Source organism: Zootoca vivipara, chromosome 12 (assembly GCF_965207765.1).
Source record: "Zootoca vivipara chromosome 12, rZooViv2.hap1.1, whole genome shotgun sequence".
NCBI lineage: Eukaryota > Metazoa > Chordata > Lepidosauria > Squamata > Lacertidae > Zootoca > Zootoca vivipara.
The window spans coordinates 1,851,395-1,923,483 of NC_142595.1; the positions used below are offsets into that span (position 1 = coordinate 1,851,395).

The following is a 72,089-nucleotide window of genomic DNA, read 5'->3' on the forward strand; positions in this document are numbered from 1 at the left end:
CTGCCATAAAAAGAGTAAATAAATGGAAAGACACTTCAAAGGGAAAAACAAATCAGACATGCAAAACAGTTGCACTATTGGAATTGACATAGAGAATTGTTGTGTAGTTTGCACAACTGTGTTTCCTGCATTTGCTGAAATGGAGTCTGACTCATTCCTTCTGCAGTGGTCACGGGAACAGAAGCCAGTAAATTGCAAAAAAGGACACAGAGCACAGGATTGTCCCACCAGCTGCCATGGGTGATGGTGATCAAGAAATCCCACTGTGTGTGTGTGTGTACATTCTGAGTGAGAGCTAACAAAGTGGCTAAAAAAGAGCGGGGGCGGGAGTAAAAGCCCCACCCAAGTAATAGATCTGTAGAATGGCCTCAGTTTCCCCGCCCCCCAACAACTCAGATAAAGTGAAACTTTTGATCTTTTGCAAAATGGAAGACCTTTTACCCATTGAACAGTTCTATCACCTGTATAGTAATCAATATTTGCCTGCCTTTCAGCACATAGTAAATTTATATGACTGACAACCATAAATAGCCCGTGGGCAAATGTGCATTTTACCATATTCTTCCAAAATGCTTTCCATTTCCCTTCTGTGTTCTTGCTGCTGGGATTTTCCAATTTTGTTTCAAACATACACAATTTTGCTTAAATGTGCCTTGTAACCCTCATGTAAATGGAGAGTTGCCTGTATGCTGAAAACCATACAAAAAGGGAGAAGTGGCAAATAATACCTCGCAATAACAGCTGCTTAAATTAAAGCTAAGTAGTAATCAATCATATTCACTTCAAAGATGAGAAGAGAGAATTGGGATGAATTAGAAAGTATAATTTAATTGTAGATGTAATTGCATTTGTTACATGTAATTACATTCATACGTCAAGCATGACAACTTTTAACAATTGGGTCAGATTTTTTAATTTTTATCAGCTAAATTATTAATGTAAATATTAGAATCATAGAATCATAGAGTTGGAAGAGACCACAAGGGCCATCCAGTCCAACCCCCTGCCAAGCAGGAAACACCATCAAAGCATTCCTGACAGATGGCTGTCAAGCCTCTGCTTAAAGACCTCCAAAGAAGGAGACTCCACCACACTCCTTGGCAGCAAATTCCACTGCCGAACAGCTCTTACTGTCAGGAAGTTCTTCCTAATGTTTAGGTGGAATTTTCTTTCTTGTAGTTTGAATCCGTTGCTCCGTGTCCGCTTCTCTGGAGCAGCAGAAAACAACCTTTCTCCCTCCTCTATATGACATCCTTTTATATATTTGAACATGGTTATCATATCACCCCTTAACCTTCTCTTCTCCAGGCTAAACATACCCAGCTCCCTAAGCCGTTCCTCATAAGGCATCGTTTCCAGGCCTTTGACCATTTTGGTTGCCCTCTTCTGGACACGTTCCAGTTTGTCAGTATCCTTCTTGAACTGTGGTGCCCAGAACTGGACACAGTACTCCAGGTGAGGTCTGACCAGAGCAGAATACAATGGTACTATTACTTCCCTTGATCTAGATGCTATACTCCTATTGATGCAGCCCAGAATTGCATTGGCTTTTTTAGCTGCTGCATCACACTGCTGACTCATGTCAAGTTTGTGGTCTACCAAGACTCCTAGATCCTTTTCACATGTACTGCTCTCAAGCCAGGTGTGTTACAGTGGTTCAGAAATTTAAATAACTTTGTGTTTGGTGGGTCCCTTTTAAAAAGTGACTGTTTAAAGTTGCAAAACCTCTATCCTCTGTTACAAGAATTGTCTGAATGCCTAGTCAAACCAGTGGTGGTTTTTACAGCTGTATGTCGACACAACTTGTCATAAGGGTTAGAAATCTGGAGGTGGTTTTCATTTGTCTCGGCATCCTGGTGCAGAGGCCCCACACAGCCTCCTCCTCCTCCCTGGGACTGGGAGTCAGTGGGCAGCTGGTCCTTGCAGACTGGGGCTGCCTAGGCCATGCTCCGCATGCCTGTGGTCACCCGCTGCTACTCCCTCAGCGCTCAGAGCTTTGACCTGGGCTATGGGGGTGTCATGGCCTGGGGAATTATAGAGTAGAAACTTTGGTTCATATCGTGAGGCATGATGGGAGAAGGAGAGAAACTCCCATAATGCAACAATGCAAACTGGGTTCTTTAAACCAGCCTCCACTTTCTCCCCCTCCTTCACATTTAGCTTGCCTGTAGAAAGTGAGTTAATTGCCTAAAGGTTGTAAAGGGGCCCAACTGTTATCTGATTAGCCTTGATTTACATTCAAATGGTAGTATGCAAAGGGAGGATGTAGAATGGGTCAGAAAAGATCAAAAGACCCAGACTTCCGGCCGATCGCGCAGCAATGGCGGGCGCCGTTCTCCTCAGCTGAGGAGAACGTGGTGCTTCCGAGGGAAGGGGGGGACTGCTCCAGTGCAGCGCCCCCCGAAGAAACCCCAAATCGAGCGATTCGGGAACGTGGATCCGGCAGACGCCAGAAGCGAGCTCCCCCCTCCCTCAGCTATCTTATTTTTGGGTGGTGAGAGAGCAGGGGGTCTAGAGCTAACACGGCGCAACAGAGCAAAGCTATCTTGGAGGCACGAAGCTGCAATCCTGCCAGGCAACAGCGATCGGTTCTTTCTCAAATTGAAAAAAAATTAAGACATTGGATACCGTGAGTAAATGGAGAAATTTAAGAACTATTTTGTGTATTTGGAATGAATTGGCCATGGGAGGAGATTCAAACAGGAAGTCGATCTCCCCCATTGAGAGGACTGCAATGCAGTAATAATAATAATAATAATAATAATAATAATAATAATAATAATAATAATAATAATTTATACCCTGCCCATCTGGCTGGGTTTCCCCAGCCACTCTGGGCGACTTCCTACAGAAATATTAAAATACACTAATTTCTTAAAGATTAAAAGCTTCCCTAAACAAGGCTGCCTTCAGATGTCCTCTAAAAGTCTGGTAGTTGTTTTTCTCTTTGACATCTGGTGGGAGGGCATTCCACAGGGCAGGTGCCACTACCGAGAAGGCCCTCTGCCTGGTTCCCTGTAACTTGGCTTCTCACAGCGAGGGAACCACCAGAAGGCCCTCGGCACTGTCGCCCAGCCCTTCCTGGCTAGCTTTTATAAGCCAGGATGGGCAAGGATCAAGGAGACAGGTGGTTGGTTTCACTCGTCCAAGCAGCCTGTCCACATCCTCAGAGGTAACAGATTGAAATTGATCCCACACAATTTGACTAGAATCATAGAATCATAGAGTTGGAAAATCCCCCTGGAAACTGAAGTCGGGTCCCAGGAGGAAGCAGCAAGCCACCATTATGACATCATAATAGAAAGGAATTTGTTTATCTTTTTGAGACTGAGAACTGTCAGTTGTGAAGAGAGTGTAAAATATAAGGCTGAGTATAAGAAGTTTGACAAATGCTCTTTTCATAAATGGACACAATAATTTTTAGACATGAAGAAGAATTAAAAAAGAATTTAAAAAATGGGACTATAATCAGTTTGGATTTAAACTTGGTTTTTGATGTTTTGGGAAATATAATCTGCACCACTTCCTGCTCTGCTCTGTTCCCATGAAATCTGAGATGAACAGGATGCCTGCAGCCATAACATCACCTGCTGGCCTGGACTTTCAGAAGGAACTTTTGGAATCGCTTTTGGACTTGAGAAATGAACTGCGGCAAAATAATATATTGTTACGTGAAAGTAATGCACCGTTATGTGAATGGTGTGAAAGGAACCAGAATTGTCAGGACAGAGAAAAAAGGATTAGCTCTAACAGGGAGTGAAGTTAAGCAAGAGGAACAATCATCAGCCTTGGACAGTGTAATTGAACTTAAAAAGAGAGAGGAAGATACATGGAACATTGTTCCCCCAGTGAGAGGGGGGGAACAGAACATCTGCTTGATCCAAGGAATCCTTAAAGAAGTACCAGCACGGAGCAATGTCCTCCCAGTGAGAGAGGGAGGGCAGGATCCATGCTGGGGTCAGAATCCAAAGGGAATATAAACTGAGAAAATGGAATTATTGTTGGATGGTTCTGTACTACAGCATTTAAAGAATTGGGGAGGCATCAGGGGATGATTGAGGAAGAATGGTGGGTAGGCTGGGACACGGTGGGAGTGGGGTAAGGGGTAATAATGGATGTAATTTTCTTGACTGATTTAGATGGTCTGAAACTGGAATGACTTATGGTACTCGCTGAAGAATCTGGGAGACCCTGAGTTCAAGGGAAGGGGGGGGCTAAATTTGTTATAATGTGTTTAAATGTTAGTATGATAGAAGAATTAATATTCAAATTAATGGAAAGTTCTTGGTAAAAATTCTGAGGCTAAGGGGAGAAATTGAAGATTGAAGGAAGGGAAAATAATTTTTGATTTGGATAAATTGATTAATTATTGGTGGAAAATAGATGATATTTTTAGAATAGAATATTGGAGTGTTAATGATAAAATGTGTTAGATTAATTTAAGACATACGATGAAAACTGCTTAATTGGAATTTTAAAATGGACCCAGTGAGGGGGGAATTGAGGAAGTCAACAATGTTAAGCAAATAACATAAGATTTGAGATGTTTTTCTTTTTTTATGTTTTATTTCTGTATTATTATTATTTTGGTCTTGTATTTTTGGAGTTTTTTGTGATTTTGTATTTGGAAAATGAATAAAAATTACTTGAAAAAGAAAGAAGAGAAAAGATCAAGAGACCCTTTCCACCTGAAAGTCTGCCATGCGTCAATTAGACATGGGAAGAAATAGGGAGTCGCCCTCGAGCAGTTCAAGATCCACTTAGGTGCCTAACTATGGACAGCTGTGACTCATGCCTTACATCTCAGATTATTGGCTAGCCCCAATTAATGCAGCAATTAGATTCGCACAATTACGGAACCCCGCGTGGGAACAAATTGTATAAGAGTGGTGGGCTTGCTGATGGAACTTTGCACTTTGCAAACTGCAATTTTGCCAAAGGCTCTGCTCAGCAAGGGACTGCTGGAAAGATGTGTCGGAGGACACCCAGTTGTTGATGATCCACAATTCTGTGTACCTGCATTACCATCTGTATGTATGCCTTAGATAGAGATATTAAGTACTTTTATTATTTTCTTGTTTGTAACCTGGTAAATAAATGCGCACTGATTTTAAGCTGTCTTGTTTTATTTTAAATAAATCCTGGAAAAGGAGATTTGCCTTTCTGTTTTATGTGCTTTGCTGGGGGGGGGGGACTAGCCCAGTCCCTAAGCCGTTTTGTCCCCTACCTCTTTGAGTAGTAAGAATTGGTGTCATGGTAGAGTGAGCCAAGCTTACCTATTTTGTCTAAACTCTTGTGGGCTTCAAGATAAAGTGAGCCGGGTGAATAACCAAAAATCCTTACCTGTTGAATTACAGTATAGGTCTCGAAAAGAAGACTAAGAGCCTTGCAACCTGGTAAAGGAAGGGGGAGGATTTCTTCTTCGGTCCCTCCCCACTAGGCTGCTTGCTGGGAACAGAGAAGTGGTGGCAGATTCTACCCAATTTGTTTTGTCTAGTCTTGCGGAAATGTTTGCCACTCTTGCCATTCCCACCATCCTGTCTGATATCACGAGGGACATTGGGAGGGGCGCGAGGTGGTAAAACCTTACAGGTGGCCTAAGTAGGAACTGACCTTCTCCACTGGCAGATTGTTGACTTTTCAAGTTGGGGGTGCTGGCTGCAGCAGACAGGCAGCAGCGGGTGCTGGTTGCTGACCCCCACCCCAATAAGGTAAGGAGTGAACACATAAATGGCTAAACTTATGTGCACCTCTGTTAATTTATATATTTGCAACCACCGCAATCTCTAAGCAGTGCGAGATTCCAGCTGTCACAGGTGCTTAGCCAGGGTTTGTGTTTCCTTTTGGGAATGAGGCACAGCGAAGACTGGGGTGTCTTTGTGATACACATATTTACAACCTGAGCCTAGGATGGGGGGTTCACAGCATTAGCTCCCCAAGAGGGTCTTGCTTTCCCCCCCCATAGCCACAGCCTCAGATTCAAACAGAAATCAAACGTCTCTCTCTCTCTCTCTCTCTCTCTCTCTCTCTCTCTCTCTCTCTCTCTCTCTCTCTCTCTCTCTCTCTCTCTCTCTCTCTCCAGCTGGCTGATTTTCTTCTAGCTCACATCACTCCAGAGTCCAAACTCTCAACTCTCTGTCCTCAACTCTGGCTTTGTCTCTCTAACTACCCACAAGTTGAGGAAGGGCCACCCAGCTGCCGATTTGAAGGGAGCCACTTTCCTCTACTCCCCTTAATGGTTTATTATTTCACCTCAATAGGTAGTTAGTCTGGCTTATATTTAACACTTACTGGGAGGAGTACCAACTTAAAAATATATGAGGGGGCAGGCAAGATCGCTTAATCGATCACAAGATGCAGCACACAATCACCATTTGAATGGCAATGCTCATCAACTTTGGAGGGGTCCAGACTCCAGCCCCCTTGAATATTTGTGTGTGTGTGTGTGTGTGTGTGTGTGAAGGTACCTCAGCACCTAGGAGTTGGCTCCTATGCTTGCTGGATCCAGTGGTGAGGAGAGTCACAGCATACAGCTTACCCCCCACCAAAAACTACTCATAACAATATTGAAGGTGGGAAGTTGCTATCTCAGCTGATGAATAGCTGCTTAATTCCCTAACTTCATCAGTCCTTTGGTATACAAACTCCTCGTGCAATAGTAGGAAAGCTTCTTTTACTCACAGTTCATTAGTGGAGTATTAGGACATGCTGCCTGAACACTGGGGATCAAAGAAGGGATTTTGAGTGAAACCGACAGCCCAACTTGCTAGATACAGCAAGGACAAAAACATTTCAAGGACGACTTCTTTGGAGCCAGAAGCCCTCAGTCTCAAGGATGACTGGGCAGTTCAGCTCCAAAGCTTCAAAGCAGAGTTAACCAAAAGCTGGAGCACATTTCTAAAGCCACTAGAAAGCAAGCTCACTGACTTAGGTGTGCATTTGGAAGACATTGCAAATTTGGCAGTAGACACTGGATCTCAGTCTAAATAACTCAGAAGAACCACTCAAGTTTAAACAGAATACAGTAGTACCTTGGTTTTTGAACAGCTCAACTTGGTTCAGTTCACGATCAACTTGGAACCTGAACTCTGAAAAACTGCAAGTAGGTGTTCTGGTTTTCGAACTGTTTTTTGGAAGCCAAACATGCTCCGTTTTGAGTCCCCCTGTGTTTCCTGTTTGCGGTGCTGCTGATTTGCATCCCCTCATTGTAATTCAAACCTTCCGTTTCTGATTGCAGTGTTCTAAGGTGATATTTGGAGCTTATATTTGGTGCTTTTGTTTTTGCTATTTATCTTGTGTTTTTTTGTTTTGAGGCTTTTTCAGTTAATTTGTTTTTATGACTGTGTGGATCCCAGTTCAGCTACTGATTGATTGATTGATTGATTGACCGATTGATTGTGTGACTGCGGAAATGGATAAAAGCTCCCCATCCAAATAATGACTATCATCAGTGCAGGTAAGAAAAAAAAATAATTTTAATTTTTATCATCTACAATACCCTTATTTATTTTATAGTACAGTACATTGATTATTGCTTTCATGTTATGGATCAATGGTCTTGTTAGATAGTAAAATTCATGTTAAAATGCTGTTTTAGGGGTTGTTTTAAAGGTATGGAATGGATTAATCCATTCTGCATTACTTTCTATGGGATAGTGTGCCTTGGTTTTAGAACGCTTTGGTTTTGGAACAGACTTCCAGAACGGACTAAGTTTGAGAACCAAGGTACCGCTGTAATAATCTCATTATACCCAAGATTGAAGAAATTGAAAACTGAAGCAGACATTGCTTTTGTGAGATAGTGGGAGGAGCAGAGAAGCATTCCACCTCAGTGTCAGCATTTATTGCTGCCTACCTGACAATGACAATGCTGGACTTCAAAGTAACAGCCACAGATTTAGAGCATGCAAACCAGGCCTCTGCTGCAAAGCCTCAGGGAAAAGGTCCTCTAATAGACATTATTGTTAAGTTCTCAAAATACATACAGTAAATAAGGAAGAATTATTGACATGGCTGAGACAAACCACAGATTCATTGTATGTTGGAAAACCAGTTATGGTACTCCCAAGGGAGACTGTTCCACTGTCAAAACAGCTCTTACTGTCAAAAAGTTCTTCCTGATATTTAATCGAAATCTCCTTTCTTGTAACTTGAAGCCATTGGTTTGCGCCCTACCCTCCAGAGCAGGAGAAGACAAGCTTGCTCCATCTTCCATGTGACAGCACAGCCCTTGAGATTTTTGAAGATGGCTATCATATCTCTCTTCTTGCCTTCCAATACTGGCAAACATTAATAATAGTTCTCATGCTTTTGTTCAGGTTAATGGACAAGAATCCTAACAATTTTATTTTTAACCATTGATTTTAACCATATTTATTATGGACCTTCAATTGTACTGTCTCTGAATAGGAATGAACAGGAATATTTTGGAAACGTATGTAGGTGGTGAACCAAACAGAGCTGGTAAAAGCTCTCCTAGCGACAGAAGACACTTGGGCCCCTGGTGACAAAGATGTATCCAGGAATACCCCCTAACTACACACTTGCTGTGTAGTTGCAGGTGGCGCTGTGGGTTAAACCACAGAGTCTAGGGCAGGCATGTCAAACCTGCGGCCCTCCAGATGTTTTGGACTACAATTCCCATCTTCCCCAACCACTTGTCCTGCTAGCTAGGGATCATGGGAGTTGTAGGCCAAAACATCTGGAGGGCCGCAGGTTTGACATGCCTGGTCTAGGGCTTGATGATCAGAAGGTCGGCGGTTCGAATCCCTGCAACGGGGTGAGCGCCCGTTGCTCGGTCCCAGCTCCTGCCCACCTAGCAGTTCGAAAGCACATCACAAGTGAAAGTAGATAAATAGGGGCCGCTCCGGCGGGAAGGTAAACGACGTTTCCGTGTGCTGTTCTGGTTCGCCAGAAGTAGCTTTGTCATGCTGGCCACATGACCTGGAAGCTGTCTGCGGATAAACGCCGGCTCCCTTGGCCTATAGAGCGAGATGAGCGCCGCAACCCCAGAGTCGGACACAAGTGGACCTGATGGTCAGGGGCCCCTTTACCTTCACCTTACACACTTGCTCCTTCAGAGGGAGCGCAACTCCATCCAGAACATGTGTAACATGCCAATTTCCCGAACCTGGGAACCACCCACCCAAACAGACTCCATCTTCCTGGGATTCAAATGCAGTTTATTGGCCCTCATCCAGCCCACCAATGCATCTAGACGCTGATAAAACTTTCGGATGTTACGGAGAAGCAGAACTGTGTGCCATTAGCGTACAAACTCCTAATGGCCACTCCCAACAGCTTCATATGATGTTAAGCAGAACGGGGAACCCAAGCGCCAGGGGATCGAGGAACACTCACCCAGTGATGCTCTCTGGACATGCCAGAAAGTCTCACTGCTGTCCCAGTCCCTCTCACAACAAAGGCCAACTATGGGCCCCATCTGAGAATTTTTGCATCCACATTGGCTTCGTCCTCTTGTCCCAGGAGTGGAAGATTTTATCAAAGAGCTCCAAGCTGTACACCAGCTCTTACAAGAACAACCGAACCAGGTAAAAGCTGCCTGCAAGGAAGCGGTGGATGGACATTGTGAAGAAGGAGACAGGGAAGACAGCAATGAAGTGGGCACCCAAAAATAAGGCAGCAGTTTCTATCTATTCAGGGGACTGGTAGGAAGAAGTATATAAGTTTGCAAATGATACAGAAAAAAATTAAATGCCCAAAAGAGAAACAAATAATTCAGCACACTGGCTGAAGTCAGATTTTCCATTTCACATTGAATGCCAAAGACACTGGGAGATGTGTGGATAAAATAAATTATTCTTAAGGTTTTTGTCTCATACACATAGCATGAAAACTGAGACTGCAGTAATCTTTAAGAATTAAAGCGGGCTTAGATTCGCCAGCCCAGTTCCGCCTTAACTGCTCCATGGTGGCTGGGGAGCTCACTGCCATGGCCCCAAATCTGTTTCTTCATTCTCTGCTTTACACACAGCGCAAGGATTCCCACCAATTACCGGCATCTGGAATAGGGCTGGAAGAAGATCTCATTTATATAACTGAGCTGTCTGGAGCATGGTTATATCACTTTAGAGTTTGTTAGGCTTGCTTCTTGCTGATCCTTACAATCTAAAGTGACAGGTTAGGAAGGAAATAGATGCCTTTCAGAGGAAAAGATCCTAGGAGCAATGAGCTGAAAAGTGGTTTGGCTGCTTTTCCTTTTCACATTTTGTGTATATGGCAGTTTATGAATGCAGATATACTGCATTCAAAAGCCAGGGAGCATCCATCCCCTTATTTATATTTCATGGTAAATCTGAGGTGTGAATGGCTAGAGATTTTTGTACGAAATATTAACATTTTGTTTGCCCAAGATGATGATGATGTTGATAATAAAAATAATAATAATAATAATATATTATTTATACCCTGCCCATCTGGCTGGGTTTCCCCAGCCACTCTGGGCAGCTTCCAACAGAAAAATGAAATAAAATAATCTATTAAACATTAAAAGCCTCCCTAAACAGGGCTGCCTTCAGATGTCTTCGAAAAATCTGGTAGCTGTTTTTGTCTTTGACATCTGATGGGAGGGCGTTCCACAGGGTGGGCGCCACCACTGAGAAGGCCCTCTGCCTGGTCCCCTGCAACTTGGCTTCTCTCAACGAGGGAACCGCCAGAAGGCCTTGGCACTGGACCTCAGTGTCCGGGCAGAACGATGGGGCTGGAGACGATGGGGGTGGAACGATGGGGGTGGAGAGGATGCTATTCTTGTTCAAAATACAGTGATGCCTCGCAAGATGAATTTAATTCGTTCTGTGAGTCAATTCGTTTTGCGAAAAATTAGTCTTGCGAATCCCATAAGAATGCATTGATTTTTTTAATTTTGCCCATAGGAATGCATTAATTGAATTTCAATGCATTCCTATGGGAAACTGCGATTCACTAGACAATTTTTTCACAAAACGAATTTGTCTTGCAAGGCAACCTCTGATCGCAAAACCCATTCGTCTAGCGAAAAATTCGTCTAGCAGGGCATTCGTCTAGTGAGGTACCACTGTAACTAGGAAAACGTCTTACATAGGCCTATAGTGCTACTATAACCAATTTTTTTTTAAAAAAATGATTAACCATCTGGCTTATAAATGATTAGAGCAAGATCTAGCCAAAATTAAGCATTTTGAATGCAAATATATTGCAAACAATAAACCTCTTCAATTCTCTCCCCTTGCAATTCAAGAGCCAGGGAGCATCCATCCCCCTAATTATAATTCACTGTAGATATAAGGCGTGCATGGCCAGAGATTTTTGTACAAAAAATTATGCAGACTGAAGGTGTAGATAAGTGAATAAACCACATTTCTTAAAGCTACAACAGTCTTCTCCATTCTCCAAAGGAACCCAGACCCTGGGCGAGTGCCTGGAACCCCCCAGGGATCTTGCTACTGCTCGGGAGAGAGAGTCAATCAATCAATCAATCAATCAATCAATATACTTTATTCGACCGATAGTCAGAAACAAAAAAACCAAAAAACATTTCTCAATACAAAGAAAGAGTCTGGAGTGACACCCAACTTTTGTAACATAGACCAGAAGAGGCAGCAAGGGGGAACATGGAAAGAAAGAGACCTAGAATAAAGAATATAAGATAATTTGGGATGTAGATTTGGGAATAAATATAAGAGAATTGAAAGAAGCACCTGGTTTGGAAGCCATTTTGGAATAGCTGCTTGGTGCAATGTTAGAAATAGGAGAGGGGTAAAAGCAGCACAACTAGAGCACACAGATAGGTAGAGTTCACAAAGGGCAAAGAATAAATTCAAAGTGAAATCTACAGCAATTTAGGAGAAAGAAACATTGATGTCAGTGATGAGGCAGAATCCGCTGGCAATGGCAGATGGCCATGAATTCCTGTTTCTCCCAGATATTTCACCAATAACCCTACATAAAAGAAAAAGTGGAGCTTCCTTACTACAATGTGAAGGAAGAAAGGTTTAATACAGTGATGGGCAACCTTTTGAGCTTGGTGTGTCAAAATTTGCCAAAAAACCGAGCATAATTCGGGTGGTGTGTCACTTCCAGAAAAAAACCATAATTTTGCAATATTTATAGTTTAAATAACAAAAATGTATAATTGTAATATACTGTATAACTGTATTTAATAAACCAAAAACTAATTATTCAACCAAACCAAACCAAAAACCCCTTATTTATCACAAAGTGCCCAGAGTTGTTGAGCTTTTTTGGGGGAGCTGCTGACCAAAGTTTTGAAGGTTTTTTTGGGGGTGTGTGCAAAAGTTGCTTTGCTTTTTTGGGGGAAAGAGAACAGAAATAAATGACAAATAATACCTTTGCTGGAACTAACACGCAGCACCAACATAGTCTGCCAAAGCACCAAAAAACCCAGCACAGAACGGGTTAAAAATGAACGCTGTTACACCCAATCATCTGCCAAAGCGCCAGAAAAAACAGCACAGAAAGGGTTAAAAAACCAATCTCTGGCTACCAGCAGCAGCAGCAACAACAACAACAAAGGTTATGGGTTAGAGGAGCTGGGAGAACAAATTGGGGGGGGAACACAACAGCAACAGTGCGAATGGGCTGATGGGGCGTGTGCCAGCAGTGAGGGCTCTGCGTGTCACGTCTGACACGCGTGTCATAGGTTCGCCATCACTGGTTTAACACATAGATGGGAATTAGCTTTTTATTTATTTATAATATCAGGCAAAACTAGTAACAGGACTGTGGAAGGGGGAAAATTGCTGAGGAACTAGAAGGGGAGAATGGAAAAGAGAAAGCTATGGATAAACTGAAAAGGAAGGAAGATGATAAAGAAAAGGGAGAGGGCAAGGGAAAGAATCACAAGGACTGTAGCTTTGATATAAAACTGTTTTGTCCTTTTGGTTTTGTTTCTCTGTGTCTCTCCTCCATCCTTGCATTTCACTTAACTTACTACATTTATTTTATAAGATTTCCAGGATCTCCCTTTCTGCAATACGCTCTTGCTAGTCTGTCATTTTGCTGGATACATTTACTGAGCCTTCAAATGTCACTTGCCCTTGACCTACTTAATGGGAAACGAAATTGGTGCAGTTAGCAATATGTTGTACCTTGCGATTGTAAATACAGACATAAAATCATATAAATAATTTAGCCATGTTTTGGAGTAACCCAGAAAATCAGCCTTTGTCTTTATTTCTAACATCGTTGGCACACAGTCTTGAATCATCCATTCGGCAATAAATCACAGCCCAACTGTTATTGAGAAAGCTTCCTCCCCTCCCCCCTGAACGGTTGTATATTAGAGTTTAAAAGGGCACATTATAATGTAAATTATTGTCAGAGAGTGCCTTTTGACTGCTGTTGTATCAAATTATTGCATTAACCTTTCCCTAATTAATGGACACATTTCTACTTTGACCTTTTAGGGCCTGTTATCTGACAGTAAATGTTATAATTTATCCATAATTTTATGAAGAAGAATGGTAAATTAGGATATGAGGAAATTGCTCTATGAGTCATTGTAATCTTGAACACCTCTGTGCAGCGTTTTACAAAATACTTTCCTTCTGCTGCAAAACGAATTACTCAGTAAATCACAGTGTATGTTTATATAAGTGTGTGTGTGTGTGTGTGTGTGTGTGTGTGTGTGTGAGAGAGAGAGAGAGAGAGAGAGAGAGAGAGAGAGAGAAACCTAGTTGTCTGCATGCAATATACTTTTTTTGTGAGTAGATTCTTACAAAATGCCTTTCAGAGCAGCCCAACTTGGATGGACACAAAAATTGTCTGCAAGGAACTTCAGGAGCATCTCTTCAAGCTGGGGAAATGAGCAGTAAAATAGCAAGTTCAATTTACTGTAAACAATTGTAAAATGATGCACACTGAACCCAAAATTTTAATTTCACATGTATATGAATGGGGTCTGAACTGGCAGTGATTCACCAGGAATGTGACCTTAGGGTCAGAATGGATAGTTTAATGATTTGCCGCCTCTTACCTGCGTCATGCCGGCCGCGTTGTTGTTGCTGGAGTTCTGCCCTTGTGGGACAGCCCCAGCCAATCAGCTCTCTGTGTGGGTGTTAGCCGCTTGTGCAGCTGGCCAGCCCCCCCTCTCTCGCCCCATCGCCGGATCATCCAACCCACCCACCCCTCTTTTCATGCTTTGCTCAGATATGACCTTGCTATGGACAGTTGTCGGTCGCCATATTGTTGGGGCCGGGTAGGAATTTTCCTCTTGGCAAATTGTCACTGGCCATTTGGTTTTCGCCTACCTAGTAGCAATGGTCACAACTTTGTGTGAGGTTAGGCATTGGGTAAGCCTTTGGATGGAGGGGAGGTTGTAGCCTTTGCCTGCCCCTCCTCAGTAAGAGTATCCTGTTAAAGGGATCTGGGGTCTTAGTGGTGAATCCTGTCTGAAGCCTGGGCATGGGCTAGGGTCATGTCACAGCCCCTACAGGGACCCCCCCGGGGTGCCCCTATTTGATGTAAGTCATAGGGCACCCCCTATTAGTGGTTTACCCTTAGGTGGACTCCCTGCAGATGGGCAGGAGTCAAGATATAGCCTGGCTTCACCCCAATGCTAAGCCAAACTGCTCACATCTGTAACCAATAAAGTTGTGGTCTATTTGAACCCATCAACCAAAATACTCTGTGTCCGTGTGCTTTATTGTTCTCCTGGGAACTTTGTGGCTCGGGTGCCTTGGCACGCAGCTGTAGGTCAAGCGGAAAACCACTGAGACCTGTCTAGGACAAAACAAATGGAAGTGTGGGGAAGCCCTGGGGCTACCAGTGGAAGCCAGGAAAAGAACTCTGGAGAAGTTAGGTGTGTTTACTGTTCTGTGATATGATTGTGTTATATGGCAAAGTGAAACAACGTTCAGCTGAATTGATAGCATATGCATAAGGGTGCCAACATTAATGCTGTGCTTTATTTTTATTTTTTATTTTTGCAGCTTTTGTACCTGGTTCCATCCAGCCTTTGCAACTGGCATTATGGCTGTTTCCCAGCTACTAGCCTTCATTTTCCACAAAAATTTGGCAGCTGCTGCTCTCCTGCGGATTCTCTTTGGGTAGGTGATTGGAAATGCTGCTCCAGAACCAGGGCTGGTGTTACAGAAGCAGAAATCTCAAAGGTTGCCATACCCCACTGCTTAGGAACATGATATTCTTACTTTGAAGATGATTACTGCTTCACAGCAGAGGCTGAGAGAACAAGTTGCTGCATGGAGCCTAATGCACAGTGCAGGTGGGGGGTGGGGGAAGCAGGTGGGGAAGATTTTCCACACTCATTAGGAGAAAAGCTTCAAAAGATCCACACAGACATATGGATATTATTTCATTCTTAGAAACAGAGTGTGTGCTCTCTTTGCTAAAGGTCTCCTCAAAATGCCCCCAACATGGCCAAAATAACTTCAGTTCAGCTTATGGGAGAGGGAGTCAGGGTGGTGCAAATTATTACAATAATATATATTTGTTTATGTCCCAGCTTTTTCCATGACAGGACTCAAGATGCATCAGAGATAAAAACCAAGAACTGCTAAAAACACAGAAAAAGCAATCATTAAAAAACAATTAAGCATAGATAGTGTTAAAACACACACACACACACACAATCTGTTTAAAGCGTGTATATATATATATATATATATATACACACACACACACACACACACACACACACATATATATATATATATATATATGTGAGGGACAGGGGATATCGCGAAGTCCCTCCCCTCCTGAGTTCAAGCCCGTCCCCGAGCAAAGGGGAAAGCAGGGAGAGTTCCGATTCCAGTGGGGAAGCAGGAAGTCGTGTCCGAGGCTCAGGCAAGGTAGAGGAGCCAGGGTCCCAGGTGGGACAGGAAGGGGCAAGTAAGGGGGGAAGACCCATCCCCCCAACTCCAGAATTACGCAGGAAGAGGAGGGGCAAGAGGATGGGTCTGCCAAAGCTTTTGTGTTGGAGAAAGACGCGCCAAAAGCCATTAGGAGGTTCTGAAACCGACTGACAACATCGCTCCGTGTAAATAGCAATGAATTGAGCACTGTAAATACGCAGCACCAATAAAAGAATAAAATGCAGAGCTGCGTAGCGTCGTTACTCTGAAGTAGTCCACTCCGGCCACTGTGACAGCAACCTCCTAATCATTTTTGGGCTACTTTGGAGTTGCCGGGATGAGCGTGTCAGAGGCGGAGAAGTGGCGGCAGATCGCTGAGCAAGCCCAGCTAGAACTGCAACAGCTGTCGCTGCAGGCGCAGGGAGAATTGAAGGCAGCTAAAGAGGAGACTAAGAAGGTCCAGGACGACCGGCTACAACTTGCGGAACAGGTGAGAGAGCTCCAGGAAAAAGAGCAGCATTTAAGGGCGGTGGCGGTAGACCTCCAAAACAAGCTGGATGCAGAGAAAAACAAGGCGGGAGGGGCACCCCAAGTCCAAGTGCTGCCAGGAAGGAGAGCCGGGACCCTAGTAAGCAAGTTCAATGGAGACCCGAAGGAGTTTCAGGGCTTTGAGACTGAGATTGTGTATGCTCTTGAGCTGCACCACGATGAGTTCCCTGATGATGAGCACAGAGTAGCGTTTATTGTGGAGCACCTTACAGGGGCGGCCAGGGAGTGGCTAAGACCGTTAATTGCAACAAGGAATCCTTGCATGAAGAATGTCAAACTATTTCTAGAAGGTTTGAAAACGATGTATTCGTCCGATAGTCATATGGACCAGACTAAGGAGGAACTTCATAATTTACGCCAAGGAAATATGACAGTTCGCGCGTATTGGGCGAAATTCACCATGCTGGTGCACAGATTGGGGTGGGATCTGGAGTCTGCCCCAATGCAAGCGGCGTTTTACTTGGGGTTGCATGAGGAGGTGAAGGATGAGCTCTCGAGAGGTCCAAAGCCCAGTAATATGGATCAACTGAGCAAAGCGGCTCTGGCGGTGGGGGTGAGGCAGGAATCCAGATGGAGCGACAAGCAAGCAACGCGCGCAAAGCGGGCTTGGTTCCCACGGTCGCAGGAGAAGCCACTCCCTCAACAACCCTTTCAAGCCACGCCTGGGGCCAGTCAGGACCAGGAACCCATGCAGATTGATAGCGCGCGCGCGCGGGCTTTTCAAACCCCAGCGGCGCCAAGACGCAAGGAGGGAAGGGGTGGGAATTGCTTTCTCTGCAACTCCCCCCAGCATCTCGTCAGAGACTGCCCACATCGCAGGGAGTGGCAAGGAAAGGCGGGAACGGTTGTGCCCTCCCCCACTGACGCAGCACCACAGCAGGGAAACGGGAAAGCCTGGCTGCAGGAGACAAGGGGCGGCAGCCAGGCACAGTCAGCAGACAACAGCCCCAGCCCACCCACCCGCACAGAGAGGAGCAGAGCCAGCCCACCCCTCCCAGAGCAGGAGTGGTTCTAGAAGTGACGCTCACGCTCCCAAATGGCTATCCATTGACGGTCCTCGCCCTAATTGACAGTGGTGCCTCAGCCAACTTCTTCTCGAGAAACTTTGCAGAAGAGCACCAGATCCAGCTTCTGCAGCTGGATTTTCCTCTGCACGTGGCAACCATTGACGGCAGAGAGCTGCTGGGAGGGGCCATCACTCATCAAACCCCCCCCATGAGAATGACGGTTGGAAGGCACTCAGAGACACTGGCATTCAACGTCACCACCATCTCAGACCCCCCAATCGTTTTGGGCATGAGCTGGCTGGCGCGCCACGACCCCTCCATAAGTTGGCATCAGAGATGCATCACTTTTGGATCGGACTTTTGCCTGGAACATTGCATGCAGCACCAACCAGGGGAGGGGCCTCCGATAGCCACGGTGGCCACCATGCACGTCAAAGGGGGTGAGGCGATACCCAAACCATACTGGGACCTGCAGGAGGTCTTCAGTGAAGCGGAGTCCGACCACCTGCCCCCACACAGGCCTTTTGACTGCCAGATCAACCTGGTGCCTGGGGCAACTATACCCCCAGCCAAGCTGTACGCCATGTCAGACCAGGAACTGGAGGATCTGCGCGCTTTTATCGACAAGAACCTCAAGCGGGGGTTCATCAGAGAAAGCAAGGCAGCAGGGGGCAGCCCGGTCTTCTGGGTGGACAAGAAAGACACGCAACAGCGCCGTCTTGTGGTGGATTTTAGACGGCTGAATTCGGTGACAGAGCCAGTGGCTTTCCCCATGCCCAGAGTGGATGATCTCCTGACAGCGGCACGCAGAGGCAAGATTTTCACCAAGCTAGACCTGAGGGGGGCGTACAACTTGATCAGGATCCGGGAAGGCGATGAGTGGAAAACCACGATGTTCACGCCTCTGGGCTCTTTTGAATATCTGGTGATGCCCTTCGGGTTGCAAGGGGGCTCAGCATGCTTCCAGGCCTTCATGCACCACGTCCTGGGGTCCCTACTCTTCAGGAAATGCTTGGTCTTTCTGGATGACATCCTTATTTACTCCAACGACCCAGTGCAGCACGTGAAGGACGTCAGGGAGGTGTTACAGCGCCTGAAGGAGAACCACCTGTATGTGAAGCTGGAGAAGTGCAAGTTTCACACCAAGGAGGTGGACTTCCTGGGCTACAAGCTGTCAGACAAGGGGCTGGCAATGGACAAGGACAAGGTGCAGACCATCCTGGACTGGCACAGCCCCAGGACGCGCAAAGATGCCCAACGCCTACTAGGCTTTGCCAACTTCTACAGGAAGTTCATCAAGAACTTCTCTCGAGTTACGGCTCCCATCACTGACTGCCTGAGAGGCAAGCAGAAGTTCAGGTGGACACCAGAGGCGCAAGCAGCGTTCGAAAGCCTCAAGAGGGTGTTCGCCTCAGACCAGAACCTGTTCCACGTGGTTCAGGACGCGCCCCTACGCATTGAAACAGATGCTTCTGATAAGGCTGTGGGCGCCATTTTGTTGCAACTGGACGCCAACAGAGAGTGGAGACCCTGTGCCTTCTTCTCCAGGAAGTTGACCCAGCCCGAGCGAAACTACACAGTTTTTGATCGGGAACTTCTTGCGATCCACGCGGCGTTCCAGCACTGGAGACACTTCCTGGTGGGCGCCAAGCACCCCATCCAGGTGTGCACAGACCACAAGAACCTGGAGTTCTGGAGAACTGCCAGGGTGCTCAACCAGCGGCAGATACGGTGGGCGGAGTTCTTCTCGAACTTCAACTTCTCCATACACTACATCCCAGGAGAGCAGAATGTCAGGGCGGATGCCCTCTCCCGCAAGCCAGAGTACATGGAGGAGGAGGCGCCACCAGCCCCAAGGCACATTTTCCCCCCGTCGGCATGGTCCTGCGGAGCAGCAGTGGTGAGCGAGGCAGAACTCACAGCACTGACGGCAGCGGATGAATTTGCCAACCGCATCTTCAGAGAACTGAGAGGGGGGAGGGAGCAGGCAAAAGACTTTGCAGAACGCAGAGGGCTACTTTTCTACAAGGGTGCGCTGTACCTACCCACCACCCAGCTTCGACGTACGGTCCTCAAGCAGATGCACGACAACCCTACAGCGGGGCATTTTGGAAGGGACAAGACCACTCACCTAGTCATGAGACACTTCTGGTGGCCAGGGGTGAGGGAAGATGTTCGAGACTATGTAAGGGGCTGTACCACCTGCCAGCGGGCGAAGGTGGTCAGAGCAGCGCCACCAGGGTTGCTGGAGCCCTTAGCCACACCACACAGGCCGTGGGAAGTGGTGTCCATGGACTTCATCACAGATCTGCCTTCGTCCAGGGGTAAGACTGCAGTGTTGGTGGTGGTGGACCTCATGTCCAAAATGTGTCACTTTATACCGTGTGCCAGGGCAGTCTCGGCAGAAGAGACAGCCAAACTGTTTGTTGATCACATTTTCAGACTGCATGGATTACCTTTAAGGGTTATTTCGGATCGTGGCCGCCAATTTGTTTCCAGGTTCTGGCGGCGGCTCATGAACCTCCTGCAGGTGGAGGTCAGCTTGTCGACGGCTAGACACCCGCAGACCAACGGACAAGCGGAGAGGGTCAACGCCATTCTGCAGCAGTACCTGAGATGCTACGTCAGCCAGCGGCAAACGGACTGGGTGGATCGCTTGCCACTAGCAGAATTTGCCTACAACAATGCAGTGCACGTCTCCACAGGGGTGTCGCCCTTTAAGGCCAATTACGGGCGCGACCTCAGATCTTTCCCAGAGAGGGAGAGGGAGGAGGAGGAGGAGGGCCCACAGGCTGAGGATTGGGCAGAGGAACTGGAGACGGTGCACCAGCAGCTCAGAGAACACTTGGAGAGGGCCAAGGAAGCGTACAAAAAGGGGGCAGATCGCCACAGGCGACAAGGGGAGGTCATCAGGGTGGGGGACAAGGTGTGGTTGTCCTCGGAGGGCCTTCCCACCAGAGGGAGGTGCAAAAAGCTGGCACCCAAATGGCTGGGCCCCTTCACGGTCACGCAACAGGTCAACCCGGTGGCATACAGGCTGGCACTGCCAGAGGACATGAGGGTGCATCCAGTGTTTCATAGATCGCTGCTGTCGCCGTACAGGGAAAGCAGCAGGCTCAGAGACAGCGAACAAACCCCCGAGGGAGGGGGGGAGAGGGAAAGCAGGGAGCAACTCAATGAGGCCACGGCCATCCTGGATTCAAGGTGGGGGGTGGGGGGCCTGGAGTACCTCATGGCATGGGAGGATGCTCCACCGTCCCAGAATGAATGGGTTCCCGCCACTCAGATACAGGAGGAATTCTTGGTGGAAGAATTTCACGCCCTCTTTCCCCACAGACCCAAGCCCTGGCACATGGAAAGGGAGGGGGAGGAGGAGGAGGCACGGGAGAACAGCTCACCATGGCGCTGGGAAGCGGAGTTTGAGGAACCAGAGGATGAGGTATGGGTGTCGCCAAGATCCACCCAGTCAGAGGAAGGAGCAGATTGGCAAAACATTTTTACCCCCACCAGCTCTGACGCCACGGACTTTTTGGGATTCCCGTCCTCCCAGGCGGAAGGGGGGGGGCTCGCAGGACTGGGGGGAGGTGTTCACACCAACGGGCTCGGAGAGCACCGAGTTTTTAGGCTTCCAGTCGTCACCGACACATGGGGGGGGCCTGGGGAGGGGTGAAGGAGAGCTTGGGAGGGGGGTGGATGTGAGGGACAGGGGATATCGCGAAGTCCCTCCCCTCCTGAGTTCAAGCCCGTCCCCGAGCAAAGGGGAAAGCAGGGAGAGTTCCGATTCCAGTGGGGAAGCAGGAAGTCGTGTCCGAGGCTCAGGCAAGGTAGAGGAGCCAGGGTCCCAGGTGGGACAGGAAGGGGCAAGTAAGGGGGGAAGACCCATCCCCCCAACTCCAGAATTACGCAGGAAGAGGAGGGGCAAGAGGATGGGTCTGCCAAAGCTTTTGTGTTGGAGAAAGACGCGCCAAAAGCCATTAGGAGGTTCTGAAACCGACTGACAACATCGCTCCGTGTAAATAGCAATGAATTGAGCACTGTAAATACGCAGCACCAATAAAAGAATAAAATGCAGAGCTGCGTAGCGTCGTTACTCTGAAGTAGTCCACTCCGGCCACTGTGACAATATATATATATATATATATATATATATATATATATATATATATATGTAAAATGTCCCCATTCGTACACCGCCAGCTACCTCCGAAACCGCTTGACTGATTGCATTGAAATTTTGACACAACGTTGCATTCCAATATCCAAGTGTTTGTATAAACTTGATATTGTATAAGCGCCTGATATTCTGTAAAAAGTGCACCCTCTTTTGGATGTCAAAGGAACAGACGCCATATCCTTTTCTGTAACAATAGCGCCATCTTTCGGCCGTCTACAGAACAGATCCTATACAACATCTTTCCTCCCAGGATGCCACGGGGAACGCGGGGGAATCAGAATATAGAGCTTGGAACCTTCCGTGACAATAAATGAACCAGGAAGTCACTAATTTGTATCACAGCTCACCGCCTCCATGTTTGACTCACCCTCCAGCATCGCCGACACCCCCTCCTTCTACCTCACCATTGAGGCCTCCTACCCTGGCCTCTCCCCTACTGGCCTCTTAGGACATCTCCACGTGCATACCCACAGGGTGGAGAGGGAGGGCGACAGGCAGCTCGGGAGGCAGGCTGGGCCTCACCTCTCCTCAGCTCCCATTATCCACCAATGGCATTCCCACCGACGCCGACGCCGCTTCCCCTCTGAGGCCTCCTACCCCAGCCTGTCCCCTGTGCCACTCCTAGGACACCTCCACCTGCATAGCCGCCGGGCGGAGAAGGAGGGCGGTAGGCAGTAGACTGGATCTAACTGTCAAGGGTTCATTACATTTTAAAAGCGAAAGTACATAAAAGATTCCTGAACCACTTGATAAGAAAATCAGTCGAGGTATGGGATAGATACAAAAACTTATTAGAATGGAAAACACCATGGTGGCTCTCTCCATTAGAAGCAATTTCGGTTAAAAAATTACCATAAATATGAGAGGTGATTGGGCCACCTATAAAGACTTGTTAATAGAGGCAGGAGACCAATGAAAAGTGAGAAAATTTGAAGATATTAGAGAAGTATTAACGGATTGGCTACAGTATCACCAATTAAATGTTTTTAAGGTTGATTAAAAAAAGGTTTTGATACAGTGAGATCAAGGTTTGAAAGAGAACTGTTGGAAAATAATGTGAAAGTGTTATCAAAAATGTACAAATTACTTTTAGAATGGTATACAAAAGATGAAGAAGTTAAGGCAGTGATGATACCTTGGGCTAAAGATTTTGGGTGCAATATTCAACTTTCATCTTGGGAAAAGTTATGGAAAGGGGAAATAGAGTTTACTGCATGCTTTTTGTTGAAAGAAAACTATATGAAAATGATGTATTGTTGGTATCTAACACTGAGTAAGATTGCAAAAATGTACAAAACAAGTTCAAATCTGTGTTGGAAATGTAAAGGGAAGGAGGGTACTTTTTACCATATGTGGTGGACATGTACATTAGTAAAAGCTTTTTGGGAAATGATATATAATGAACTAAAGAAAATGTTTAAAAATACATTTGTTAAAAAACCAGAAGCCTTTTTATTAGATATAATAGGTGAAGAGTTACCAAGAGGAGATAAAATACTTTTTATGTATGCAATGACAGCAGTGAGAATGCTATTAGCCCAGAGATGGAAGGAAGGCAGGAGAAGTACCAACAAAAGAAGAAGGGCAGATGAAATTGATGGAGTATGCGGAGATGGTGAAACTGATGGGGAAGATCTGAAACCAGGAAGATCAAGTATTTTCTAAAGACTGGAATAAATTTGCGATTTATTTAAAAGACCACTGTAAACAGTTAAAATCACTGGCAGGGATGTAATGACATTTGCAATGTGGAATTTTTTATGATAATTATGGATATTTAACAGATGGATAGTGGTAAAAGATGCGCTGTGCCGGAGGCCGCCCGCCTGTCCGATGCCGGATTGAGTGGGGGAGGGGGCGCCGCTGCTCCGTGTAGCCTTCCTTCCTTCTCCCAGTGGGCCGGGGTGCCTGGGCAGGCTGCGCCGCACCAGAGCCTTCCCGGCCATCTCCCGTGACTCTGGCACTTGCTGGGTCCACGGCAGCAACAAGGCCAAGCAGGGGAAAACAAACAGAATAGGGCTTTTCACAACCGGGGGGGGGGGGCACACAGGGATGAGGCACAACAAAGGAGGGGGAAAACACATAGCCATGGGGGGGGGCTGACTCAGCCAAAGCAGTGGGGGTGGGGACATTTTCAGGCACACGCGGGGGGGGGAGTCTTATTTTTGAAACTTACAGTAGGGGAGTCAGGGTTGGGACAGGGCAGGTGAGGAGACTCTAAAGGGAGACTCTGAAGGTCCATTTAACAGAAAAAGGTCCATTTAACACAAAAGCCCACAGCAACGCATGGCCGGGTCAGCTGGCATCTTATAAATAATGCTAGCTGGGGGTGTCAGACTCTTTACACAACTGTAAAAGGTAACGGGACCCCTGACCATTAGGTCCAGTCGTGACCAACTCTGGGATTGCGGTGCTCATCTCGCATTATTGGCCGAGGGAGCCGGTGTACAACTTCCAGGTCATGTGGCCAGCATGACAAAGCCACTTCTGGTGAACCAGAGCAGCGCACGGAAACGCCGTTTACCTTCCCGCTGTAGCAGTTCCTATTTATCTACTTGCATTTTGACGTGCTTTCTAACTGCTAGGTGGGCAGGAGCTGGGACCGAACAATGGGAGCTCACCCCGTCGCGAGGATTCGAACTGCAAACCTTCTGATCAGCAAGCTCTGGGCTCTGTGGTTTAGACCACAGTGCCACCCGCGTCCCTCTGTAGGGACTATGTAGGGACTGTAGGCCTATACAAGTCCGGGACGTCTGTTACTGGCAAGGAGGGGAGGTGGGTATTCACAGGTGAAGCCCAGCTTTAGAGGCCACAAAAGCAGCACGGAGGTTCACTGAGTCGTGAAAATGTTTCTGTTCTTCTAATCTGCTATGCAGTACAAGCTGCCCTCTGGAGATTCTACGTGAGTGCAGAAGGTTCTGTTATATTAGGAAAGCCAGTTAGAAATTTCAGAAAACCTATTCGTAGGAGCTGAAATGACTAGGCTCGTTTTTTTCTGTTGAACTGTCACTTTAAAAACGAAAATGTATAACAGGTGCACAGTTAAGCATTACCTGCAATCTTAGGCACAAGCTACCCAAATCTGTTGGACCTCAATGGACCTTCTTAGACAACCTAACACTGCACAGGATTGCAGCCACATGCTGAAGAAGTGCATTTATTGTACTTGATTAGAAACTCTACCAAATGTTCTCCTATTTCCTGTTTATCAGAAGAGAGGGAGAGATATTTCCCCTCAAAACACCTTACTGGTGCAGGTATTCAACTTTTGTGAATTTCCATAGACTTCCTTCCCTGATTTTTATCTACTGGTTATTCTTTTGATGCTATTTATTTATTGATGCTTAACCTGAGTATTATTAGTTTTGAAAACAGATACCGGTAGAATAAACATATAATTGTATACTGAGCTAAAGAGAGTACACATACATATGCACAAAACAGACTTCATCATACTTCAGAGTGTGGGTTTAGTTTTTTTAATTTTTCTTGTTTTTCTCTCTCCCCAATACATTATAAAAACTTTCCATTTCCCAATGAAATGATCATATCACTCTCTTCATTATCTAACCATGTTAATTTGATCAAACTTGCTATCTTCCATTCTTTTATTATCCAATCATTGAGTACTGGATTTCTTATATTTTTCCAGTTATGAGAAAGCTAGTAGACTGTGGGACAGGGACAGATCACTGCAATACCCCCTCCCTGATTGCAGCAACCCCCCCACCCCACCCCACCCCCACCCCCACCCTGCCCCCGCCACTAGGTCTCACCTGCTGCTGCACAGAAAACCCAGGCAGACAGAGATGAGAGGGATTAAGCCAGGGTTCACCCAGGCAGGTCTCTGTAATGCAAACCAAATTGCATTGATCTTGACAAAAGAGTGCTAATGAAAGGGAGCAGCAGGAGGACCCCCCCTCCTACTTTAGGATATTGCAGTCTAGCTGCCTCTATGTGGAGAGGGACTGCTGTTTTAGATATAGTATTGTTACCAGCCACCCCAGTCCCTGCCAAGCTGTGAGCAGGTCCTCAACCAGGATCTGTGCTCCTTTTGGAGAATCGAAAACCTGGCAGAGGCTGTCACAGCTTTAAGAAACAGGATTCATTCACACATTTACACCTGAGTTTAAAGGGAGGGAGTCCAGCTTTCACAGCATGGTCAACTCAACAGCTTTTCTGTCTGGGTTTCCACTTTTTGAAATATGGCAACCCTAGCTAAAGACACCCTTTCCCTGTCACCTCACACCCAGTGACCCTGGAAACCTTCCAGATCCTCAGCCTCTGTTCACACCTGGGGTGGACACTTCTTAATGGCCCTAGCTTGGCCAGGTCGTTTTACATAGGCTAGCTCAAGAATTCCTCTGCTGTGTTTCTCCCTTCACATCCTGAATAATCAAAACCCTACCATTTATAAATTTCTAGGGTTTAGCCCCCCCCCCCAACTTATAACAGTGCATCCATTGTCAGCGGTGGAGAATAGGCCTGCGCTGCCCAGGGCAGACACGCTCCTGAGGGGGGTGGGGCACGGGATAGTCACTCAGGGGCGGAGCGAGCTGCCAATGGCGGACATTCGGCATGCTGCCTGCCCGCAACTCCCAAGCGTACCCCAAGCCGGGGGGAAGGGAGAGCTGCGTGGCACAGAGTGTCCTCTCCCCTGCCTGCATGCCTGCCTCCTCCAGCCGGGAGTGTGGGGCAACGGCGTGCCAGCCATCCACAACCCCCAAGCGTATACATTTGTGGCACAATGAATGCCACCCCCCCCCCAGGGATGACACCCAGGGTGAGCCACCTCCACTGCACCCCCCTTCCTCCACCACTGTCCATTGTTAAGACTGCAGAAGAGAAGGCACTTCTTGAAAAGACCTGTTTTATGCTGTCTGATGTGGAATACATCAGGTATACATCCAATTTTCTTGCAAAGGCTTTACAAATTCGTGTAATACAGCTTAAAAGGGGGAATGGGAAATGAGTTATCCTCGCAAGGTCAGGGAGTAGAAATGTAAACCACTATTAGTAGCTGTATTCTTGTCACTATTATTTTCACGTGTGTAATGGCTATTTGCTAGACACAATAAATTGAACTGAATTTACAACAGTATGAAAGATGGAAAACTCTTTAAGCTCTGTGAGTTTAAAACACACGAGGTGCTTGCTGTTTCTCTCTAGAGTAAGAGGTGGAAGCAGTGAACTCTGCCTGTGCCGGTCTGTTGAAGTGTTTATGCAGGGCTTCCAGTCGAAACAGGAGAATGAACATTACAAAATGCCTGTGGCCTCCCACCAGAGGAAACTGGCCCTGGCTCAGTGCTGCACCCTTGGAACATCTCAGGCTTGGAGACATGGGGTGGGCATAATACTATAATATTTTGCCTAATTATTTCAATGGATCACACTGAAATTTTTCATCTCCACAATTGTCTGACTGCCAAAAGATGACTTTCTAACCAGTAATATTTCTCCTTAGATGTGAAAGCTGTTGGCAAGTGATGACCTTTCCAATTATAGTTGTAATTAATATATCAAGTAACGGTGCTCCAGTAGGAGAATTAAAGCAAATTTATTATAATGAACATCAAACATCCCCACCATATTCATTCTGTCACTGTTCTTTTTTTAAAAAATCTATGCACCTCATTAATAGCATTGAACAATTCAATTAGTGGCATTGAATATTTTGGCATTCATTCCTTTATAACGTTGATCTGAACTCTGGCAATTTTACTGAGAAGTTTTATTTAATTAACTTCCACTTCATTTGTTTATTTTCCCCCTTTTCACTTCAGTATTTGGTTTCTGTTGGATTTGTCTTCTTTTTCTCTCCCTATAGACTCCTGCACGGCTGGACTGGTCTGACAGATGCGAAGATCAGAAGCCTCCTACCTGATAGACCATCTCCCTCGAACACAGAAGCCAGCAGCACTACTAGCCTTGGATTTCCCAGGGACAGAAAGGCCCCATTACTTTGACGAATAAGAAAAAAGAGGTGTTTCTTCTTTATTTTCAATCTTTTATTTTAATATATATTCTCATGTATACTAATAAAACAGGATGAATCGGAATGGTCAACTGTAAGAAAGGATGGATAAAATACCTTAGCCCAGGGGTCCCCAGACTTACCGGGCTTTGGGCCGGTGCCCGCCGCGCCGACCGCACGGCGGGCCGGAGGGCAGGGGAGTGCGCGCCCATGCGCATGCGCACACGCACACGGTCGAAAAAAAATCGCCGAAAATCGCTTGTGCGCATGCGTATGGGCCTCCCCCGACCCGGAAGTGCATCGGAAATGACCTCTTCTGGGTCGGGAGAGGCCCATACGCATGCGCACAAAGGATTTTCGGGGATTTTTTTGCTGATTTTGAAGATTGCCACCGCGCGGTGTGTCGTAAGAGCGGGCGGCGGCAGCGGGCGGCGGGGGTCGTCGTGGGCCGGATTGGGAGGCCAATTGGGCCGCATCCGGCCCAGGGGCCGTAGTTTGGGGACCCCCTGCCTTAGCCCATATAAACAGATTTAAAAAAATTAATTTCCCTTCTTTTAGTCCCAATCCTAACCCCAGGCAAGGTCTGGACATGCATGTTTTTTCCATACCTTACGTCACACTGGAAGCTATTGTTAATCACTGCCCTGTCAACAGCAGATGCAACTATAACCAGCCCCGACGCCTCCCCAGAAGTCCGATAACTACATCCTTCTTGATTATGATATGGTAATACACAAATGTTGGTGAAGAAAATAACATTAGTACATAATGTAAGAGCTATTTTCTTTTACGTGTTCAGACCCAGAGACCTCCCCCCTAAATAAATTCACACTTGACTCAAATTTTTAGTTTGGTTTTCGGCAGAATTTAGGCCACAACTTTATTGATTACAGAAAGTGAGTGGTTGCATAGGCTCTGGTTTGACTAGCTCCCTGCACCCTTGCAGGTAGTGCTGACCCAGGGCACCAGCATAGGTCAGCCAAGGGTGAACACCTGGATAGGCAGAAAGCTGGGAACAGGCTATGTCCACCACCCAGATGTCCCCCTGGACTCAGGCACAGGCACAACCCCCTCTTGGGGTTGACCAAACCATCTGAGTCCCTGGATTCCTTTATCGGAATACCCTTCACACAGGGATGGCGAGAGCGTTCTCCCATCCCTATCACCTGAACCAGAGCCTATCCACCACACAAGCACCTGTGCTTGCTGCCAACCACTCACACCTGTAACCAATCCCTTAACCCCGCTGACACGGCAGTCAGCCACAAATCATTCCCAATCACAGACAGATGAACTCCATCAAGCCTGTAAAGGGATGCATCATGGAAGGTAATGTCCGGGTGATGGATCACTGTCCCACCCAAGGCCAGAACCTTCTTGGCCACTGCGCTCTGGACGCGCCTCCTGGCCCTCTTGGTGGCAGCTGGGCATCGGCTTCCACGCCACACATGTCGCTGCAACAGCTGCAACCAAAATGTTTTGAGTCCAGGAAGAGCTGCCTTCAACTCCTGCATGCAGGTCTGCAGGCTCAAGCCGGGAGCTTCCGGCAAATAGTTCTCGCCAAGCTGCACCACCATCACCGCAGGCATGCCTTCCGCAGACACCTTCGCTCGCACGGTTGGGAGAAGCTCCTCCCAACACATTCCTCATCTGGACACCCAGGAGATGCGTCCGAATCCAGCCTCCACCAGCCTCCTGCTGGCACAGTGGATAATGCTGTGCCCGACTATCCAGACGTGCAGGGTAGGCAGACCTAGAAATGAACAAAACAACATTAGCAACTGCACCTCACCACCGCACCCAAACATAACCCCAGTATGCCTCAGATTTCCAGTGGCCCAGATCCTTAATCCTGTTGATGGACAGGCCCCAATGAGCAGCGGTGGTAGCTGCCCTAATACGGAAGGAATGAGGTGCAAACTCACTGGCCAGCAGGCCACATGCTGCGATTGCCTTACGCATCACTACAGCAAACTGATGCCTCTTTAACAGGGACCCATCCTCGTGGACCAGGAAGGGGCCATCCACAGGCGGGCGAAGTGACAAATATTTCTTGGCATCTTTCACTGGACAAGGGCCAGGCTTACCGGTGGCAGGCAGCCTCATCAAAGCGCCTCTGCCCAACTGGATGAGCCGGATGAGGAGGAGTGGTGGCAAGCAACCCCCAGGAGGGTGCCCAGCACCTAGTAGAGGTCCATACCGACCACCGCAACTTAGAATATTGGCAAATGACCCGCCACCTCAATCAGGCAGATCAGGTGGTCTCAATTCTTTTCTAGATTCAACTTTAGGGTGGTATATGTGCCGAGCAGACAAAATGGAGGTGCTGACGCGTTGTCCCAGAAGCCCAAGTACGGGAATGCCAGTCCAGACCCGGTGTTGCGACACAAATTGCAACCCTACTAGCTGCAGTTAACCGTGGGGTCGGCAGTGGCCGTCCCTGAATTCCGGCACCATACAACAGCAGACCCCTTTGCCAGGGATAAACTCGCAGTGCTAAGAGAAGGTAGTCCTGGGGTGAAACCGTTTTCCGAGAAGAATGGTCTACTCTACCACGGAGAGGCGCTGTATGTGCTGGATGGGGAACTGCGCGCAAGGATGCTGCGCCACTGTCATGACTGTCCGATGGCAGGCCATTTCGGGTGGTACAAGACACTGTATCACGTGACATGCGAATTTTGGTGGCCGCAAGTGTGGAAGGATGTTTGGGAGTACGTCAGAGCCTGTGAGGTCTACCAGCGGGCCAAGAGGCCACGGGAAACACTGGCAGGACTCCTGCAACCTCTACCCACTCCAGAAGAACCATGGGAAACAATAGCCATGGACTTCATCACAGACCTCCCGGCTTCACACCACCAGACGGTGGTCTGGGTAGTTGTGGATCTTTTCACCAAGATGGCCCACTTTGTGGCCTGTAAGGCACTGCCGATGGCCCAAGAAACAGTCTGGCTGTTCATCGATCATATTTTCCGGCTGCATGGGCTGCTTTGTCGAATCGTGTCAGATAGAGGAGCCCTGTTTTGGAAGAAAGTCATGCAGCTGCTGAAGGTGGAGGTATGCCTGACCTCCACGCGACACCCCAAGAGCAATGGCGAGGCATAAAGGACCAACGCCACTCTACAGTAATACCTGTGTTACTAGGTCAACTATCGTCAGGATGACTGGGTGGCCCTACTTCCCTTGGCAGAATTCGCGTATAACAACGCCATGCATGCCTCCTCACAGCAGACCCCGGTCTTTGCTAGCTATGGGTTTCACCCATGGGCCTTCCCATCTCCGGAGACATTGCGGCCACTACCAGCCGCTGAGGACTTCATGGATGAGTTATTTGCAATACAAGGGCTGCTGCATAAACAGTTGGAACGAGCCAAAGAAGGCAGCGGATGCACACCACCAACCTGGCACGAAGCTCAAGATTGGGGACAAGGTATGGCTGTCTATGCGTGACCTGCCACAGAGGGGCCGTTGCAAGAAGTTGGCACCACAAAGAATGGGACCCTTTGAGATTGTGCAGCAGATTAACCCCGTGGCTTTCAGCTCCGCCTACCGGCTTTGATGTGGATTCATCCAGTGTTCCACCGTTCCCTTTTATCCCCAGCAGTACCAGCACATCGGTACTGCTGGTCAGGAAGGCTCCGCCGGCCAGGAAGGCTCCGCCGGCCAGGAAGGCTCCACCGGCCATCACGGTGGATGGGGAAGTAGAGTATGAAGTGGAGCGGATACTTGACTCCTGGAGGCGCCGGCAGAAGCTGCAGCATCTGATTGCCTGGAAGGGGTATGGACCAGAGGAGAATTCCTGGGAAGATGCAGAGCATGTCCATTCCCTGGCATTGCAGAAGACCTTCCACGCTCAGTACCCAGATCAGCCCAAACCTACAAATTGGGAGGAGGGGAACGGCTATGGAGAGGGGGGTGATGTCAGGGTTGAGCCGGATGAGGAGGAGTGGTAGCAAGCCCCCCTGGGGAGGATGCCCCCTCGGGGAGGATGTTCCCATGGGAGAATCTGGGGAAATGGAGGATTTCATACCTGGTGAAGACTGGTGGTGGCACTCCTCAGAAGAGGAAGAAACAGATAGGGAAGAGGGAAGACCAGAGCAGGAGGAGGAAGGAGTTGAGGCAGAATCAGGCCCTTGTGAGGAGAGGAGCCGGCGCCCCCCTCCCTTCTCAGCTGTAGAGCGTAGAGCTGAGAAACGGAGAGAACAATTGAAGGCAGCTGCAGCTCATGAGAGGCGTGGTGATGAGCCAGCTACTTAAGGAAGGCCGGCTGCTTCCCTTGCCAGCACTTGCAACTGCTGTGCTGAAGCAGGTGGTTGTCCTTGCTCATCCTGTTCCTGATTCCAGTGTTCCTGACTCCGGCTTCTCCTGACTCCTGGTACTGACACCCACCTCGGCTGGTTCTCGACGCAGACTGCTCCTGACTTTGGCTTCTCGTGACCCCCGGTACTGATACCCGACTGCCGCCTTCAGCACGCCAACCTGTTGGTGCCCTAACAGCAGTCCAGACTGGAAAGCATGCTGCATTATGGCACCCATACTCCTAGGACGACCCCTAGGGCTGGCTGGGACTGGGATCTTGGAAGGTTGGAATTGGGGGAACAAGGCACCTGAAGGGTAAAAAGCCTTGCTCCCTTCGCTCACATCTGAAGGACCATGAGCCTCAAAAGCAGTGGAAGTCGTGGAAGGGCTGGGCTGAGAAATAGGCCGCCTTCCAAACTGCTGAGCCAAAGACTCCAGCTCCATATTAAACCTTGACATGATCACAGGATCTGATCCAATACCAGCCATGATTGCACCCAAGCGATCCAGCATATGATGGGAAACAGTTGGGGGAAGCGCTGAACGCAGTGACTGAGACGGGCCTCTAATCACCCTTTTGGAAAGGAGAGCAGGACTGGGATTCCTCTTAATAGGCATCCCAAAACCTTCTTATTAAACGGGGGTGGGGTTTACTGAAAAATACATACAAAATTAAAAGGCACCCCAAATTCAAAATGGCGCTCCTGCCAAAACAAGATGGTGCTCCCGCCAAGACAAGATGGTGCTCTCGCCAAAATTAGCTGGGGCTAACACCTCCCCTACTTGGAAAGAAGGTAAAAAGTGGTGACCGAGTTAAAGGGGGGGGTGTTTCCTAGCCCTAGGGAATTCCCCACCAGCCCCCAAGCAGAAAAATAGTGAAACTCAGCAATTTGCTCAGAGCGGGAACTCTCTGATATGCCCAAAAGCGATCGGCTAGACACAACAGCCCAGTAGCACAACACAGAAAATGCCCAGTAATATTCAAGGCCCCAAAGCTCAGCCACAGCCGGGACAGTGAACGAAAAGCCACTGCACAAAAGCCCACTGGAAAATTAAGCAGGCAGCGGCAAGCTCTGCAGACCGGGAATGCTCAAGGGGCTGAAGCCCCATGGGGTAAAAGCCCCTCTAGGGGGAAGGGAAAGGCAAGGAAAGGAAGGGAATTAACCAAGGAGGGAAGAAAAACAACTGGAAAGAGTCGAGGGAAAGAGGGGATAAGGGAAAGAAATCACCAGCACGATCCGTTGAAGGTAAATTTCTCTCTCGGCTGCACAGAGGACACGCTGTTGCTGTTCCGAATGCATGCACCGAAAGAGGAAGCTCTGGGTCATGTGCATGGGTATATATAGGTCCCTCGATCCGTTTGGACTGCGCCCCATTGGCCAGATTGAACCCAACATCGAGGGACCTACCAATCGGGTGTTGTGGCTAACCAATCTTACCCACCCACAACACAGGAGGTTGGTCTCCAGGTCTCACTCTTTGAGGGAGGACTCGATTTCATGTGCACAAGTATTTGTATTTAGTTGATTTTGAGAAGGCTGGAGATGAGCTTTTCTCTAAAGCCAAGAGCTGGATTAAGCAGCAGGAATAAATAGGATGCATTTACTCTCATTATGTTTAATGACTCACCATTGCAATCAAGCCTTGGCAATGAATTCTATTTAAAGAAACTGTTCAGCTACAAAATTATGATAAAAATGATGGCGTCAGAAGGAAAGTGTGAAACCCATTTTGGGAGCCCATTGCAAAGGGTCAGTTTTGTTATCAAAATACTTAACTATAGGCAAGTTGGAAAATCTGCAGAGTGAGGAGTGCAAGGCAAGATTCCCCAGGAAAGAGAAGGGGCAAGTTGGGAGTAAGCTCACAGGTTAGCAAAAGAGAAGCACAACAGACAAAAACTCAAAGCTGACAGTTAAAGTTAGGGGTTTGGAAGGGTCACAAGAGTCACTTTATGTCTCAGTGCCACATTATTCAGATATGAATCAGATCTGTTAAATCCAAAACTCTGCCCCCCACAATGGACTGATCATAACCTTTGCCCCCTTTTCAGGTAAGCTGGATGGAATTTGGCAGCCACAGGAGCCCCTCCAGACTATAATAATATAAAAATAATTTATTATTTTTTACCCTGCCCATCTGGCTGGGTTTCCCCAGCCACTCTAAGCATGCCAAACTGCAGGCAAATCAACTCAGTGGGTTTTATATGCAGGGAAACTTTTTTTTTTTAAAAAGTAAGCCTGTAATTTAATTATTTTCTGCCAGAGTTGGAGGCAATTTGTCTACATGGTTGTGCTTTCTGAGGGGGTCCAGCATGCCAACTTTCAGAACAATAGGTGCAGAGATTTTTCCACAAGAAAAACCGAACAGGGCTCTTAAATTCTTATGCACCAGAAATACCTCTGTCCTACAGGAGTGGGTTTCTAGGGAGCCTGCTGGGGGGCAGGGGCGTGTATTGGAAAGGGTAGGTGAAGATGCTTAGCCAGCAGTCTTCATGCTCTTAGTCCCCTCCAATGTGTCTTCCCAGAATATAAGGTGAGTGAGAGTTAAAGGACCACTTCCTCTCGACTCTGGTTCCAATTGGAAGAGTGCTGTAGTACTCCTATTTTATTTATTTATTTCATAAAATTTGTATACTGCTTGATGATAAAAACAAAACAAAAACAAAACTGATTGTGTGCTTCCCACAAGCATCTGGTTGGCCACTTGTTGAGTCCTTCTTTATTCTTGCATTTTCATACGCTCTTGTAGCTCTTGTAGCGTGAGATGCCATCCATATGCCAATATCATCATGCAGCTTTCCTTCTCTCCCAGCAGGAAACAGGCATGCATAGCCAAAGCAGCAGGATTTAACCCCCACAAATGCACACACATCAGCGAGCAAGAAAGAAGCACTTTGCCAGTCCTGTGCTTCTTGGGGCTTCCCACAGCCTTGAACCCTGGCTAGCAAAGCTGCATGGACTATGGTTCGCCAAACACCTGAACACTTGGGAAACCTGTGCAAGGGATTTCGACAGGTGGGACAACTCACCTGTCAGTCATGTGACAGCATAATGATGTGATGCAATCAACTGCTGGAGCCAAAAAGGATTCCTACCCTGATCTACTGGGTTGAAGCTGGTCTGTTTGCTTACAGGTACTGTTTATCGGTAATTTATAAAGGCAGCATTTTAAAGTACAGTTTTAAAGCCTAATGTAAATACACAGACCAGGCTCACATGACTTGTGTTCTATAAAGCCAAAGGAGGCAGCTTTTGAAAAACCACCTACTTTTTTTTGTCTTCCTGGGACTGCTAAAACTAGGAGATTGAGGACCTGGCAGGTCACCTTTACTGATGGTCAGCACTGGTTGGGGCCGATGATTCAGGGAAACAATGAAGTCATTCTACAAGGGAGTATATAAATCAAGGAGCTGAATCAAAACCAGGCCCACACACCTTGACCCCCACCAAGCCATCTCCCATGCCTTATGGTTTCATTGCTTGTCACCCTCTCCCTTTTTGCAGGGAGGCACCAACCTGCAAGCGAGATGCCCCTGACAAGGGTCTGGTGGGCTGGATTGGGCTTGGTGGCCACCAATTGTATAACAATAGATATAGTTCAGTGTCTGATCCATTTTTATTATATGACATTACAGTAATGTATTTCTGAACAACTTGTGACCCACAAAGCTGAATAAAGTTTTGCAGGGTGGTTATAAGATAACATTGTATCTATGCTTGAAGCCAGGCACCCCCAAACTTCGGCCCTCCAGATGTTTTGGACTACAGTTCCCATCTTCCCTGACCATTGGTCCTGTTAGCTAGGGATCATGGGAGTTGTAGGCAAAAACATCTGGAGGGCCGCAGTTTGGAGATGCCTGCTTTAAGCGCCTTCACTCTGAACATGAGTTACCTGTATATTCCAGCGTATAAGACGACTGGGCGTATAAGACGGCCCCCCAACTTTTCCAGTTAAAATATAGAGTTTGGTATATATTCGCCGTATAAGAGCCATTTGACAGAGGTCCCTTTAACTTGAAATTGGGCACAAGATTCAATATCTGAGGTTAAGCCCAGTTCCCCATATCAATCTCAGACACATCTAGATGGAACTGGGAATGTGAATGTGAATCCCTGGAGCACTGCTGCCAGTCAGTGCAGACAGCACTAAGTGAGATGGACCAATGGCCTTGCTTGGTCTATAAGGCAACTCCCTATGCTCCTGTGGGGAGAACTGGGTTTCATTGAAACTCGATGGCCTTTTCTCCACATCCTTTCCTGGGAGAGCTGCCCTTTTGCCACCGCTTCTTGCCCCCCCTGTTTTGGGGGCATTTCCACTCACCGGAGTGACCCCACGGTTCCTTTTCCCTGGCAGGATTCCAGAGGGCTGAGTTGCTCCTTCCACCCACCCAGAAGGCAGCACTTGCAGAGCAGAGAGACAACAGACACCTGCCTTCTCCTTGCAGGAAAGCCTTCCCTTTTGTTCATGCACGTGCGACGTCTGGCGGCTGGGCTGAGTGGGCTATCCTCTCTAGGACTCTAGGACTTCGCCGCTGCTGCTGCCGCCTTGCTTCAGGCAAGGAGTGAAGTGGGCGAGGCGGATGCGTGGGCGGCTCCGTGTGCCTCCTCGATGAAGAGGCACTGATCCGGGTCGTGAAGCCATGAGGGAGCCATTCGCCCCAGCGGGGAGCAGCCCTCTCCCGAGTGTGCTTCTTCGGGGACTCCTTCAGAGGTGAGCCGGGAAACTTTGCCATGCACCATGTCGGTCCCAGTTCTGCGCCCGGCTCCCCTCATTCCTTGAGTGTTCATACGGTCGCCGCAAATGGCGGGGATGCGGCCGTGGCCGTTTTTTAGTCCCCCCCCCCATATGTGGCGACCGCAGATTCTAGTACCCGGCGTATAAGACAACCCCCGACTTTTGAGACAATTTTCATGGGTTAGAAAGTTGCCTTATACACCGGAATATACGGTAATATATTCAAAGTGCCATTATCCATCATGGGGTGAGTTACCACCCAGATATTCCACTGGCACCTCCCAATTTAGCTCCCAGGTTTTTCCCTTATGGCAACTAGCAGTAATCATCCATGATGACTCAACTTGTGATGAATGATGCTATCAGCTTCAAAAGTTTAGGTAATCAAGTGGATAATTGCAAGTATCACATGAATCATGTTGTGCGTACCATTGAGTTTATCAGCAAAATGATACTGTCTCTGCCATGGAGGCAAAATGGCTTGAATTAAAAGTGAAGAGTAACGAAGGAGGTGTCATTTTTGTTCCCCTTTCTCAGTGCACTTGTGATCCTGGCAGGTGACTTGTTTTTCTGAGCGGAATCCATAATTACATTTAATTTATTAAAGTTATAACTTCAGAGTTTAGAGCAGGCATCTCCAAACTTTGGCCCTCTAGATGTTTTGGACTACAGTTCCCATCTTCCCTGACCATTGGTCCTGTTAGCTAGGGATCATGGGAGTTGTAGGCCAAAACATCTGGAGGGCCGCAGTTTGGAGATGCCTGGTTTACAGCTTTCCTGAGTAGATGATAAAATACAAAAGATGGAAGTTAGGTGTGTCTCATTCATACTTCTGAAGAGTAACTAATTGGGATGAATTAAAAAAGAGCAATTCTTATCAAGGAGAAGCATTTTTATCAGTTATATTTTGATGTAACAAAAGTAAAGAAAGGTGCTAATACCCTGTTTCCCCTATTTTAAGACTTAGTCATAAAATAGCATCTGACTTAAAGCATTCATGGAAGATGGCCATCCAACCTCTGCTTAAAAACCTACCACCTTCTGAGGTATCCGTTGAAAGGCTTTTACCGGCAGAAAGTACTTCTTCATTTTAAGTTATGTCACAGTGCTGGTGCGAAGGTAAATGGGGCTTCCTATAAGTTCTTTGAAGGAAGGCTGAAATACATGAAACACAGTCTGGGGCCCAAGTTGGCACTGCTGCTCAAAGACTTCTTTTGGGCCCAGCTCGCTTTATGTGCATTGGGCCGCCTGACCTACCTGAGGGTTGCATACAGGGGCATACCCAGGATCAAAACAGGGGGGGGGCAAGCCATGGTCATTCAGTGGCGGGGCCAAGGCATGGGAGGGGAGGGGCCACGAAGTGGAAATGTGGGCGGGGCTACAGGACCAGCGGGCCTGACGACATCGCAGCAGCGGCGGCTGCAGCGGCCACCTTGTGCTTCTGGGGCTGGCGGCGTTAGCGGCTACCCTGCTTGGCTGGAGAGGACAGGAGGGTCGAGCAGGCGAGAGGGGGTGGCAGGGCAGGCGAGGGCGAGGCAAGACACGGCCGCAGTCACGGTGGCTCTGAGGCGTTGCTGCAGCAGTACCGCATACCAGCATATTTCAACCATGTTGTGGGTTCAAGCCCCACCTTGGGGAAAAATTCCTGCATTGCTGCATTGCAGGGGGTTGGACTAGATGACCCTTGTGGTCCCTTCCGACTACAATTCTATTGGTATATTGGTATGCATCATATGCCCTAGGCATAGCAGCCAACTCCTAGAGGCCTAGGTGCCTCTCCCCCCCCATTACTGGTAAATACCGTATTTGAAAGAGTCATCTCCCCCATGTTGATGGGTTTTTTATGTGGGGCTTACCTCCCCCCCCCAGTATTTTATTAAGGATGGAAGAGGGAGGGAGGGAAGGAAGAAAGAAATAGAGAGAGGGATAACTCACATTTGTGGGTGCCTCTGGGTGACACTGTGATGCTGGAGCCTTGTAAACAGCTTTCTCTCTGCTTGATTTACAGTATACAGATGCAGGAGGAGGGGCAGACTGGAACACCACTGCTTTTTATAAACATCACGTGTCTATTAAAGGTACAGCCCACCCCCTTTTTCTTATTCACTTCCTTTTAGCCTTGCAGAGCCACCTCAATCAAATTGAATCCTCTGCACCCTCATTAAATCGCCAATAGAACTCTTAATGCGATCCCTGAATGCTCATTAACAACTCCCACTGAAGAACAATAGGGTGAAGTGGTGAGCTATCAATCTTGCCTGAAAGGGGATACAAACGTATAAACCTAAAGGAAAACTTGTTACCCTTAGGTTATGCATTTTTGATTGTTGGACACTGTATCTCTGAAATGTATCCCTTCATTCCACTTTTTAAACTCATGTATCCTACAGTAAGCAAATAAAGTTAGAGAAGTCATGCAAATGTTCAGTTCCCCCACCCGCCCAAAATCCTGTCAAGCCCAAAATCCTATCAAGTGACAACCACCAGGAAAAAATCTTTTGTATCAATCAGGAAAATCCCTCTCCCTTCCCTATCCATCCGCTATAATCCCCTTTCCACACCCGGATAATGATATCTGCTCCATTGTCTTAACTGCTTAACTACCGGTAGCCACGTTGCTTTATTTATTTGATGTGTTTTTGTTACAGCTGTGTCCCCCCCCCCCCAGCAAGCAGAGACCGAGAGGCTCTCGCTAAAGCAAAGCCACCATAACCCCCAGCGACTTTTCCCCTTCAGTTTTTGGAGGGAAAAAATGGTCTGTAAAATACAGTATGGTTATGGTCTGTAAAATACAGTAATTTTTTGTTTCTGTGGGGGCAGCTGCCCCCCCTGCCACATGCTGGGTACGCCCATGGTTGCATATGCTATGTGTCATATAAATATATGCATCTTCCTTTGCAGATGAAGTGGAAGTAAAACAGGGGTTCTCATACCTAACAAAAAATCTGACAGAAAGAATGTGAGCAGGTGAAGGTTTCCCCATAATTGTACCGGTATTTCCATATTGGAAAAGGTTAACCTGTTGAAATTTTGGCTGATAACACAGCTGTTAGAATTGCAAGAACCCTGTTTTCCAACCCTAAACTAAAGCCTAGGATACAATTCTGTACTCACTTTGGGCTTATCCACACTTCTTCTTGTTCTGCTCTCCCCCCCCCCCCCCCGGGAAAACCTCTCTTTAGTACCTAATTGCAGCAAATTGTGGCAGACGGGTTTTCTGCAAATTTCCATTTCTTCTTATTTAATGCTAAAGTGCAGGTTTTCCCTGGGAAGGGAGTGGGGCAAGGCGGAAACCGCTCATAGCCAAACTTTCTATGAATCAGTTGCCAAATTAGTCCCATATGAAACTGAACACGAATAGGACTTATTCACTGATAAAGCATGCAATAATCAGCTTGTGTTCAAGCCGGAGCGAGGAGGGTAGAAGTCGCGGGGGCCATTTTGAGCGGCAACGTTATTCTAGCAGGGAGAAGCTTCAAGCCGAAGGCGGAGAGCGCTGGATTCTTCCGAAAATAAAACGATTGGAAAAGACTGTAAGTAACCTCACGATTTGGATTATAAAACAATTTGGTCTGGGAGAGAGGGGAGAAAAAAGGAAGCCACCCCCCCCCCCACGGCAACAAAGAGACAGTAAATAGAAACCCGAAGCCATAAACAGAAGATTTGTAATTCAAAAGGATCCCTCAAAGGCATCAAAGAGAATATCCCCTTTGATGCAGGGTGAAAAGGGGAGAGAGACTGTGGTTTATGACTGCCCTGCAGCAATGAGGTAAAGCCTAAGAAAAACCTTTCTTTCCCTCGGGAGCCGGCAGCCTAGGCAATTCAGTGAGTTGATCAGGATTTATAAGTCAATTTTTACTTCACTTTGTATTTCTGGACTTTGTGGAATTTCTTTTTTGGCTTAAGTGCTTGTGAAATGTGAGTTCGAACTTTATTGTTAACAAGACTTGAAGAATGCAGCCAGCTTGTTAAAATGGAGTCGAGAAAATAAACTGTGATCATATTCCACCCCACGTGATAAGTTTTGACCTTGGCAGGACTGAAATATGTCAACAAAAAAGTGTTCCCCTGAGTTCCAGCGGTCTGTTTTGACCTTAATGTGGGAAACAAGAATAGAGTTATGTCAAGAGGAGACACGACGACAGGAGTTACAGCAGAAATTTCAGGAGGTGATGGCGGAATATGATTTTCTAGGAGATGAAGCTTTTGACACTGAAAAAGAGCAATGTGAGAATGACAATGATGGGGAAGGAAAAGATGAAGATGAGGACTGTGATGATTCAACACAAAATGAAACACACCATGAAAAAAATGATGACTCTACTCTACAAAAAGTTGGATGGAGTGCCCTGTCTTTGAGGGGGGCACGATTGGTATTATTGGAACTCCAGAACGCCCACAGGGAAGAAGGAAAAAATATGCAGAGAAGAGAAGAAATTCAGGGGTCCTGTATGGTGACCTGGATGGCAAGAGACTGTAAACAGGGGGTGGGGTGAAGGGAAAGTGATGTTGTGATTATAAGGATGGATTAACAGGTTTATAACTGGTCTGCTGATTTTGGAATTTGCTGGATTGGGGGGGGTGGAGCCGGTAATCGGGGATGTAAGGTTAAATTGAGAATAGTTATAGTTTTAAAAGTGAATGGATTTTGGAAAATGTGAAAATATGGAGGCTTATAGAGGGAGAAAAAAAATTAGGCACGGGAAGAGAAAATGGGAGTTTGAATTTTCAGTGATTTGAATATTAGATGAAAATGTTAACAATTGATTTATAAGTTGTATAAGATACAAAGGTGTATTTTTATAAAGTAAGAAACTGTTGCAGATGATAAAAAAGGGATGAAAACCGGGGAAGGGGGGGAGGGGAAGCCCATAAAATATGGTTTTTCAACTATGAATGCAAGAAAAATTTTTCTGTTTTGTATTGTTTTTTTCTTTTTCTTTTTTTTCTTCGCCCTTTCTTTTTCCCCTTTTTTTCCTATTTCTATTTTTCTCTTTTTTTGGTATAACAATAGATGGTTGGATGGATGTCCTCCTGCGTACTGCCCTGGTTTGCTGGAGCTCCCTGGTGGCAGGGGGGGGCTTTGGGGTCAGGGGAGGGGGAGGAGGACAGAAATCCAAGCATAAAATGGACCATTTCTGACTGTTCACAAACATGGGATACTTCTGTGGCAGGGGAGGACCCATGTGGGTGGGTAGGAAGGAGGTGGAAAAGGGGTTTAAGTATGTACCGTTTTTTTGTTTTTTTGTATTTTGTAAAATTAATAAAAAGTATGTTTAAAAAAAAAAAAAAAAAGAATTCCAAATAAGAATAAACAGAGCAGAACTCTTTAATACACATGTTAGATACCTAACTTTTTTGAAAGTAGTCTGAATTGGCACTTTATTTGACATATCCTTGACTGTCAGGGGTAACTTTTCTGTCATTCCACCCTGTATTGCTGGCTCACTTGAGAACTTAGATGATTTCCCCGCTTTATATTACATTATTAGTCTCAACTGACCTACATGAAGCAGCCTCAGGTGAGGAGATCCTGTCATAGCTGCCAAGTTTTCCCTTTTCTCGCAAGGAAGCCTATTCAGCATAAGGGAAAATCCCTTAAAAAAGGGGATAACTTGGCAGCTATGGTCATCCTGTGAAATCAAAGTCTGCCTTGATCTGAGATGATGCTTCAACTGCCTACTAATCTCCTTGACAGCTTGTGACACAGCAGGTACCTAATTAAATTTGCCTCTTGAGGGACAGCTACCACCATAACCATGTTTGAAACAGGTCCTCTAAATTGTTTAAACATATTAGTTTGTTGGATAGGTTGAAAACTGTGTTTTCTGGGACTGTATACTTACAAAAGACTTTGAAGGGCACCCTTTCTTAGCAGCAGCGGCGGCTGTGGCTGCGAATACACCTTTACTCTTGGGAAGGGAAGAGGTAACATGACTGGATTAGCTCCTGTGTAGATGCTCCACAAGGCCTCTCAGGCATCATGGAGCCTGTAGTTTTCTACTTGTGGGAGACTAGCAGAGAGGGCTAGTCAAAGGTAGGGAGAAGATGTGAGTCCCATTTCAGATTGAGTCCATTTTGAGGGAGGCTGCAAACTCAACTCCAAGCACCTAGGAGACATGGCTGGTGAGCTGCATTGTCTTGGTGATCTAAAGGTTGTGTAGCTACATCCTATGGTGCAATCCAAATCCAAGATCCCCTGGAATGAGTTAGGAATAGGTTGGGCTACTTGAGTCAGGGCTGGGCCTGCATAATTCCCTTATCCCAGCTCAGCTGGAGATAGGCTGGTGGGAACTCTCAGTCCGGCCAAACCTTGTCGGCATATTATTTAGCTACATGCCAAGATCCAGGATTGGGGCGAGGATTCTTTGGTGAGAGAAACCCAGCAAAGATTTAAAATCACAAAATGTGTAGCAAAGTAAAGCGTGGAAATATAGGCTGATAGACTTTTAAAATATCCCATTCTAAGTTCCTTCTAATGTTTCCCTCTTCCCCTAGCATAGAAAAAGACTGCACTTGGGAAGTTAAAAACAGTTTATTTACAAACTCTCCAAAGAGTGCTTTTCCATATAGCAGTTTTTTAAAAAAACCCAGGCGATGAAACTTGACTTAGTTGCAGTGGTGAAAGTTCCTAAATTATTGGTATAGGAACACAGGAAAGGCTTGTTAGAGCCATGCGGTCTAAGCCTGGAGCAACCAGCTCAGTGCTGCTCCTTCATATGCAGCTTCCCTGAACACAAGGGACTTGAAAAGTAATTTGCAACTACAGTAGCTCACCTTCCCCACTATCCAGGTTCACAGAAGGGTTCTAAGCATAAAGTAGTGGCATTTACAATTGCTCCTGCTGCTACAAACATTGCTGCAGATGCTAGAATTATTTTTCCTGCCCAAGAACAGTTGTATTTAAAGCCACATATTAGTGGCCATTGTGGAGCCAGTAGGAAATATGGCTGTGCATGTGCATATGGGCCTCCAGTCCTAAATACCCCCCAGTCTCCAGACTCACGTAAGACTAAAGCAATGTTTACTTTAACGTGTCTTTCACAGGCTCCCACATTGGTCAGGGATATTTTGATTGATTAATTGATTTATTTTCTTTGGCGCTTTATATAGTAACACACCACCCAATCTCCATGAGATCCCAAGAGATGCCAGGTGCGTTTACCAGGTAATCTTCTGCTGTATACAAAATCTCAAAATGGCACTGTGGATTTCTGTTGATGGTAAAAGCAGGATTTTTCTTTTTCTTTGTGTTAATGCCTGGCAATAACTGTTTAAATTGAAAGCATACATCCCCATAATGGTTCATACTAAAAAGCCTCACTGAGTCCTTTTCTTAACGGTCTCTGGTTCCTCTCCTATCATCTCAATTATTCTGGTCTGAAATTACAAACATAAAATCCCTCTTGTAAAAGATGGAATTGTACCTCTAAGGTACTGGTATCTTTTTATGAGAGCAGCATGAAAAAGAAAATACTTTTTATATTAAACCCCCACCCCCCCCACCACAGAATAGGCCATTTAATCATTTTTTGAAGTTAGGCTCTTTGGTGCTATAGACTCCTTTATTGTTTAGTGGGCGCCTGGGTTATTCGCGGTACCTTATTTTCTGTATTGATTTTCAGAAATATTACACTATGGGTTAAAAAAATCTGAGTGTTTAAATTAAGTTTCAGGAGGTGCAGAAAAAAATTGGGAGACCTTTCATGTTAAGTCAAGGTGAGACTTAAATCTCAAGCAGTTTAAATGAGAGTAGTGCTTGAAATATTATCAAACTTTGGAACATGGAGAAAGGGAGGGCAATGTTATAAAATCAATGTTATAAAATCAAGTACTATTCTGCAAGTTAAAATAAAGCCACATTTTTAAAATAGCAGTGAATTCATTCATGCATACCCATCACTCCTTTACTACAAGATCATAATGACAGTGACATGCAGATGTGAAACAGCTGCCATAGATGAAATTCTTAATCTACACAAAATGCTTGGACTGCATGACTTCAGGCTGCAGGTGGGGGAATTGCTTGACTAATTCAGTTTTCCCACAATAGGTTCATTGTGGAAGAAAAGGTACTGAAAAACACATTCTATTAAATAAAACTGTGTACATATGAAGCTGCTATAGATCAGGTTAAACTATTTGTCAATACAGTCTAACATTGTCAACGTTGGCCGCCAGCGAAACTCAGCAGAGGTCCTTCTTCCTAATCCTTTTTTTATTTTTTTCTTTATCTGGTGATTGAGCTCGGGACATTTTGCATGCAAAACACGTGGTCTCCACTAAGCCATGATCCCTCCCTAAAATAGGTTTGGGTTTATTAGGCTTTTCAGAATTGTTCATTGCTTCCCACTATGAAAGTCCTGAAGCGACTTACAGTAAAATAATAAAATTAAAATGCCATAATAAAATGATGTTGTTGGATGTTGCTTGTTGGCATCCGTCTGTCTCGAGAGACAATAGTGTGTGCCCAAACGGCTGGGCTGGGGCAAGGGGCAGAGTCTTTGGTGCCACAGTGTTGATGCCTGGTGGATCTCATGATAGGCTTAATTAGATTCATTAAAGGTATTTATAATGGATAATGAATCTGTTGAAAGAACTGAATAAATGCAGCATGTGTTACGAATTTTGTTCAGAATCTGTTGTATACTTTAGGAAGAAGAAGGGTTGTAAGTTCAGCGGCAGAGCCCCTGCTTTGCATGCAGAAGGTCCCGGGTTCAACCCCATTAGCATCTCCATATAGGTGTTGGGGCATGTGCAGAGTGCAAAAGACCAGAGAAATGCCACTTCTAAGAAGAGTCAGTTGCTTTTAGTGACAGTAATGCAATTTAAGGTACGTGCAAACAGCACACGGTTGTAGATACAGAATACAGTCTCCTTACACGAGAGATTTTCAAACTTTTTGAGTCCATGGCTGCCTTGACACCCCCTGTGACTATCCAATTTTATTTTTCTAGATGTGGAACAAAAGCCACTGGCAACATGCAAGACACTGAAGACATTGTTGTTATTGGAAGCACCAGAAAACACCAGCACCTTTCAGTGCTCCAATTCTTGCTGTTTTCTTCCCACATCACTTTAGTAGAGCATGTATGAATTAAATGAGTTGTTGGCACCTGTCTGTCTCAAGAGACAATGGAGTGCACCCCTCAGGGTGAAGTCAGAATGCTGGAGAATCACAGCACCTGCTTGGCTGCAGAGACCAGGTAACTTGCAGTTGCTGCCTCCCCCACCAGAGGTACTTCCCCTCCCCAAGCACCCCAGAGAACGTAGACTGGACCAATGATGTCATTCCACCTTTATCAACTGTGCTGTAGATTTTCACAGTTTTTGAGCTGTGTAGTGCAGAGAAAGCTACCAAACACTGGAGACTCCACAGCAGTGGCCAGCAATAGTTTGCTCACTCATGCATGATCTCTAATGAAACATTTTAAATGCATAACCATTTGTCTCTACAGAAATATAGGTGATGTACTGAAGTTGCAAAGATGGAAGGAGTTAACAAGGATGTTTAATTTAGATGAGAACCAAGCTAAGGCAGCCTTTTCAAGAGATCATTCATTCTTTCTGCATCCTGGCATCCACATACAGAGCCCTTGTTGAGCTGCAGTTTGCAAAAATGCTGGCTTACATGGACTGCTTCAGCAGTCTCATAAAATGAGGCTGCTGTATGGAGTTCCAATGCAAATAAATCAAAATCCTGACGAGCAGAAGACAAGAGGTGTCTCTGTGGCTTTTGAAATGACCCTCAACACAAACAAGGGTACATACAAAAGCTTTTCAAACCAAGAGCTATTTTCTGACGAGTCTAATTTAATCTTCATGGCACTTTGAATGTACTGTTCCCCTTCTCCCCATTCAAAGCCTTTTCACATGTGCAGACTACATTTCTCCTTTTTATTATTACCTTAAACTTACCAGGTTCCCACCTTTTAAATATTTTTCCTATCTAACTCGGCTGAGGTAGTTACTGAAAGGAGTCAAAATGAAATTACACATAAACATGTTGTATATTTGTATTGTTGGAATAGTCTTCAAATACATTGCAGTTGGACGAGAAGGAAAACACTCTTGGTAGAGCAACATAAGCTGAATCCCAATTTTTCACCACCCATCTGCTACAAACAACAAACAAGCAAACAAACAAACAAACAAAAAACCCCATTGTACATGAACTAAAAGGGTAGGGGGAGGACATGCCACTCAAGATAAATAAAAATAATGATGTAAGATATATAAATAATAGATCAAACTACATATGTGGGGAAATTTTATTTTATTACTCAAAAAATTAAGACAGTTGCTCAAATACTAAATGCATAGAATACTCTCAAAGAAAATGGAACATTAAAAGACTTCAAGAATTTAGTAAATGGCTGAAAAGTTATTTCTCCACACAGACGTACTTTCTTGTGGTCAGGTTCCCTCCTATTTCAGCAACTGTATACAGGGATTTTGGGGCTAGCTTTCCCTTCCAGCTTCTTCATATCCCTTGTACAAGCTCATGACTCCAAGTCTGCCAAGTCTTGTTTAATGGAAACTAGAATCCAACAGGCTGCATCCAATGATCTTCTCAAGAATATGGAGCTGGTCAAAAGAACACTAATTTCATTTGCAACCTATAACCACCAGAGAGCTTCCAAAGATGGTTGGCACCCATTTTTTAAACCTGGATCCATGCATGCAGCAATTTTCTTTAAGTAAGTGATGACTTCATATACACAAAAGTGTACAAAAGTTTTATGTCCTGTTATGAGTCCAGAAGAGTTCAGGGATCCAGTAAACCAGTCACAATGGTGGGCCAAAAAAAATGACCCTGGCAACATATTCCGTTCCACAGGAAACTGGTGAGGAGTTTAAACAAGGAGCACCTTGTTCTAGAACATGAACTCGTAAGAGAATCTGCAAGTCTGACAGCAGCACTCAAACTAAAAATCACTGAAAATGACCTTCCAAGACCAAAGTTCAAAGATTACAGTAGAGTGGCAACATGCTTTACCTGATCATGGAGAAAGATTTTCTTTGTAGACATAATCAGAAAATCACACAATCTTCTGAAATCCTTTTTTACTTGTGACAGTTCTCTCTTTAAGGAGTAAACAATGTGCTTCTGCCAGACCACAAGGAATGGACCTACTTTATATTATGTACGAAAATGCCACAACAGAAAAAAAAAGCATAGAAAATGACTATTGCAGGCATACTGTAGACAACAAGGAATTGCTTTAGACTCCTTTACCAACAATTCATCCTGCAGATCTGTGTCCCAAGTAGTCAGGAGAAGTCCTCTATTTCTGCTTCTGTGACCCTCTTTGTAAACTAGCTTGACAATACATGTTCTGCTTAATCGCTTGCAAATTGATTAGCTGTTATTTGCAAGGATAGTTGTTTTTCTTGTTACATGCATAAAACTTCAAAAAACTTTCCATGTGGGCCATGAAGTTCATGTTTGGTATTGCAAGGGTTGAATCAATAAAATTAATCAAGTACAGATTTAGAGAAGAACATTTGTTCCAGCCCAGCTTTGACAAGGTGCACTTTGCTACATCAACACCATATGGGATTTCTCACCTTCGCAGCAACGTGCAAACATTTCTAACCTCTAGCCATATGTTTGCAAAAATTGTGGCAATATATCAGTGCCAATAATAATAAGAGGTTCAGAAGCAATACCGGTAGTAGCACCATTGTGCTTCTTGTGGTGTATGTTATCCCTGAAAAATTAACAATCAACTTGTCTGATTTTAAGTTTATATGAAGATGTCAGTTTTTGTAATGGTCATGAACTCTTTTTGTGATGTATGAATAAATGTTAAGGTGGGTGGAGAACTTTCTTATCAATATCAATCAAATGATTATTATTAATTTTTGTTTATTGGAGGGAAACTCTGAACAGCCCCAATTTGCAGTTTCCATCAGCAAAAAGCAGACATACAATTCTGAGGAAAAGTGGCCCGTAGAACCCTTACTCTAACCCTAATCAGCAGGTTTAGGATGATCAGCAACGATTTCAATTTTTATTCTTTTAAGATGACTCGAAACACAAGCTCTTGCACTTATCTGTTTATTTCTATGTATTTATAAACCACTTAATATTTTAAAAATCATTAAGTGGTTCTAGAAATGATACAATAGTAGCCTGCAGCAGATGGGTCCCTTCCCAAATACCCCCTCTGTAAATAATTTTTATTCATTTTTCAATTTTAACAGAATAAACATAAAAAACATACAATATAACGTATAACTAACAAAAAAGAAGGCAAACAAACAAAACAAATCTGATTTTAAACATCCATTTTTCTGATCATTGTCTTATGGACTCCCCCCCTTTCTGATTTTCATTTTTTAATCCTCTTTGGCAATTCCCTTTATCATAATTTTTCATTCCTCTTCATTGTATTCTTTCATTTTATATCCCACCCCTCCCCCCACTACAATCCCAGAGACCCCCCCTGCCACCAGAGAATCCCCAAGTGCAGTAGGAGAGGAGAAGCAGTCCTTTTTATCATTAAAGCCCCCCTTCCCCCACTCCCCCACCCTGGTACCCCCCCCGCCACCAGAAGGTCCAGGATGAGGGAAGAGAGTGGAGGCAGAGGGACTCCGCTATCCTTAAACATCCTAAATAATCTATTCTATTTACACTTACTTTTCTTTATCATTTTTACAATCTTAAAGTATTTCCTCCTTTTAGCCTATACACCCCTTCCAAATTGCTCCATATATCCAATTATTATTATTATTAAATTCCATTCCATTTATATTTATTCACCATTTTCTTCCATCCCCCTCTTAGCTGCAGATACCGTAATTCTCACCATTTGCATCTTAATAACCATAATTTTAACCCCACTCCCATTCTCCAATGTCTCCCCCCCATCATCCAAGTTCTCGCCCTGCCACCTCCCAATCCACCCCTTTAATCTTTTCAAACCACTCCCGACAGTTCCCTTTCCCTTTCCCATTTCTTCTTTCCACTCTTCTTTTCTTGTCAACTGGAAATCAAGTCCTCTTTCCTGAATAAAAGCAAAGTCTTTCTCTGCTTCTTTTCCCTCTGAATCCTCTTCTCCATTTTCCAAATCTTGCTCTTTTCCTTCTATTTGCACTTTTTCTCCAGAATTCTCTTTAACATCTTTGAAGCAGTCTCCAAATTTTCTCACCTCAGTCATGCATATTTTCAATGCCTGTTTATTTTCCAGCATTAATTCTTGTAATTCCACAAAAAAGACATCTGTTGTTGAGACTGCCATCTGTCCAGCTTGAAGGTCACGCCATTGCAAAAACAGGATGTGGGGGTCTGCATTCAATGTATCCAAATAAAAAACGAAAGTGGAATGTATTTTCTTACAATGTCGCCATCCCCTCCCCCGGCCGCTAGGACAAGGGATGTCGATTTTAGATCCAAACCCTCAGATTTCACAGGAATTTAAATCTTATTAACTTCTTCCCCCTTCCCCTGCTTCTGGGGGGAAGATTCCAGTCCTGCCTTTGGAAGTTTAGCAACTTCTTATACTGTTTTCTGGCTTCAGGTATAAGTTATTGCTTCTAAATCACTCAGTGGGTAGAGACCGGCTTCCGTTTATTTCAGTCCCTTTCCCGTGGCCAAAATTCTTTCGAATTAGTCCAGATAAAATCAATACTCACGGTACAGTCCTTTTAATTCAATTTCCTTTAGGAAGAATTGAGCGATCATGCCTTGTAGTCCTGCAGCTTTGCAATGTCAAAGGTCCGTTTGTGCAGCAGCTCCAGACCCCCTTGCTCTCGGTGGCTCAAAACAGAGCCTTGCCAGGGAGGGGGGATCCTGCTTTTTTGCGCCCCGCCGGACACTATGTCCCCAAAATGCTCGATTTGGGGTTTCTTCGGGGGTCTGCTGTGCTAGAGCGGCACCCCCACCTTTGACGCACCGAGGTCTGCAAACCTCCAACCGTGCAATGGCCGGAGCTCAACCGGAAGTCCCAAATACCCCCTCTGAGTCTATTTCAGATGACAGCACATGGGTTTCTCTGCGTAATAGGAAGCATTTTCACAAATAAACAGCTTATATTGCTTAAGGCAGGGGTTGCCAACCCTGGTGCCCATGAAGGTTTTCATTGATAACCTGTTTTTGTATTTTGTTTTTTTTTGTTTTTTTTTGTTTTAAAGAGAAAAGGGGCTAAGTCTCTAGGCATCCTACAAAAAGGATATGAAACAAAACATGCGGGTACTCGTCTAAGTGATTTCTGTGAAATGAGCAAGCCTGTCTGCTCCTGCTTCTCAGTGATTTATAGTTATACCAACACGTCAAAGCACGTCAAAGTGCAAGTAGATAAATAGGTACCGCTACAGCGGGAAGGTAAATGGTGTTTCCGTGCGCTGCTCTGGTTCGCCAGAAGCAGCTTTGTCATGCTGGCCACATGACCTGGAAGCTGTATACCAGCTCCCTCGGCCAGTAAAGCGAGATGAGCGCTGCAACCCCAGAGTCGGTCACGACTGGACCTAATGGTCAGGGGTCCCTTTACCTTTACCTTTTACCAACAAATGAAGCCAGAGTGATAGGAATCTCTGAGGTTCTCAAGAGCTACCGTTTCCCCCTTCTCTTTAATGCACGTTTCCTGCTTCTGTCTTATCCCCTGTTTTGGGAAGTGCTCTGCACTGGAAAGTTTTTAATATTTGATGTTTTATTATGTTTTTATATTTTGCTGGAAGCCACCCAGAGTGGCTGGGTATAAATAATAAAATTATCATTATTATTTCTAAAGAGAAATTAAACAGATTAAACCTTTTCTCATTTAGAAAGACGATTATGGGGAAAGCTTCACCATGTTTATTTGGGCTGTGCACTGGATTTAGCCAGGTCCCAAGCCAAATATGGCACATTCAGAGGGGCTGGGGAGTCGTATGAATTTGGTACAGACAGCTATGGATCACACTGCAGGTCGGGCCAGATTACCCAGAGCAATCCCTGTCTGTTGGGGGGCAGGGCATCAGGCAGGAAGGAGAGGCAGGCAACAGGAGGGAAAACCATGTTCTAGATTCACAGAGAGGAAGCCCACCTTCCTGGTCTGTTTTCTCCAGAACGAGTTAGTAGTATGCCAGCCCTAAGTGGCACAGGATTGGACCTCCAGGAACAAAAGAATTCTGCTCCATGGCATTTGCAACCTGACTTGACATGCCTGTAGTAGGGAACTGGCACTTGTCCCACCGATTCCATGTTTAAGCCTCACAGCACCTGACACACACAGTGAGCTTGCATTGTGAATTCAACCCACGCACAGGAACACTAGAAAAATGTCACCACAGAATGAAAGATGCATCATTGCACCACCCCATGTATTGCAATTTTAATTTAGGAGATAAAATTATCAGAAATAGAGCACAGGACTCAGAACATTAAAGAAAAGTCCCAATACTTTTAGACCAAGCAATTGTACAAAAGGGCTACATTGTCTTGGGATCTTACATCAACTATCAAAGTAAAACTTGCTAAGAATCAGACCAAGAAGAGCTCTGGAGAGCTTCTTTTTATCATAGCAATAGTCTCCCTTAAGCACTTGAGTTAAGGCTTTGAAATTCCTAATTTGATGGGGTTTTAGATCTCCATAGTTAAGAGTTAGCTTGAGGGTCAGACTTTGCCTACTCTACAAGGTATTCAGGCCTGTGTCTCTACGATCCAGAGAATAAAAAAGCTGGAGCTTTTCTTGGATGCAGCAGAGCACACTGTCTGCACCAAGGAGGAGACAGGGGACATCCCTGAGGAGGAGGTCAGTTCCCCAACACAGGAGCCAGATGTATGGAGGAACACAACTCACAGAAGTAGAAGGCCCAGGAATCGCTCTGAGTGTTTAGAACTACACAATCGATTTGAAGTGCTCTCCCTTAACATGGAAGACGAAGAACAGACTCCATTTGAAGATTTCTTCCCTCATCACAGTTGATCAGAAATATGAAGACGAGCAGCAAAGCCAGTCCTCCGGGAATATGCAGGTAACCTTGGAAGGGACAGCACATGGAAGAATCCTGACCAAGCCTATGAGGAGGCATGTAGTGGTGATAGGGGATTCCCTACTGAGGGGTACAGAAGCAGTGATCTGTGGGCCTGATAAGACGTCTCAAGAGGTGTGCTGTCTCCCTGGGGCCAAGATGTAACAGAACAGCTGCAAGGAATCATAAAACCCACTGACAAATACCACTTCCTTTTGGTCCATGTGGGAACCAATGACAATGCAAGCCATAGCCTCCAGAAGATCAAAAGTGATTATGAGGCTCTGGGCAGGAAGTTGAAGCAATTAAATGCACAAATTGTCATCTCACCTGTCCTCCCAGTGAACGACGTGGCACAGGGAGAGAGGCAAAAATAGGGGAAGTGAACAACTGGCTTCGCAAATGGTGCAAGCAGGAATTGTTTGGATTCTTAGATCATGGTCTGCAGTTTCTTGAAGATGGACTTCTGGCAAGTGATGGGCTGCACCTCACAAGGGTTGGGAGGAATGTTTTTGCCACGAAACTCAAAAAACTCTTCAGGAGGGCTTTAAACTGACTTATGTGAGGGAAGGAGACAGTGGTCCTGAAGGTAGGAATCTATCAAGTGCTGAAGATCATCATCCAAATGTCAAGGACCAAATGGAGCAAACAGCAAGCAAACCTAGTGGTAGGAGGAAAAAATCATTTAAAAAGAGGCTGGGGTGATCAATGGTCTTCATTGTCTGTATACTAATGCACAGAGCATGAGAAATAAACAAGATGAACTTGAGCTCTTGGTACAGCAAACTAAATATAACATAATAGGTATCACTGAAACCTGGTGGGATGAGTCTCATGATTAGAATGTAGTAATAGAGAGATACAATCTATTTCTGAGAATTAGACCAAACAGGAAAGGAGGAGGAGCGTTATACGTCAGGGATGTGTATACCTGTGAAGAAATCCAGGATTTAAAACTTCAAAGCCAAATTGAGAGTATCTGGGTCAAAATTAAAGGAGAGAAAAATAACAGTGATCTCATTGTGGGAGTTTACTATAGATCCCCAAGCCAAACTGAGGACACAGATGATGCCTTCCTAGAACAGATGGCCAACCATTCAAAATGAAGTGAGATAGTAGTAATGGGGGATTTCAACTATCCTGATATTTGTTGGATGTCAAACTCAGCCAAGAGCATAAGGTCGAACAGATTCCTCACTGGTGCCCAGACAACTGAAGCAAGCAGTTTGAGCAAAGGAAATTCAAAGGGAGACTGCTGTGTGGAACCACTGAGTAGTTAATCAGGTAGTTCAGTTTTGTCACTTGTTGCTGGAACAGAGTTTAGAGGTGGCCCCATGGGTGTACCCAGCGCGGGGCAATGGGGTACCATTTTTTAAAATGGTTACGGCCCGGACCTCTCCGCTGCGCATGGGAGAGCCCGGTGAGTGACGACTAGTGGCCACAGCCCTCCTTTGGCAGGACAAAATAAGGGGGGTGCCCGAGGAGCCGAGCTGCGGCAGCAGCGGCTGCCTTTCCACCCTGGCACGAGCACACGGCGGGAGTGCAGGAAAAAGGGGGAGAGGTGGTGGCGGCGGGGGATGCGAGGCGGGGGGCGCAATCCCCTCCCTCGCTTGCTTGGCGGTGCCTGCTGCTGGATGGCTTGCGGGGGGGAGGCAGGCATGGAGGGAAGCGCTCAGCTGCGCTTGGCTTGGTTCCGCTGCGGCGTGCCTGCCTCGTTCGCCATATGGCGGGGAAGGAAGATGCACGAAGGAGAGGGATAAACGCTGCAGAATATAAATATCCCCCCCGGCTTGGCTCGCAGCCCCCGCCTGCTTGCCGCGTTTGCTTTGCCTCGCCACCATCACGGCCGCCACTTCGCGGTGCCTAGGTGAGACAGGAGTCAGTTTCACCTGGGCTCCGTAGCCCCGCCCATGCTCCCACTTTGTGGCCCCTCCCCTCCTGTGCCTTGGCCCTGCCCCTTGCCCCCTAGTTTTGATCCTGGGTACGCCCCTGGGTGGCCCCCCTCACGGCATGTATTCATTATAATTAGCTTATTAATGTCAGTATGCTAGAGTTTTGCTGAAATGTTATTCTGCAGGATGCACTGTGTATGACTTGCTAACAACAACAAAAAGAGTTTTATTTTGGGGGGAGGTCTTGTGGGGGGGGTAAATATTTATTCTATTTTTACTTGATGCATTGCATTTCTCAACCTTTGCAATAACTGCTATTGACTCAAATATGACAATTATCTATCTGTACTTCTGAAGACATTTTTATTATTCTTCAGGATAAATAAAAATATACAAAAATTTAATACTAGGATGCTTGTATTATAGCCACATGTCATTCTCCCTCATGTTCCCAGCCACTATTTGCCTTCAAAGCTGCTATTTCTGCACCTTTGAGGGTCTCAAGGACAAGATTCAAAGACGTAACTAGCAACAGATGTAATTGGATCCTGTTATCCACTCTGGAGTTTGGGTGAAACAGAATGAGCTTATTCCACCTATTACTAAAACTCAGCTAAGGAAATCCTGTTTAGCTGAAATCAGGGAAATGACCAGTGGAAGCTTTTAATAATGATTGATTGTAATAATATATAGAGGAAGAGCGTGGTTGTATGCCTTCTCCAGCGTCAGCTTTGTCTAATCCATTTTATGCTCTGGGTTCTTTCAGTTGTTCATTCAGTAGTTGCTGCATGACACCAACAGTTGGTGGTGTGTTTTTAGTATTTTCAACATACAGTGGTACCTCTACTTACGAATTTAATGTGTTCCGAATACACATTTGTAAGTCGAAAAAATTCATAAGTCAAATCCCATAGGAATGCATTGGGAGAAAAAATTCGTAAGTAGAAGCAGCCCTATCTAAAAATTCGTAAGTATAAAAAATCCTATCTAAGTTGCATCCAAGATGGCGGACGGAGCTCCATTCGTAAGTAGAAACATTCGTAAGTAGAGGTACCACTGTACTGAGTACCTTGCTTATCAGAAATACAGTTATACCTCAAGTTATAGATGCTTCAGGTTGCATGTTTTTGGGTTGCACACCGCGCCAAACCCAGAAGTACTGGAACAGGTTACTTCCAGGTTTCGGCGCTTGTGCAGAAGTGGTAAATCACGCTTTGCACATGCGCAGAAGCACCCATTTGTGACCCGCACATGCGCAGACACACCGCTGAGGGTTGTGAACGCTGCGGGTTGCGAACGTGCCTCCCACACGGATCACGTTCGCAACTTGAGTGTCCACTGTACATTCCTAAAATTCCTCTCTTAGAGCAAGCAGCCATGTAGCTGCACATTACAACCAGCACATTCACCAACGAAGTGGATTGAGAATAGAATAAAATAAAATGAAAATTTCTCAGAATTGGAGAATCTCTTAGCTGTTTAAGATCTTTCTTAGGTATGTATGATTAAAGCATGGTTTTTGTTTGGTTTTCAGTGCCTTGGTGAAAAACCCTCTTAAGCCAGCAGTCGGGTCGTATTTCAGATGAACATTTTGACTGACATGATTTATAGGAGTTTCAGAAATAGCTGAAGAAAGGGAGCTTTAGCAAATCTTTGCCCTAAGAACTGACCCCCATGGCATGATTATGGTTCTTCCACTCCTGGTCCCTCACCCCATCTGGATACCATGAAGATTTATTGATCCCTCGGTAAGAGAGCAGCCCTTTCAGAGCACTGGAAAGTAATCACTGTTACTGGACCATTTTTAATTTTATTTATTTATTTCGACTGCGTCAGACCAACACGGCTACCTACCTGAAACTGTTATCTCTGTTCCTCAGAGATAATTCAGTAACCGAGATTTATAGCCTAGCTATCATTAATCACCACATAATCATCTGTTTATGGAGTGTAGAAAGGAGATGTCTCCCCAGAAGTCCAGAGCAAGCAGTTTGCACTCTCTCTTTCTCCCCACCCCCCCTCTGCTCCAGTCACAAGAGCCACATGAAAGGATGTCAGAGGTTTTTGCCCAGCTCTCTTGCCATCCAGCAACCCTTTTACAAGTTCATTTACAGCCGTTGTTGAGAAATGCAACCGTGGAAAAGAAAGAAAGATAGCAATGCTCATCGACTTTTTAGAGGGGAGGACCCTAAAAAAAATGGAGAGGGGAGCAAAGGGACCTGGGCCCCTCTGGGTGGGGTGATATGAAAGAGTGTAGTTTTGAGATTTGGGTGATTTGTTTGGGGGGGGGGAAATATTTTTTTTAATTGCTTGCAAATCTTCCTGGCAGGGTTGTGCCCCAATAAAGGAGCCCCAAGGAAATCAGTGGAACTTCAGGACTTAGTAATGACTTGCTCTTGCTATATTGCACTTGGGTAGAGTTAGACATGCATTGACTAAGTCTTATTGATCTTAGGTGTCTTAAGTGCTGACTTTTTTCTTCAACCATGGTGATTTTCTCCATTTTCTGTCCCCTAACTTGGTCGCATATGTCATTTTCCATTGACTTGTTCTCTGTTATTGCTCCAATTAGAAACCTTTGGCAGTGCCAAAGAATGCTCCAACTACCGCACAATTGCGCTCATTTCACACGCTAGCAAGGTTATGCTTAAAATTCTACAAGGCAGGCTTAGACAGTATGTGGACCGAGAACTCCCAGAAGTGCAAGCCGGATTTCGAAAGGGCAGAGGAACCAGAGACCAAATAGCAAACATGCGCTGGATTATGGAGAAAGCTAGAGAATTCCAGAAAAACGTCTACTTCTGCTTCATTGACTATGCAAAAGCCTTTGACTGTGTCGACCACAGCAAACTATGGCAAGTTCTTAAAGAAATGGGAGTGCCTGATCACCTCATCTGTCTCCTGAGAAATCTGTATGTGGGACAAGAAGCTACAGTTAGAACTGGATATGGAACAACTGATTGGTTCAAAATTGGGAAAGGAGTACGACAAGGTTGTATATTGTCTCCCTGCTTATTTAACTTATATGCAGAATTCATCATGCGAAAGGCTGGACTAGATGAATCCCAAGCCGGAATTAAGATTGCCGGAAGAAATATCAACAACCTCAGATATGCAGATGACACAACCTTGATGGCAGAAAGTGAGGAGGAATTAAAGAACCTTTTAATGAGGGTGAAAGAGGAGAGCGCAAAATATGGTCTGAAGCTCAACATCAAAAAAACCAAGATCATGGCCACTGGTCCCATCACCTCCTGGCAAATAGAAGGGGATGAAATGGAGGCAGTGAGAGATTTTACATTCTTGGGCTCCTTGATCACTGCAGATGGTGACATCAGTCACGAAATTAAAAGACGCCTGCTTCTTGGGAGAAAAGCAATGACAAACCTAGACAGCATCTTAAAAAGCAGAGACATCACCTTGCCGACAAAGGTCCGTATAGTTAAAGCTATGGTTTTCCCAGTAGTGATGTATGGAAGTGAGAGCTGGACCATAAAGAAGGCTGATCGCCGAAGAATTGATGCTTTTGAATTATGGTGCTGGAGGAGACTCTTGAGAGTCCCATGGACTGCAAGAAGATCAAACCTATCCATTCTTAAGGAAATCAGCCCTGAGTGCTCCCTGGAAGGACAGATCGTGAAGCTGAGGCTCCAATACTTTGGCCACCTCATGAGAAGAGAAGAATCCTTGGAAAAGACCCTGATGTTGGGAAAGATTGAGGGCACTAGGAGAAGGGGACGACAGAGGACAAGATGGTTGGACAGTGTTCTCGAAGCTACGAACATGAGTTTGACCAAACTACGGGAGGCAGTGCAAGACAGGAGTGCCTGGCGTGCTATGGTCCATGGGGTCACGAAGAGTCGGACACGACTAAACGACTAAACAACAACAGAAACCTCAAAGGCAGTCTAGAGTGAGTTTAGAAGTTCTTAATTCCCAAACACAATGAACAGATCTTGCCGTGATCAGCAGCACACAATCCAGGGAACTGCTTTCATTAAAGACTCTTCTGGCAGCCACAAATAATGCCTCTGGCACTGGCTGTCCCTGGTGTGCTCCTTGGTACTTTCAGTTACTCTATTAGACCATATACTTCCTCCACCGTTAAATTGATTTAGTAGCAGCAAGCAAATTTACACCCTGCCTTTATTGCCTTGCATTTTGGAGATTCCCATTCATTTCTTTAAAGTCAACATCTAAAGTTTAACATTTCTCCTTCCTAATATTATCATGCCATTTTAAGAACTTTGAAGACTATTGAAAGAAAGGAAAGATACACATGTGCAGATGAGCCTAGCTCTTCATAGCAATGTGGTCAGTGTTTGTTGTTGTCACCCAGTCCTGCACAATTTTTGACAGAGGAACTGGTACAGAAAAATTTAGCCTAAGGAGGTTCTGTGTACACGATACTACTGAACAGCCTGCTGAATGCAGGGCAGCTGCCAGGCTGCCTGGTGCTGTGGGAAATAATGTCTGAAGGGAAACTTGCACAGCAAAGTTGGATGGGAATCCCAGCAGGAAGTCCTGGCATTCCTCAATCACCTGAGGACCCACAAAGTCATCCAGAGAAAGGGGGCAGCCTGCCCTGTCCCACACGGCTTGCCCTGGGTGTGTATTGAATCCTCAAAATGTCACACAAGTAGCTTAGCAGTCCCCTGGCATAGCAGAGTTCCATGTACCAGGTTCCCATGAATTTAAATCCCAGCAGGCTGAAGTCACAGAATCATAGAGTTGGAAGGGACCTCAAAGGTCATCTGGTCCAACCTGCCGCAATGTAGAAAGGAGAAATATAGTACTCATGGGAATTCCAATATCTGTTGGAATTCAAACTCTGCCAAGAATGTAAGGTCAAACAAATTCCTCAATTGCCTCACTGGCAATTTCATTTCCCAGAAGATATAAGAAGCCAGAATGGGATCATCTGTCTTAGACCTGGTCCTCACCAAGAGGGAGGAACTGATCAGAGCCATCTTTCCTACTGGGCTGACTGGTGCATTGCACCAGGGCGTCGGCCTCTCAGGGGTGCCCCAGCGAGTGGGGTAGCTGCTCGGAGCAAGTGCCCCTCGTCGGCCACATGGAGACAAGGCTGCGGTGTGCTGCAGAAAGAGCTCCAGCGGCTCATGAGCCTGGCTCCTCCATGGCGTCTCCTCTCTGCCAGAGGAGCCACCGTCAAGCCCCGCCGGGAGCGCTGCCCTCGCCCGCCTCTTCTCAGGCTGTGGGCACCATTCGCAGGGAAGCCAGCCGCGAGCCTCCTGGTGGCATGGCAGCCATGGCTCCCAGGACAGCAGCACCGCGCAGCCGCTTTGGCCGAGGGGGTGGAGGTGGACCACAGCTGGCAGCATCCCCGCCCATCAGGCCGCCCCTTCTGGCAGCCCGCCACCCCTGGCCCTGCCTGGTGGAGAGTGAGTTCGGCGTTGCCATTTCCGGTCCTGCTTGCTGCGAGTGAAGGCACGGCATGGCAGCGGTGGCGGTGGTGGCGGCGGGGGGGAGTGGCACCTTGGAGGTGCGCGAATAAGTAAGGAGGTAGTACAAGAATACTTGGCTAGTTTAGATGTATTCAAGTCTCCAGGGCCAGATGAACTACATCCAAGAGTATTAAAAGAACTGGCAGAGGTGATTTCAGAACCACTGGCAAATAATCTTTGAAAATTCCTGGAGAACAGGCGAAGTCCCAGCAGACTGGAGGAGGGCAAATGTTGTCCCTATTTTCAAAAAGGGGAAAAGAGAGGACCCAAAAAATTACCGCCCAGTCAGCCTGACATCAATACCAGGAAAGATTCTGGAGCAGATCATTAAGCAAACAGTCTGTGAGCACCTAGAAAGGAACGCTGGAATCACTAAAAGTCAGCATGGGTTTCTGAAAAATAGGTCATGCCACACTAATCTGATCTCATTTTTTGACAGAATTACAAGCCTCGTAGATGAAGGGAATGCTGTGGATATAGCCTATCTTGATTTCAGCAAGGCCTTTGACAAGGTGCCCCATGATATTATTGTAAAGAAGCTGGTAAAATGCGGGCTAGACAATGCTACCATTCAGTGGATTTGTAACTGGCTGACTGACCGAACCCATATGATAGCCATGTTCAAATATATAAAAGGATGCCATACAGAGGAGGGAGCAAGGTTGTTTTCTGCTGCTCTAGAGAAGCGGACACGGAGCAATGGATTCAAGCTACAAGAAAGAAGATTCCACCTAAACATTAGGAAGAACTTCCTGACAGTAACAGCTGTTTGACAGTGGAATTTGCTGCCAAGGAGTGTGGTGGAGTCTCCTTCTTTGGAGGTCTTTAAGCGGAGGCTTGACAGGCGTATGTCAGGAATGCTTTGATGGTGTTTCCTGCTTGGCAGGGGGTTGGACTGGATGGTCCTCGTGGTCTCTTCCAATTCTATGATTCTATGAGGCGCAGTTGCTAAAACGAAGCACGCACATGCGCGTCGCCAGGGCAGCTGCGTGGCTCCGGTTTTCTGACTGGGAAAGGGGAGGCAGGGCGCCGGAGGGATCTGTGAACCACGGCGCTGGATAGGCTTAAGACGGCCCTGGAACTGATCAATGAAGTGGAAGTGCTAGGAACTTGGGGGAAAGTGCCCATGCCCTCTTGGGTTTCTTGATACAGAGGGAAGGGAAAACTGAGTGTAGTCAGACATGAGAACAGACCTTTTCTGCAGTGCCCCCCTCCCATTTGTGGGATACTGTACTTTCTGCAGGAAGGCTCGTCTCTCATCTTCATTACATATCTTTAGGCACCAGGTGGAAATCTATGACTGTTAATCTGGTGTGTGTGTGTATTTCTGTGTTTTATCACAATAAAGAATCTGTGATTCTTGGATGAAGGGCAGTTCAGAAATCTGATATATGATACTACTACTACAAATAATACCGTATGATTTACTTTGGAGCAAGAGCTGCAAGTGGCTGAGGCAGCAGGCAGTGGGTGCTGGGCCTGCAAGTGGTTGCCTGCACCTTGAAAGGTCAGTTCCCTTCAGCCTCCCATCCCGTGGTCTCCCTTCCAACTCTAGTCCATGTATTCAAGCAGGCTTGCTCTGGTGTGCCCTGCAGGCTTCCACACCCCCAAGCATCAATTCATGCCTCTGTATCCTGGGACCATTCTGGGCAGAGAAGGGAGCTCATTGGCAGGTGGCTGTGCCTCAGCCAAAGTTGCCCATAGCTCTACACTCCCTTTATGTGGCAGGTGGGGGGACTGAGTTTGGCTGGTGGTGCCTTTCCTCTAGTGACTCTCAGTATCAGAGCCCTTCCTTTGCCTCCTCTCATTGTGTTTTGCAAGCTTACTGCTTCTTTCCTTGTCCTGGTAGCTGGCTATTGCCTAGCAACTGTGGCACTTTTGTGCCATTCTTCACTGCACCAAGTACCGTAGTAGATTGCAGGGTTTTTCTCTTCTTTTGTCAATTCAGCTTTTAGCCCTTTTTCTTGTTGAGACTGGAAGGCCTGCTATCCCAGCTGGTGTGAGTTGTAGCTGTGCTGCACTTTCTTACAGTTTCAGAGTTCTCACTCCTGTTGCTTAAAAAAGGCCAGGCAAAGGGAGGGAGTAGAAGCTGTGAGGCAGACCCCCGAGCACCCTCCAGTTCAGTGGCTTGCCTCAGATGAGGACTTGGGCATTTTGCAAGAGGAAGGAGCAAAAGGCTCCCGGGGACATGGAGGCAGGGTCAAGGAAGGAGGTCCCAGCCAGGAAATCCACCAAGCTCCCAGCAGGCACAGCTGCTGCAACAGGCACCATGCTTCAGATGCCAACACTGATCCCAGCTTCAGAGGTCTTGGTCATCCCCTCTACCATGGTGCTAGCCACCCCCCCAAAGTGGTTTCCATTATCCCAAGTGCTCCTGGCAATTGCTCCAATGTTGATGGTGATACGCAGAAACAACATTTGACCATTGATTCCCCCACCCCACCCCACCCCAGTCAGATCCATTAATGATCTGGCTTTTTTCCTGAATATCTTCTGATGACACCATAAAAAGAAACATCTTGGGGAATGGAAGATTGTTAAAACAGTACATTTTGCCTTTTATCCTCTATCCAGAGCAAATCTGGTTCAGAGCAGAAGGAAAGCACTTTGTATTGTGGCGATGTGCTTTGTTCACCCCATGACAGTCCTGTACTGTAACGTTGGGTAACTAGGACTGTGGGAGAGAGTCCACCTTCTCTTTCTTGGGTGTCCTGTAAAAGGAAAGTCAGAAGAATAAGGAGTGAATTTGATCCTTGTGTAAAACACGTTGGTTTTCTTTAGCAAGATCAATGGATTTAGGAAGACAAAGTAAAGCAAAGTAAAATGTAATCAATACAGGGCTGCAATATTTCTGGAAATATAGATCCCACTAAAAAAAAATCCAGTCCCCTCTCCCAGGGTTTTTCTTCCCAGAATAAATGGCCCTTTGGCAGTGGTGGGGTGGGAGTGAGGAGTGATATAAATATGTTCCCCCCAAAAAATCTGATCCAACCAAACTTAAAAAGCATGAAATGTTTTATTTTTTCTGTTACTTATTAATTTAATGAAATTCATTATACCTCTTGATTTTAATAAAACATTTAAGTGGATTACAAGAAATGCATTATAAACAACTTAGCATCAAAACTGCATTAGTATTTAGAAGACAGTGTTTAGAATAGATGTATTTGTTTTATTAAACACATGTATAGGAACAAATGTACCCAGAATTAGAGCTGGACTGACCCAGGCCTGCCATTTCTGTGGTTCTGCTATGCTGGGCCGCAGTGGCAGCAGTGCACTGTAGCTGTGATCCTGCACCCTCCCAATTGCAAAATCAGAAATATTAGAAATCAAAAGCTGCCGTAGCCATGTCAATCGCCATCCTCCTAGTCCCACTGATGCTCACTGAGGGTCCTCCCACATGAGCTGTTCATAGAAGGACAGCAGGAATGTTGTGGTGGCACATGGGACTTCTCTCCCCCCCACCTGAAGCACAAGAACACTACCAAGAAAGAAGGAATTACAATGGTGGTGCCAAGTAATAATATCTTTATCTTCACTTTCTTCTTTTCGTCATGAAAAAGTGTAAAATTTGTGTGTCAAATACTCAGTTGGGGGGGGCACAAAACGTGGGGTTTGTGGCACAAAACCTTGGCTCCTGTTTGGAGTCAATCCAACAAGATTGGAATTTTTGGCATTAACCTGTGACCCTGATTTGCTGTGTCAATTTCTCAGTTTGAGGGATGACACAAAATACGGGGTTCGCAGCACAAAATGGCACAAAACTAGCACAAAACTTTGAAATCAGTTTGGGGTGTCCCCCCCCCCCCGAATTCCAAGGTCCCATGTTACTGAAGTTGAAATGAAGGCAGTGTGACAGAACTGTTATTACACTATATTGCACACACATTTTCGGACAGCATGATGATCTCTGATGGTTCTAGAGGTGTCTGAAGCCTAAAGAGTTGGGAGCAACTCTTGAGGGCACACAGTGAACAACTAGTTTTTAAAATCATATTCCTTTCTCCTCTCTTAAAGAAACAACAGCTATGCACAAATGAGAGCAGTTAGACTGCAGTTACAAAACAGACTGTTTAGCACATTCATATGCTGAATAATGCTTTAGTGATTCATTTCAGAAGCAGAAGGAGAATGGATACATATGGGGTCCATGACAACTAGCCAACGAGAAATATGAAATGTGTCTATTCAAGCATGTTTAGACCTTTGGAGAATCCCCTGAAGGAATCTTTGCCTCATTGCTTTTAAGCCCTCCTTAAGTTTTAGAGTCTGCCCCAGGTTACTGCCTCTGACACAAGTTCATCTCATCTTGAGCATCTGTCCCTTTCCTTCCCTTTAGCATTTTGGAAATGAGGTCGTCTTCTTTTCTTTTTTAAGAGCACAGAGTTCTAACGTTTCAAGTCTCCCTTTTAAATTGGGTTCACTGAGTCTTTTAATCTTTCTGGCTGCACCTCTTTATGTTTTATAGGTTTTATAGGCAAATCCTCAGCAGGTGGAAATATGAAAAATTCTATGGAGCTTAGTGGAGTGTCACAAAGGAGACCCTTAATGGTTTGATCTCACCAGTCTAAAATAGGCTGAAAAGGGAAAGAACCGTGGAGCCTATTAAGGGAGCCTGTGGCATCACTGGCATTTTGCCCCTCCAGGTTTTGATAGCTGTGTGACATGATCCTAAAAGGGCTCCTCTGCCAACTGAGTGTCCATTACTTTCAGCTGGATTTGCATTCAGAACCATTTTCATTTGGGGGCTGCAGCCCGGGAAACCCCCAGATTCATCTTCCTTGCTCCCTTTATTTTGATGCCATCCCTATTTCTCATGTTTCAGTTATCCCACACATGGGGTGGTATTCAGCTAAGCTATACTTATACCCCTTATACCCATTCTTATATGTATACCCATTTAAATTAACATGACTAAGTTAACACCATCAATCTCAATGGGTCTATTCTGAGTAATACTTAGTTCAGGCATCCCCAAACTTCGGCCCTCCAGATGTTTTGGACTACAATTCCCATCTTCCCCGACCACTGGTCCTCTTAGCTAGGGATCATGGGAGTTGTAGGCCAAAACATCTGGAGAGCCGCAGTTTGGGGATGCCTGACTTAGTTGAATGCCACACACACGCTCCAATCTTGCCTTCCAGTCCTCCAGTTTCCCAAAAGTGCTGTTCCCCCATGAAAGGGGCTTCCACCATGTGGCCTCTTTCTCAGGACACCTTAGAATTTCCCTCTAATGCTGGTGGGTGTAAGCTTGAGGTTACCTTGACATTTCAATGGGTGGATTTACTTTCCATTGGACATTTCTCCAGCACTCTTTCACCTGGCAGGCTGCCCAGACTTCCTGATCTGTGAGAAATTACCTCATGACATCTCTCCCTAGGAAGCTGCCTTATACCAAGTCATATCATAGAATCACAGTCTAGAGTTGGAAGGGACCCAGAGAGTCATCCTGCCCAACCCCCTGCAATGCATGATTCGCAACTAAAGGATCCATCTAGCTTGGTACTGACAGGTATCTGACTGGCACCACCTTTCCAAGTTTCAGACAGGGGGCTTCCTTAGTCCCATGTGGAGCTCCCCCCCTCCGGCACAGGAAGCCGGGGGGGGGGGAACTGAGATAATCTGAGATCTATGCGCTTGCTGCTTTTGTAGGGTAAAACAGAAGGGTAAACTCTTCTGTTTTACAAAAAAGATTTCATGTTGATTACATTTTTCAAACTAAATTTTAAAAGTAAGTTTGATAATGTTATAATTCCACATGGATCATTCGCCATTTATGGGTTCCCTAACACCTCAACTCCCCAATGTTCCATGTTGCCTGAAAAGATGAGCCACACACAAAAGAAACCAAAATCACGTATAAATGTGCTCAACCACAAAACAGACGTGACCAACTGATAATTGTCTCAAAACTGCATAATTATTATATATAAACTAAACCAAAACTAAGACGTCAATATTTCCAAATTCAAATCAAGTCCCTTGCTCCCATAGAATACTGTAGGAAGTTCAAAGGTATGCAAGAGTTCATTCCAACAATAATGCCTGTAGTATTGCTAGTCCATGAAGTAAGAAAGTAATTATCAAAGGTGTACAGCATATATTGTGGAGTCCAGCGAAAGTTCTGTAATCCCACCAGTCCAACAAATGCAGTTGAAATTCTCATGAAGAGGCTCACAATCCAGGGACAAGGTTATCCGGATTATAGTCCTTGTTTCACCAAATTAGCTTCATCAGCAAACAGGTATACTATGTGTTGTAAAGAGATATAAGACAGTTTTTTGTAACCCATCTATACATTTGTACATTCTTTTAACTAATAAAAAAATTATATGTATACAGTGAGGGTCAGAGTAAGGAAACAGACCAGCACAAGATAAGGATTCAAATCACAAACATCATATAAAACAAGCTATATATAGGTCATATTGTTACAGAGTCACAGGTGTTATCAATTCAGACCTCTCTAAAAAAACCTTAAAGGAGAAAGAGTCAAGTGATAATAAATGTACAACAGACAAAATAATAATATGACTCTAGAGAAGGAAGAACGGACCATGATTTTTTATGTCCGGATTACGCTAGGATACCAGTCTTTTACACACTCCCTAAAATACACAAGGGCATTACACCACCTCCCGGTAGACCTATAGTATCTGCCTCAGGTTCTCTACTTGAGAACTGTGCACCTTTCTCCATCCTTTCACCACGGAGACCCCCGCGTATATTAGAGACACCAAACATCTGATATCTCGTGTTGAGAATCTATCAGTCACTGATAACAGCATTATTGCCTCATGGGATATGTCATTGTTATACACCAACATCCCACTAGATAATGTACAATCCTTAATTCATAAACTTCTGATAGATCACCACCAGTCCACACCTCCTATACATTTCCTTAGGGATCTTTTGGACTTGGTCTTGTTCAATAATTTTTTTAGATTTGGCTCAAAACTTTTTTCTTTTTTTTTTACAAAAACGGAGTCGTGATGGGATCTAAGTGTGCCCCCAGCATTGCAAATATTTTTATGAGAGATTTTGACCTAACTTGTATTAAAAACAACAATCCTTTCAGTGAACATATATTATTCTACGGGCGTTACGTTGATGACTTGATATTTATATTCTCTTCTGACATATTCAACAATTTCGATGTGTGGATAAACCAGAGGAATCCCCATTTAATGTTTGAAGGAAAATCAAGCCATAGCAGTCTACCCTTTCTTGATGTTGAAATCTTTATAGAAGAACTAAAAATCAAATTACGACCTTACAAAAAATACACTGACAGGAATTCTTTGTTACATTTTAGGTCAAATCACCCAAAATATTTACGTGACAACTTACCGGTAGGACAATTTCTTAGGTTAAAATGTAATTCATCCAAACCTCAGGATTTTGTAATTCACTCAAAAAAACTTACCACATCTCTGTTGCAATGAGGGTACCCTCCGTCAGTTATAAACACAGCACTTCAGAAAGTTCAATTAAGAAATAGATCTTCACTTTTAGCTGACAGTGCTACTCTTGAGTATAACCATTTAACTTTTGACATAGAAAAAAATCATTAGACGGCACTGGCATATCTTAAAAGAAATTCCAGGTTGTGATAATGTACCTTTAATTGCGAAACGAAGATCTAGATCATTTAAATATGCTTTGGTACATACAGATATAAAACCTTAACTGACTGAACAAGTCTTCTCAGGTTCTCCACGGGGTTTCTACAAATGTGGACATTGTAGCGCATGCAAATATGTTTTACAGGTCAAAGAATTCACTAATTTGGAAGGATATAAGTTTGTCATTCAATCTTTTGCTACATGTTCCACCTCTTGAGTGGTGTGTGTTATCAGATGCCCATGTGGCTTGTTGTATGCTGGCTATACATTAAGACACGTTAAGACCAGAATTTCTGAACACAGATCAAGGAGAAGAAATTGCGTAGCCAATGCACCGCTCGTTGCTCACTTTTTGGAAGCCTCACACACAGATGAGGATCTTCCTTTTTTGGGTTGAAAAGGTGAGCCAGCAAGGACTTCACTGCATGTGACAAATCAAGGTGCTGAAACCTTTTCTTGACATGGACACAAGGGTAGCCCCAGCTGCAATTCAGTGTGGGACCTTCTGGGTTAAATACACCCCATCTTCACCCACTTCTATTCTGTTCTAAACACTGTACTCCCTATTCATTTGGTTGCACCAGAGAAGGAGGCATTAAAAGGCAGAAGAAAGCATATTATACTATTAGCCCCATTTTGCCCACAAAAAGAGACTCCCCTGGTCTAACAGTACCCCTTGAACATCATTGCTGAGTATGAATTTGAATTCAAGTCTCCTTGGGCAAAACCCAGCAGCCTTCACAATTGCCTCCAACCTGTGTTAGAACACTGAACCAGAAATCTATTTATTTCACAAAAATTATATACCACTTGATTTTAGAAAAAACTTCGAAGCAGTTTAAAAGAAGATAAAGCAATAAAATCATCACTAAAAAGTTTGCAGCCATAATTTAAAACAAACAGAGAGTTAAAACCAGACTAGAATAGACTGAAGCAAATTAAAAATCGTACAAACTTTCTAAACATCTGAGTAGGTTTGTCTAAATAAGAATGTCTTCAGCTAACAAGAGTTGAAAATTAGAGTTTTTATTAATACAAGCAGTATTCTTTTGTCCTGGAACATCAAAATGAGAAGATGATTTTTTATATATATGAAAAAGACTGCTTGGAGGGCTCTGTAATAGCAGTGAAAAAAATCCCAAAGTGTCAGCAGTTGGAGGGGTGGGGGCAGGGTGCTTTGAAACCTTTACACAGGAACCCATCGAAATCATGCCATCTGACTGTGTGTGTATGCAAAATTCTTGAATAATTTCACAATCAGTGAGTCAGAAATATTTAGTAATTGAACACAAATGAAAGACATTGAATCTCCATAAGTAGGTGCAATTACTCCAGGCTTCTGTTTAAAAGGCTGTGTGGAATAAATATTCCAGACCGCTGGCAGGGATTGTGGAGGAAGGCTGTCAGGCTGAAGAAGGGACTCAAATAGGATGATGCCTACAATTATATGGATAGATGTTCACATATCCTTGCAAAGGGCTTGCCTCTTTCAGTCTGAGGCAAATGACACTACTAACTGAACACCTTCTGAGGGGTTCTGCCTGACTGAGAATCCTGCAAAGTGTTGGGCAGGAAGGCATAAAGTACAGCCAAAAATAAAATCTTCTGGACCAGGAGTTGAAGCATTGTTAGAGAACCACAAATAGAACGAGCAAAACTGTTCCCCAACTGGGGAATGAGCACTAGATTAGTTTATTTCTGGTAGGCGTCACTCTCGCATGCATTCATCTGTAAATCCCTCTTATGCATACATCTGAAGGGCTTTTAAAAATCTGCACTAAAATTTTCTTTCTCTCTCTCTCTCTCTCTCTCACACACACACACACTTTCTAAAATATTGTCATGGGTTTGCGAGGGGGAGCAAGCTAGGCAGAATGCCTGGCCCCCTTGTAATTCTTGGAATAGCCAGGCCAGCTTCCTGGTGAGGCAATAGCTTGGGTGACCATTAAGGGGAACAGAGGAAGGGGCTCTCACACCGAGCAAGTGGCTGGGGCCCCTCTCTCAACTCAGAAGTAGTTAGAAGGGCAAAGGCAGAGTTTGAGAACAGAGAGTGAATTGATGTGAACTAGAACTGAACAGCAGTCTAGGAAACCAGAGAGAGAAAGAGATGCTCAATTTCTGTTTGACTCCAAGGCTGTGACTATGAGAGAATAATAATAATAATAATAATAATAATATTTTATTTGTATCCCACCCTCCCCTGCTGAAGTTGGGCTCAGAGTGGATAACATAATATAAAACACAATATACACGGGACGGGGACGGGCCTGCCTCTCCTGCCATACCCGGAGTCGGCGGAGGGGACTTGTAGGCCCGGCCTGGCTCTGGACCGGTCTGGTGAGGTACCGTAGGAGGAGGAGGAGGAGGAGGGTGGGGTGGGGTGGGGTGTGGCGCCAGTACAGAAATGGCGTCTGTTCCTTTGCTGTTCACTGGAGGGAGCTATTTTTCCCACAAATTCATCTTTTTACCTGTGACAGGTGTCACATCTGTGTAATCTAAGTTTATGCAAACACTCACATATTGGACAGGAACATTGTGTCCAAATTTCAACTCAATCGGTCAAGCGGTTTTGGAGAAAGGTCATGACACACAAACATGGACCTTTTACATTTATATATATATAGATTAACATACTTTAAATGACATTTATGTAGGTTTATTAACATAGCCCCTTCTTACGGTACTATATTTCTTTTTTCTTCATCAGCCCAGAGTGTAACAAACAGGCAGGAGGGCCACAGGAACAGGCTGCTATACAAATGACAGCATGCCTCTCAGAAAATAGAAATAGAATGTTTTCCTGCCTCTTTCAAAAATAACCCTCCCACCTACCCCAGGTGACTATTTTATTTCTTCCAAACATTAAAAGGGCAAGCATCTGTATAAAGCAACATCCCATGGTCTTCATTTCATCCTTTCAAACAGTGTAAATGAATTGATTTTTTTTGTCTTACAGCCATATCATTTTCACTATAAAATTCTAGGCCAAGAAATTAAAGCCACTCTCCTCAAGTTTCTATGAAACGTTTTTTTAAAAAAGTACAAAATTTCCACCCCAATTTTGTACTAATAATGGAGGTGCAATGCCTGCTTGATATGTACCCTTTTCAGCTGCCAGGGTTTCCACACTAAAGGTTTGTTTCATGGCTGTGAATAAAGGGCGACATCACATTTCTCAAGCAGCTGCAGGGTCACCCCCTTCATGCTTTGGTCTCATCCATTTCGACTTCCATGGCAACACATGGAACAGCAGAAGGCCTGATCCTGGCTGGGTGAGGCCATCGCCATGGGAACTGCATGAGGTCTCCTCAAATCGATTCAGCATAGAATAGAAATTATTTGAAAAATAATAATAAAATCAATTCAGCATAGGAAGAGCCAGGCAGCATTTGCTACAACTTTCAGTTCCTTCAATTTATTTGCATCTCTATCCACCATGTTATAGATGCTATTAGGCGCAAAACACTTTAAAAGTGAGCATGATATTATTGCTTAGTTTATTATTGCATAATCTATGGCAATATTATTCTTGTGTAATGTTGCACCTATGTGCAGGTGTTGCTGCTTCCTGTGCAATGGTAAGACACCACCCCAAAAGAGTCTTGCTACAAGTATTTATTTTTCAAAAAATCACATCACTGCTGTTTTTTTATCAGTATACGTATGTATGTGCTTCAGTAATGTTCAGGGAGGTGGGGGAGAATACAAATCAACTGAAATAATTGCTGTGGCAGACCTCATACGCATAATGCTCTCTGCAAAATATGAGAACAAAGAGGGTACAGTGCATCAGCACAGATCAGCGGAGGAGTGAGCGCATTTCACCCCCATGGCAGTAATAGCTGCAGAAGTTTTAATCTTCCCATCAACCCCATTGCCATAATGTGGATGAAAACAGGGCCTTCCTATAATTAGCAGCCCCCCCAGAAGAAACCCCGAATTGAGCATTTTGGGGACGTGGATCCGGCAGACGCCAGAAGTGAGCTCCCCCCTCCCTCAGCTAGCCTAATTTGGGGCAGCGAGAGAGCAGGGGTTTTTTGAGCTAACAGGGCGCATCAGAGCATCGGAAAAGCTGCGATCCTGCCAGGCAACAGCGATCGGTTCTTCCTAAAAATTGAAAAAATCTGCGGACATTGGATACCGTGAGTAAAAGGAGAAATTTAAGAAATCTGCTTATTAATTGGAATGAATTGGCCACGGGAGAAGATTTAAACAGGAAGTCGATCTCCCCCATTGTGAGGACCATAATGCAGTTAATTTGCCTATAGCCGGAAAAGTGAAAGGATTCTTTTAAATATCAAGGACTGGACTTAATTCCTTCCCCTGGAGGCAGGGTAAAGGGGAGAAGGACTAAATTCATTAAAATATACTACTGTTTTTAATCCTGTGACGTCTTGATATTTAGTTTAAGTAATACGGTAAGTTAACTTCGAGGGACCCAGGTGGCGCTGTGGTTAAACCACTGAGCCTAAGGCTTGCTGATCAGAAGGTCGGCGGTTCGAATCCCTGTGACGGGGTGAGCTCCCGTTGCTCGGTCCCAGCTCCTGCCAACCTAGCAGTTCGAAAGCACGTCAAAATGC

The 72,089-nt window shown here is 45.4% G+C and overlaps 1 pseudogene; it reads left to right on the top strand.

Moving 5' to 3' along the window:
• Positions 1 to 30,781: 30,781 nt before the first annotated feature.
• LOC148683745 (uncharacterized) lies at positions 30,782 to 35,366 on the top strand (annotated as a pseudogene).
• The last annotated feature ends 36,723 nt before the right edge of the window (positions 35,367 to 72,089 follow it).